The sequence below is a fragment of the Triticum urartu genome, chromosome 3A, assembly GCF_056163025.1.
Source record: "Triticum urartu cultivar PI428250 chromosome 3A, HENAU_Tu73, whole genome shotgun sequence".
Lineage (NCBI taxonomy): Eukaryota > Viridiplantae > Streptophyta > Magnoliopsida > Poales > Poaceae > Triticum > Triticum urartu.
The window spans coordinates 728,240,809-728,312,897 of NC_141875.1; the positions used below are offsets into that span (position 1 = coordinate 728,240,809).

A 72,089-nucleotide genomic window follows, 5' to 3' on the forward strand; every position below is an offset into this window, starting at 1 on the left:
GGTGAGATCAAAATTGGATGGTTTCCGATGGTCTCTCGTGGCTGTATATGGGGCAGCACAACCGAAACTCAAACCAGATTTTTTAGCCGACTTGGTGCGCATCTGTGGAGATGAAACTCTGCCAATCCTAGTCGGTGGGGACTTTAATATAATTCGGAGGAGAGATGAAAAGAATAATGATAACTTTGATGGACGTTGGTCTATGATGTTTAACATGATTATCGAGAGTCTTAATTTGAGAGAAATTGAGCTCACTGGTAGACAATTTACATGGGCCAATTCGTTGCCCACTCCGACATATGAGAAGTTGGATAGGGTTCTAGATAGTATGGAATGGGAACAAAAGTACTCATTGGTGTCGATTCATGCGATGCAGAGAGCAATCTCAGATCACACACCACTTCTTGTAGACTCAGGAGAGGCTACACACATTGTGAACAAGAATGCTTTCTCTTTCGAACTAAGTTGGTTCGAGAAAGAAAACTTTTTGGAGACCATTGCACGCAAATGGGCAATGCCTGTTAGTGGAAGAACTAGTATTGAGAGATGGCAAAATAAAATAAGACATCTAAGACAGTTTTTGCAAGGTTGGGCCAGAAACGAGAGTGTGATTTACAAACAAGAAAAAGAGCGACACACTCAATTAATTGAAGAGCTAGATTTGAAAGTTGGAAGTAATCTTCTTACGGTTAATGAGAAAAGTTCCATGTCCGAAGATGAGCACGGCTTACGAGCTCTTCTTAGAGAAGAGGAGCTCAAGTGGGCATTGCGTGTTAAAGAGCTTAAGGTTGTCCAAGGGGATGACAATACACAATTCTTCCATATGATTGCGAATGGTAAACATAGGAAGAAGAAAATCATACATCTTGAACAGGACGAGGGGACAATTGTGGGGCATGAGAATCTGAAAGATTATATCTCTAATTACTCTAAACAAGTTTTTGGGCATCCGGAAGCAAGCACTCTAACCCTAGATGAATCTGATATTGGAGATATCCCTCAGCTCCAGGTAGAGGAGAATGATATTCTATCTGCACCGTTCACTGAGAAGGAGGTTCTGGATGCAATCTCACAAATGAAATCGAATAAAGCACTGGGACCAGATGGGTTTCCAACTGAATTCTATAAAAATGTTGGCATATTATTAAGGATGACCTTATGCCTATGTTTCATGATTTCTGTAACGTTCATCTTGAGTTGTTCCATCTCAACTTTGGCATGATTACACTGTTGCCAAAGAAAGGAGAGGCAGTTCAGATCGAACAATTCAGGCCCATATGTCTTCTTAATGTGAGCTTCAATTTTTTTTACAAAGGTGGGTACCAATAGATTGACATAGATTGCTCATTCTGTGGTACAACCAAGCCAGACAGCGTTCATGCCAGGGCGATACATACTAGAAGGGGTGGTCGTTTTGCATGAAATGCTACACGAAATTCATTCGAAGAAGCTATATGGGGTTATCTTCAAAGTTGATTTTGAGAAGGCATATGATAAAATTAAATGGCCTTTCCTTCAGCAGGCAATGCGCATGAACGGATTTAGTGAGGCCTGGCGGAACCAAGTGGGGTGTCAAGTCCAGAAGGGTAGCATCGGAATTAAGGTTAACGACGATATCGGTCATTACTTTCAGACACACAAGGGTTTGAGACAAGGAGACTCCATGTCTCCTCTCTTGTTTAATATAGTGACCGATACGTTAGCCACTCTTATTGGAAGAGCCAAGCAGCATGGTCAAGTGGAGGGGTTATTTCCTCATCTGGTCGATGGAGGAGTATCCATCCTACAATATGCTGACAACACTATCTTATTCATGGAACATGACATTGCTAAAGTGCGCAATATGAAACTTATATTATGTCTCTTCGAACAATTGTCTGGTTTAAAGATAAACTTTCACAAAAGTGAGTTGTTCTGCTTTGGGAAGGCCAAAGACGAGCAAGACACTTATAGACAATTGTTTGGGTGTGAATTGGGTTCTTTACCATTTAGTTATCTGGGAATACCGATTCTCCACTGTAAGTTATCTAATAAAGAATGGAAATGTATCAAAGATAGAATTGAAAAAAAGATTAGCTGTTGGAAGGGCAAGCTTATATCTTATGGAGGTCGGCTAGTGCTGATTAATTCGGTACTGACTAGTATGCCGATGTTCCTACTATCGTTCTTCAAAATTCCAAATGGGGTACGGAAATGACTTGATTTCTTCAGATCTCGTTTCTTATGGCAGTCGGATGAGGCCAAGAGGAAATACCGCCTCGCGCGATGGGATATCCTTTGCCAACCTAAAGACCAGGTGGGTCTCGGTATTGAGAACTTAGAAATCAAGAATAAATGCCTGATGAACAAATGGCTCTACAGGCTAGAGCCAGAGCCGGAGGGCATGTTGTCACATATTTTGCGCAATAAGTATTTACAGTCTATTGTATGGCCAGGGGTGGATTACGTAGGCACAGTTTTCCAAACGATTCCCTTGAATATCTAGTTCAGACGTGCGTTAGTTGGTGAATGTTGGAATGCCTGGATGCAGTTGGTTCGGAGATTGATAGATGTTCAACTCTCCGACCAGCTGGACTTGATGCAATGGAAATTAGCTAAAAATGAGGTTTTTACGGTGAAATCTTTCTATATGGATTTGATTAATTCTGGCCCAATCTCAAGATCGTTGCATATTTGGAAGATTAAAGTTCCCTTGCATATTAAATTTTTTATGCGGTTTGTCCACAAGCAAGTAACACTCACCAAGGATAACTTAATTAAGAGGCGATGGGTAGGTAGTTCATGTTGTTGTTTTGTGATCATGATGAAACAATACAACATTTATTCCTTGAATGCCCACTCGACAAATTGCTTTGGAGAACGATTCATATAGCCTTCAACATTCATCCTCCAGTTGACATTGAGTCGTTGTTTGGAACATGGTTAGCTAGGATTGAACATAATACTGCGGCTTGTATTCGGATTGGAATATGTGCGCTTATGTGGGCTATATGGAACTGTAGGAATGATTTAATTTTTAACAAACAACACACTTTAACTTTCTTGCAGGTCACCTTCAGAGCTACCGCATGGATCCGTACGTGGTCCTTACTCACTTTTATGGATTTCAAGGAGCCTTTGATTACTGGGTCCAACCAGTGGGAGATGGTAGCATGGGCTATATTCAACCGGTTCGGATGGCGGTCGCATAACAGGATAGGAGTCTGGGAAGCTTATCCTCCATATTGCTGTACCGGTGGTGATTGTCAGCATGTATTTCTCTTCTATTTCGTTTGCTTCGCTCCACTTGTGAGCTGTAATACTTTTGTGACTTTGTGATACTTCGTGGATTTTTTAATAAGATGGCTGCATGCATCATCATGATGCAGCGGCTGGGGGCACGCCTCAATTTAGCTCTGTTGTGGGTGACTAAGAGGGTGCTTTGTTTGGCAAGCAGGCAGAGATGCTTTTTCACCTGATCACATCATTTGTTTCCTATGACCACATATTTGTACCACAACATTGCATTGGTAAACATGGAAATACTGCTTGCAAGGCCACAAACCAATAGTGTTTTATATGGAGAACTTCCTCAAGTGTTTCATATGGAAAACACATGTTGGTGGCATATTAAATACTCCCACAAAATGTCCTTGACAACACACACTATCTCCACCTGATGATTTGTATTAGATGCACACATATAACCACTAGCTAGTCGTAGGTGGTACATTCGCATGAACTCAGCAGCAAATTACATAGGCAAAGTGATGGGGCAGCATGCTTATCAAAATGTAACATTTTTTTGGAAAAGGAATCAAAATGTAACAATGACCTCGGCAGAGCTAATAGCATGGCAAGAACCATGCTGCTGTCTATTTCGCCCTTCCATTCTATCTTCACTTCTTCTAGAGCAGGTGCCCAACTCAGTTGCTTTGCCACGAAATCGACTATGTAGTCAAGACCCCGGAAGCATCCAACACTGGGCGTTACGAGATGGTCCATTTGCATTTGGGGGCATGCTCTAGAATTCTCGGCTGGCACTGATCCCATGTGCTCAAAGGGTAACTCTGCAAAAAAAATCAAAACTCGTTCGGTGTTGCAAACACAACAAACATGGAGTGCGTGATCGAGGGAGGGAGAGATTTACTAGCATACGTACCCACACCGCAAGCTTCTTCAAGTTAATTAGGGGCATTTTAAAATAATGAATAAGCGGCGAAGACTTGCCTCTGGTCCCAAAAGCATATAATAAGATAAATATTCTCGAGGTGAGTAAACACAGCAGGGAGCTTCGCAAGTATACACCCTTTTGATAGATACCACAACAAGAGAAAAATGGCAACACAGATTAATCAGCAGGTAGAAGAAGACCATAGCAATGCTAGAGCAAATAATAGCTCACCTTCATGAAACTTCCAGTGATTCCAAGTGTTTTGATCTCACTTAGGCTTCCCAATGACTTCTTGGCATGGTTTTCTTCGTCATGCGCAATTGGAACATATTGATATGCTTTAGCTTGGTGACCTAGATAGAGGATGGCCAACTTCAGATTAGGGGCGTCCAAATTAATGTCTTCAAAGTCCCCATAAACAATAAGATATTCTACCTTAGGAGCTTGAATGTTTAGTTGGTTGATGCCCTCAAAAGAAATCAATATCAAATCAGTTAGTGCGGGGCAGAACGAGATCAGACTTTGGATATCCCTGTCCGTGGATGAGAAACAGTTTAGGCTCAGGTAAGTTAAGCTCTTGAAACCTTGGAATGCCCGGGGCAAGTTGATGATGCAGTTTTCTAGTTGCAGAAACTTCAAATCACCGATCAGGGCCAGCTCTGGGATTTCAAAGGCCCCAGGGCGGACTCCATCAATGGGCCCAATAGAGAGAAAAATCCGATTTGATACATGAATGAATGTAGTTATTATGAAGTCACAAAGACTACTAATTTTTCATTAGAATCAAATATCTGATAATATTTCTTGCATTTGTTCCAAACCAAGTATCATAGAAGCTACAATGCATAAAAACAAAGAGAAATAGCATGCTAACAAACCAGACCTGGAAGCCCTCCAGTAATTATGATTCAGCAACATGATTACAATAAAATGAGAGAGGACACTGACCTCTCCTCCAGTATCATTAGAACGTTGTAGCAACTTAGCAAACTCAAAGCCTCCAAAACAAGGCTATCTGATCTGATATCTGAATGACCAAGTGACACTGACCGAGGTTGACTAGCTCCTCCACGAACAATGGAACAAACCGAGTGATTTGAGAGTCTGGCACGCTAACCAATGGATGCAGCTGCAAGTGATGTAAAAAGAAAGTAAAAGGGTGTGTCTAGGGCACATCTAGATGTGCCCTAGTTATTGCACATCTAAGTGAGTGAATTAAGCACAAAGAGGAAAAGAAAAAAAAGAAAAAAAATATCCACACGAATCTTGATGTAAGATCAATGATATAGGACTTAGATGTGCAATACTTATGGCACATCTAGATGTGCTTTAGCAAAACTGAAAGTTAAAATCAGACACCTGATTGAGATTTTTAGATTGAGAACACGAAAAGATTGAACCCAGCAGGCATAATCTGCTCGCAAAGTTTTTTAATCTGCGAATTACCTGTTGATCTTGATCTCTCCTCGATTTCTTGCCGACTTTGATCGCTCCAACTCTCTGTGACCTTGCGTGATTTGGGAATTAGGGATTCCAGTCAGGCGAGTGGGCGGCTGGGCGAGGACTCCGTGCGTGATTCGCTCAACAGAAAACAAAGCGTCAACCTCCTGGACGTTCCTTCTTCCGCCGTGTTCAGGCCTTGGTTGTGTTGTGCGCTTGCTTGATGCCTTGCCTGCCTGGGGCTGGCTGTGCCTGTGCGATAGATGGGCCTTTTCCCCTTTTTTCCTTTACACTGCCCTATACACTGTACCAGATTATATGGGCCCCTATTTTGGCCGGGCCCCAGGCCATCGCCCCTCTTGCCCTGGGCCAGAGCCGGCCCTGTCACCGATTGAAAAGAGGTATGAGGAAATCTTATACCTTATCCCTGAGTTCAACTTGATTATAACTGACCTTGGTGATCTCCTTGACAGCATGAGCATCCACCTAGTGAACTCGTCATGATAATTTTGTTACCTGATATATCAAACTCTTCCATAGTTCCCTTTGTTGGAATAAGCCACGGCGTCTGGTGCAGTCGGGCTCGTCGGGCGCGTCGGATAAACGGGATGTGCGGGGCGCATTGGTGCGGCCGGGCTCCTCGGGCGCGTCGGGTGCACATGGGACGTGCGGGACGCAGCGCCATGGCGAGTGTGCGTAGGAGTGTGCATGGATCGGAACGTGCATAAGTCAGTTAGCTGGACGGCTTGGTTTGCGGCCGTTGAGAGATTGCTTGGCCAGGCACTTAGTTAGTTTGTTAGCACACTAATAGGAGTGGATGGCAACGTGCATGTAGATAGAGTTAGTTGTGATTAGTGGCCTAGTGCATGGGCTAGTGGGCGTTAGCAGCCGCGAGAGGCGGCTGGCTACTGCATGGGCCAGTCTTGTACTTAGCTATTTAAGTTGGAGAAGATGAATGAGAAAAGTGGCGGCCGAGAGGACCGAGGCAAAAACAATGTAGCAAGCGTATTCACCAAGGGGAAGAAGCTCTGGCAAAGCTTTCTAGGCTCCTCCTTGGTACATGCGTGTGTGTGTGTCTGTGTGTGTGAGAGTTTCTCCTTTTTGTGTGTTCTTGAGGGAAACAAAGAAAGAAGAGAGTTGTGTGAGACAGCTCGAGGAAGAAGAAGCGGCGCTGTGAGAAGAGGCGGCGCCAACAATTGGCATCAGAGCGACCAGGTTCGAGCGGTGGCTGTGGCGTGCGGCGGCGTCCACGGCACGCGCGGCGAGCACGGCGGACATGGAGGCATCGGTTGCAGTGCGTGGCAAGTCCGCGGCGACGCAATGTGATGCCGTGCGCGCGATGAGCAGCGACGGTCGCGGAGGCGAGGAGGTCGCGGAGGACCTGCGTGGTGGCGTGACGGCCGCAGAGGCGCAATGGCGCGTGGCATGGAGATGCGGCGCGTTGGCGAAGGCGGCAGCGGCGCGGTGGTACACCATGAAGCGGCGTCCGGGAAGGCTCGTGTTTGAGCGCGACGGCATCGGCGGCGTTTATCGCCGAGGGACGCCAGGCATGTGTCGCCGGCGGAGAAGGAGCTCGGCGTATGTCGCCGGAGACGACGAAGCAAGCACGGTGGCGACCGGCGTTAGGGCGCCAGGTCGAGTCCATGGCGGTGGTGACCGGCGTCAGTGTGCCAGGTCGAGTCCGCGGTCGTGGCGACATGGGTGTCGGGAGCTACCCCAACTCCGACGACGACGACGTTGTGGCTTAGGGGCTGTGTGTTGAAATAAGTCACGACGTCTGATGCAGTCGGGCTCATCGGGCGCGTTGGATGCGCGGGACGTGCGGGACGCATTGGTACGATCGGGCTCGTCGGACGCATCGGGTGGGCGTGGGACGTGCGAGACGCAGCGCCATGGCGAGTGTGCGTATGAGTGTGCATGGCTCAGAACGTGCATAAGTCAGGTAGCTGGACGGCTTGGTTTGCGGCTGTTGAGAGATTGCTTGGCCAGGCACTTAGTTAGTTTGTTAGCACAATAATAGGAGTGGATGGCGACGTGCATGTAGATAGAGTTAGTTGTGATTAGTGGCTTAGTGCATGGGCTAGTGGGCGTTAGCAGCCGCGAGAGTGGCGGCTGGCTACTGCATGGGTCAGTCTTGTACTTAGCTATTTAAGTTGGAGAAGATGAATGAGAAAAGTGGCAGCCGAGAAGGCTGAGGCAGAAACAATGTAGCCAGCGTATTCACCAAGGGGATGAGCCTTTGGGCAAAGCTTTTTAGGCTCCTCCTTGGTACATCTGTGTGTGTGAGTTTCTCCTTCTTGTATGTTCTTGAGGGAAACAAAAAAAGGAGAGAGTTGTGTGAGGCAGCTCGAGGAAGAAGAAGCGGCGCTGCGAGAAGAGGCGGCGCCAACACCCTTGTGGAGTGCCAGGACCATATCGACCAAGGTAACGAACCTAGTTCGCACATAGTTTCTATCTCGCAAAGATATTTTTGCTATATCTGTCCATGCATCCATCCAAGTACTTGATAAGGTTCTAGTCCTAACCGCTTCTCTGACATTCAAACAGGACAAGACGTCGCCTTTTATCATTGGAGCTAGACTGCTCAGTCTGTTTGAACTCACAACAGACGTAGCTTCCCATGGTCTTTTTGCAGGTACTCATTGAACTCAGAATAGATGTTGCTTCCGCCCTGGCCTTTTAACATGTACTCATTGCTTCAGAATCCAGATTAAGCTGTTGTAGTATTTCAAAAATATGGGGAGCCTAATTAGCATGGATTGTACCACAGGTCACTACATGCAGAAATTAAATTGTGGCCTGCGTATATTTCTTGTTCATGGAAAAACAAAAATAAGCAACAACCGAAAGATGGGAGTTTCAGGAAACAAGTTCAGCCGGCATGTTTCTATTAACAGAACTGAACTTGACTACTGTTGTTGGTAGGCTGAAAAGCTTGATTATTCCAACTTTAAATTTTAGAACCCTCTGTCTATGTTATGTTATTAAGTTCTATTATTAAGTTTTCTATCTTGCTAGTTTGTACTCTTTTTTTGAATTATTGATTGTTTTTTGAGAGAGCTCGCTTTGTTCGTAAGCACCTAGTGCATGCATAGCTACACAAGCCACCACCACATCGAGGAAGCTTCCTCGGTGACGAGGGTTTCGAGTTCCTTAATTATGATGGTCTGCTTACTCACCATCTCCATAAGCATACGAAACATAGTGAGCTTCTTTCCTTTGAGGGAGCACATGAACTTATTTAGTTTAGCAAGCATAGTATCATCTATATTATCATCATCATAATTATCCCCCGCATCAAGATACTCATCACAAGGTGTAGGAGTGAAAAGAGGAGGTTTTGACCGTGGGGTTACCTTGACCTTGTCAGGAGAGTTTTGGCCCTCTCGATCTTCTACCACGGCCTTTGACTAGCGTAAAAGTGTTTTGAAAATCTTGAGCTATGTAGCCACCTAGTGCATGCAGCCAAAAACAATAAATAAATATTGTTCAATTTATTTGTCGTAACAAAACAAGTGCAGATGCAAGTGGATCGAAAAGGATCAAACGATGTTCTAAATCGAGGAGACAAGCATCAGCGCATGCAGGCAGCGACCATCGCTGTGTCTGTGGCGGCTGGCTAGCTGCATGCATGCATAGCAGGCTAGTTGCATGCATGCATAGCAGGCTAGCTGGATACTTCGTTCATGCATTGCAGGCTTCTGTCGTGGCGGCGCACGCAGGCGTTTCATGCAACGACCCAACAGGCCAACGAAACAACGACCCAATAGTCGAACAACGCCACCATCCAAGGACGCCCCACTTGTCAGGTCCAACAGGCGACACAGTCCAGTGCGGCCCCACTCGTTAGAGTTAACGGTCAAAGCACAGACCCGACAGATCCACCGTTTGTGACCATTTCTGAGGGTTTCGGACAATAGAGTGGGGAAAAGTGAGCAAACGTTAAGAGCATGTGGATAGATGAATATGGCTAAGGAACCAGGGTCATAGATGTAAAAAAACTTAAATATAAGGATGATCGGGATGCAATAGCTTATAATCATGGTTAGTCAATCACGACTGTCCTAGCTTGGAAAACGATTATGCATGGTATACTATGCACTATAATAAGGGCGAACCGAGAATCAACTAATTTCCTTACCAAATCAACATGCTAGCAAGGATAAGATTATTTCTATGAGATTAAGTTAAGCAACGAATCAGATGCTTGCAAGGATAAGATTAATTCTATGAGATTAAGTTAAGCAACTAATTTTCTTACCAAATCAACTAATTTTCTTACCAAATCACTTTAGATGTTAGAGAATAGAAAAAACAATGTAAATAATATAGTAGTAATAAACTAGATTAAGTTAAGCAACAAATCTAAACAAGCATGTGAACAGCACTACAGCACCATTGGCAGTGAACTAATTGTACAACATATGTAGCACATGATTGGGCATAGATTCATAGAACTGATAAAAAACTTGGAATTTTTTGAGCCGTGAAATAGGAAGCCAAATCAACTTACTCCTATGAAGCTTGTTGGTGCTCGATGTGGATCGACGACGCTTGCGCTCAATTTCTGCAGGAGCACCGAATAATGCGAGGAGACGACACCGCCCGCTTGGTGGGGTCTTGGACGTTGCCAATCACGGCCTACCACCAAGATGGAGCTATGAGGACAGAGGGGCGAGGAAGCCGCCGCGACGCCAGGCCGAATGCCTCTGCAGGAGTGCCGCCGGACACTGATGTCGTGCCTTGATTAATGTTTCAATTACCTCTTTTTTTCTTTTGAGGGATAGGGTTCCAATTTTGTAGTGGTTTCCGAATTGGGCTTGAGGAGAGACTGGGCCACTGGGCCATGTATGAGTTGGTAGGGGTGTCGGCTAGTCCGACTGAATGCTTGAATCGCCGGCCATCATTGGGTTTTGATTGTAGTTTTGCAATTAGTAGGTCCGGTGGGACGGGTGGACTTTGTCTCTTTTGGAACAATTGAATAAAGTTCGAACTTTTAAATTATTCCCAGTACACTTAGCTTCTAAGATAGATGGTGTTGGTCCTGATCCGTGGCGTGTAACTCTTTTTGGTGGTGAGGCACAAATTCCAGAAAGGTACAAAATGTGGGATACTATTAAGGGTCTTGCTGCTACAAGCAACTCGCCCGGGATTGCAGTCGGTTATTTTAATGAAGTACTGAACCTGAGCGATCATAACGGTATTGGTATCGAAGCATGACGGTACTGAACCACCTATGTGGCATGCCAAATCAATGCCAAATTGGGGGTCAATTCTGTCACAAGGGGATAAAATGTGGCACAAAGGTGATAAACAAGGGTATAAATTGAGGATTTTCTCCAAAAATGGGTTAAATCTGTCAAATGGTTGAATCGGGGGGTAAAAATGGAATTAACGCACTTCCAAAAGATGGAGCCTAAGTAGCATGGATTCTACCGCATAATACTAAAAATATAATAAAGGAAAAAACTAATGGTTTGCTAAGTAAGTTGTTTGTTCTTAGAAAAATAAAAATAAGCTACAACTGAGAGATTGGAGTTTAGGAAAACAAGTCTGCAGGCGTGCTTATTGTGAGGCCAAACTACACAGTAGCTGGGTACCGAGGATCAGACAAAGGTGAGGAAGAGCTAAACTACCGAGAGTACCGGCTATGTGTTAGTACTTGATAACCCACAAGTATAGGGGATCGCAACAGTTTTCGATAAGAGTGTCGAACCCAACGAGGAGCTAAAGGTAGAACAAATACTCCCTCAAGTTCTATCGACCACCGATACAACTCTACGCACGCTTGACGTTCGCTTTACCTAGAACAAGTATGAAGCTAGAAGTACTTTGTAGGTGTTTTCGGAAAGGCTTGCAAGAAAGTAAAGAGCAAGAAAATAAAACTAGGGGCTGTTAAGGTAAGAAGCAACTAAAGTAAATATAGCGAGTGTAGAAAAATGGTGGTAGGAGTTGCGAAATTGTCCCTTAAGCAATTGACTACTTTACTAGACCGATAGCAAGTATTATGTGGGAGAGGCCACTGCTAGCATGTCATCCCTGACTTGGAATTCTATGCACTTATAATTGGAACTATTAGCAAGCATCCGCAACTACCAATGTTCATTAAGGTAAAACCCAACCATAGCATTAAGATATATTGGCTCCCCTTCAATCCCGTATGCATCAATTTCTATGCTAGGTTGAAGCTTCTGTCACTCTTGCCCTCCAATACATAGTCCTATCAACATACAACTAACCCTATGGTGTGATCCACGCACGCGCTCATATGATGGGCACCAAAGGACAACAACATAACCACAAGCAAATAAATCAATCATAGCAATTCATCAACCACCGATAGGACAAAGAAAATCTACTCAGACATCATAGGATGGCAACACATCATTGGATAATAATATGAATCATAAAGCACCATGTTCAAGTAGAGGGTACAGCGGGTTGCGGGAGAGTGGACCGCTGTAGATAGAGGGGGAAGGTGATGGAGATGTTGGTGAAGATGGCGGAGGTGTTGGTGAAGATCGGGGTGATGATGATGATGGCCACGGCGGCGTTCCGGCGCCACCGGAGGAGAGGGGAGATGGGCCCCCTTCTTCCTATTCTTCCTTGACCTCCTCCCTAGATGGGAGAAGGGTTTCCCCTCTGGTCCTTGGCCTCCATGGCATGGGAGGGGCGAGAGCCCCTCCGAGATTGGATCTATCTCTCTGTTTCTCTCTGGTTCTGCGTTCTCAGATTCTTCCCTTTCACCGTTTCTTATATTCCCGGAGATCCGTAACTCCGATTGGGCTGAAATTTTAACACGGTCTCTATCCGGATATTAGCTTTCTTGTGGCGAAAGAAGGGTTCCAACCGCCTTATGGGGTGGCCACGAGGGTCAGGGGCGCGCCTGACACCCTGGGGCGCGCCCCCCTACCTCGTGGGCCCCTCGAGCATCGTGTCGCGTGGATTCTTCTTCCCAAAAATCATATATATTCCAAAAAAAATCTCCGTCAATTTTTATTCCGTTTGGACTCCTTTTGATATGGATATTCTGCGAAACAAAAAACATGCAACAAACAGGAACTGGCACTGGGCACTGGATCAATATGTTAGTCCCAAAAATAGTATAAAAAGTTGCCAAAAGTATATGAAAGTTGTAAAATATTGGCATGGAACAATCAAAAATTATAAATACGATGGAGACGTATCAGCATCCCCAAGCTTAATTCCTGCTCGTCCCCGAGTAGGTAAATGATAAAAAAGATAATTTTTGATGTGGAATGCTACCTAGCATAATCTTGATCATATGTCTAATCATGGCATGAATATTAATACACGAGTGATTCAAAGCAATAATCTATCTTTTGACATAAAGACAATAATACTTCAAGCCCACTAATAAAGCAATCATGCCTTTTCAAAATAACATGGACAAAGAAAGTTATCCCTACAAAATCATATAGTCTGGCTATGCTCCATCTTCACCACACAAAATATTCACATCATGCACAACCCCGATGACAAGCCAAGCAATTGTTTCATACTTTTGACGTTCTCAAACCTTTTCAACTATCACGCAATACATGAGCGTGAGCCATGGACATAGCACTATAGGTGGAATAGAATATGATGGTGGAGGAGACAAAAAGGAGAAGATAGTCTCACATCAACTAGGCGTATCAACGGGCTATGGAGATGCCCATCAATAGATATCAATGTGAGTGAGTAGGGATTGCAATGCGGTACTAGATAGGCTAGCAACGGTGGAAGGGTGAGAGTGCGTATAATCCATGGACTCAGCATTAGTCATAAAGAACTCATATACTTATTGCAAAAATCTATTAGTCATCAAAACAAAGTACTACGCGCATGCTCCTAGGGGGATAGATTGGTAAGAAAAGACCATCGCTCGTCCCCGACTGCCACTCATAAGGAAGGCAATCAATAAATAAATCATGCTCCGACTTCGTTACATAATGGTTCACCATACATGAATGCTACGGGAATCACAAACCTCAACACAAGTATTTCTACAATCCGCAACTACCCACTAGCATGACTCTAATATCACCACCTTTATATCGCAAAACTATTGCAAGGAATCAAACATATCATATTCAGCGATCTACAAGTTTATGTAGGATTTTATGACTAACCATGTAAATGACCAGTTCCTGTCATCTCTCTAAATAGATATAAGTGAAGCAAGAGAGTTTAATTCTTTATACAAAAGATATGCCCGTGCTCTAACAAATATAAGTGAAGCAAAAGAGCATTCTACAAATGGCGGTTGTCTATGTAAAGAGAAACAGGCAATCCAAACTTCAAATGATATAAGTGAAGCACATGAAGCATTCCATAAAGCCATACTCAAAAGATATAAGTGAAGTGCAAAGAGCATTCTATAAATAAACCAAGGACTATCTTATACCGGCATGGTGCATAAAAGAAAAATGGAAACTAAATGCAAAAGACGCTCCAAGATTGCACATATCGCATGAACGAAACGAATCCGAAAACATACCGATACTTGTTGAAGAAAGAGGGGATGCCTCCCCAGCATCCCCAAGCTTAGACGCTTGAGTATTCTTGAATATTTACTTGTGGTGCCTCGGGCATCCCCAAGCTTGAGCTCTTGCCTCTCTTCCTTCTTCTCACATCGAGACCTTCTCGATTATCGAATACTTCATCCACACAAAACTTCAACAGAAAACTCGGTGAGATCCGTTAGTATAATAAAGCAAATCACTACTCTAAGTACTGTTGCAAACCAATTCATATTTTGTTTTTGCATTGTGTCTACTGTAATATAACTTTTTCATGGCTTAATCCACTGATATAAATTGATAGTTTCATCAAAACAAGCAAACTATGCATCAAAAACCGAATCTGTCTAAAACAGAACAGTCTGTAATAATTCGAACATTCACCATACTTCTGATACTTGAAACATTCTACCAAAATTAGGAAATATAAAAAATTTGTATAGGAATACAGTGCAAAAAGAATCAGAACCATTTGACGTTCCAGCTAAAAATGTAAAATCGCGCACTACAGCCAAAGTTTCTGTCCTGCACCGTACAAACCATCAAGCAAATGTAAACATCCTAAAGGCAAACCTTGGCACATTATTTTTATAATACAAAGGAATTGTACAAGGGTATAACTTTTTTTTGAAAAGTTTCTGTAATCAAGATTCACAAAGTTGCCATGAGCATGAACAAAGTTCAAGGAGCTCTCCCACTTCAACAGTGCTTGTCTTTCTCACTTTCACTTTCCTTTTTGAAAAGTTTTGGGTTCCCCTCTTTATTTTTGTTGTTTTTAAACTATATGAAAGCACTAAACAGAAATAAATGACTCTCTAAAACTTCCGGGTTGTCTCCCTGGCAGCTCTTTCTTTAAAGCCATTAAGCTAGGCATATAGTGCTCAAGTAATGAATCCATCCAGATCCCAAGGTATATCAAAGCCAATTTTAATTAAAAATTATTTGTAATTTAGTAGTGAGCACAAAGCAACATATATTATGTAATGACTAAGTCTAACTCTCTTCCTATGCATCGGCATGTCATAAAAGAACAATTCATGCACACAAAGTAAAGGCCAATGCATAGTATAAACAGTTTCTTGCAATTTTATCATATTAGAAACATAGAGAGGTGGAGATATAGTTCCTCTCTCATAATAATTGCAAGTAGGATCAGCAAGCACATGCATATTATATCTATCAAAATCATCATGTGTAATAATAAAACGCAACCCATCAATGTAATCCTTAATAAGGGCAAACTTCTCCAATATAGTGTAGTCGGGAGAATTCAAAAAGATAATAGGACTTTCATGTGTGGGTGCAATAGCAACAATTTCATGTTTAACATAAGGAACTATAGCAAGTTCATCTCCATAAGCATAATTCATATTGGCATCTTGGCCACAAGCATAGCAAGCATCATCAAAAAGGGATATTTCAAGAGAATCAATGGGATCATAACAGTCATCATAGCAATCATCCTTCGGTAAGCACGAAGGGGAATTAAACAATGTATGAGTTGAAGAGTTACTCTCATTAGAAGGTGGGCACGGGTGATCAATCCGCTCTTCCTCCTTTTGTTCTTCGCTCCCCTCCTCATCTTTTTCATCCAATGAGCTCACAGTGTCATCAATTTCTTCTTCCATAGACTCCTGCAAAATATTAATCTCTTCTTGGACAGCGGAGTATTCCTCAATATATTGTTTAACATAGGTATTATAAGCATAATTATCATAGCAATATTTAAGTATAGCAAAATTTTCAGATTTTTGAAAAGTAGCATCATACTTTTCAATCAAAGAAGCAATTTCATAAGCACCCTCGAAAGCAACAAATTCTTCAATTTGTTGAACATCATAGTAACTATAAACACCTTTAGCATAAGAAGATAAGATTCCATTATCAATAAACTCACATTGGTAGGGAAAGTGTTTCTTAGGGTTTTCAGAACAACAAGTAAAATCATATAATTCACATAAATTCCAAGCATAGCATTGCAAACGTTGAATTTGACTCCATAATAATTTCCCTTTTTTAGATATACGGTGTCGCACATAACAAGCATGCTCATCTAAAGATTTGCCCTCAACTAAGCTAGTTGGGGTTTCAGCACGAGCACATAGGGATCGAAGATGATCCAAGTAATAAGCTTCAGCAGTGTGATAGATATTGATTGGTTCTTCAACCATTGGTTCAGTAGGTACAATTAATTTTTTTGGTATTTTGCGTTTCCTACCCATAACTGAAGATAGGAAGCAACTAACAACAGCAAATAAAAATTACTTAGTGATAAAGCAAACAAGCACACACGAGAATATTCACCCCACGCTATTGCTCCCCGGCAACGGCGCCATAAAAAGGTCTTGATAACCCACATGTATAGGGGATCGCAACAGTTTTCGATAAGTAAGAGTATCGAACCCAACGAGGAGCTAACGGTAGAACAAATATTCCCTCAAGTTCTATCGACCACCGATACAACTCTACGCATGCTTGACGTTCGCTTTACCTAGAACAAGTATGAAGCTAGAAGTACTTTGTAGGTGTTTTCGGAAAGGTTTGCAAGAAAGTAAAGAGTACGAAAATAAAACTAGGGGCTGTTAAGGTAAAGAAGCAACTAAAGTAAATATAGCGAGTGTGGAAAAATGGTGGTAGGAGTTGCAAAATTGTCCCTTAAGCAATTGACTACTTTACTAGACCGTTAGCAAGTATTATGTGGGAGAGGCCACTGCTAGCATGTCATCCCTGACTTGGAATTCTATGCACTTATAATTGGAACTATTAGCAAGCATCCGCAACTACCAATGTTCATTAAGGTAAAACCCAACCATAGCATTAAGATATATTGGTCCCCCTTCAATCCCGTATGCATCAATTTCTATGCTAGGTTGAAGCTTCTCTCACTCTTGCCCTCTAATACATAGTCCTATCAACATACAACTAACCCTATGGTGTGATCCACGCATGCGCTCATATGATGGGCACCAAAGGACAGCAACATAACCACAAGCAAATTAAATCAATCATAGCAATTCATCAACCACCGATAGGACAAAAAAAATCTACTCAGACATCATAGGATGGCAACACATCATTGGATAATAATATGAAGCATAAAGCACCATGTTCAAGTAGAGGGTACAGCGGGTTGCGGGAGAGTGGACCGCTGTAGATAGAGGGGGGAAGGTGATGGAGATGTTGGTGAAGATGGCGGAGGTGTTGATGAAGATCGCGGTGATGATGATGATGCCCACGGCGGCGTTCCGGCGCCACCGGAGGAGAGGGGGAGAGGGGCCCCCTTCTTCCTCTTCTTCTTTGACCTCCTCCCTAGATGGGAGAAGGGTTTCCCCTCTGGTCCTTGGCCTCCATGACATGGGAGGGGCGAGAGCCCCTCCGATATTGGATCTATCTCTCTGTTTCTCTCTGGTTCTACGTTCTCAGATTCTTCCCTTTCACCGTTTCTTATATTCCCGGAGATCCGTAACTCCGATTGGGCTGAAATTTTAACACGATCTCTATCCGGATATTAGCTTTCTTGCGGTGAAAGAAGGGATCCAACCGCCTTACGGGGTGGCCACGAGGGTCAGGGGCGCGCCTGACACCCTGGGGCGCGCCCCTACCTCATGGGCCCCTCGAGCATCGTCTCGCGTGGATTCTTCTTTCCAAAAATCATATATATTCCAAAAATAATCTCCGTCAGTTTTTATTCCGTTTGGACTCCGTTTGATATGGATATTCTGCGAAACAAAAAACATACAACAAACAGGAACTGGCACTGGGCACTGGATCAATATGTTAGTCCCAAAAATAGTATAAAAAGTTGTCAAAAGTATATGAAAGTTGTAGATATTGGCATGGAACAATCAAAAATTATAGATACGGCGGAGACGTACACTACGCGCACACACACGAGCGTGCTCACACTTGAGGCTTGAATGGTTGATCCCCTCAAAAGAAGTTAATTTTAAATCAATCAGTGCGGGGCAGAACGATATCAGACTTTGGATATCCCTGTCGGTGGATGACAAATTGTTTAGGCTCAGGTAAGGTAGGCTCTTGAAACCTTGGAATGCCCGGGGCAAGGCGATGATGCAGTTTTCCAGTTGTAGAAACTTCACATCACCGATAGAAAAGAGGCATGGGGAAATCTTTTACCTTGGCCCTGAGTTCAATTTGATTATAACTGACCTTGGTGATCTCCTTGACAGCATGAGCATGCACCTAGCGAACTCATCCTGGTAACTTTTGTTACCTGATATATCAAACTCTTCTATGGTTTCCTTGTGGAGTGCTAACACCATGTCGACAAACGTAACGAACCTGGTTCCCATAAAATTTCTATTTCGCAAAGATATTTTTGGCATATTTGTCCATGCATCCCTCCAAGTACTTGATAAGTTGCCAGTCCTAACTGCTTCTCTGACATTCGAACGGGACAGGACGTTGCCCGTTATTTGTGGAAGTAGACTGCACACTCTGTCTGAAGTCACAACAAATATAGCTTCCCCTTGGCATTTTTGCAGGTACTCATCGAACTCTCTTCTCTGGCCTTTTTGCAGGCACTCATTGCTTTAGAATACAGATTAAACTGTTGTGATATTTAAAAATTGGTAGCATAAATTAGCGTGGATTCTACCACATACCAGAACATGCAGAAATTAAATTGTGGACTGCTTAAATTGCTTGTTTATGGAAAAACAAAAAACAAGCAACATACGAAAGATGGGAGTTTCAGGAAACAAGTCCGGCCGGCATGTTTATATTAATAGAACTGAACTCGACTACTGGTGTTGGCAGGCTGAAAAGCTTGATTATTCCAACATTAAATATAAGCATGGTCGGGATGCAATAGCTTATAGTCATGGTTACTCAGTCACGACTGTCCTAGTTTGGAAGACGATTATGACTGGCATAATATGCACTATAATAAGGGCCAACTAAGAATTAACTATTTTTCTTACCAAATCAACATGCTTACAAGGAAAAGATTAATTCTATGAGATTGTGACTTTAGATGTTAGAGAATACGAAAAGTAATGTAAATAATATAGTAATAATAAACTAGATTAAGTTAAGCAACAAATCTAAACAAGCATGGGAACAACACTATAGCACCATATGTAGTAGTAGAACCAATTGTACAATCGATGTAGCACATCATTGGGCATAGATTCATATAACTAATTAAAAACTTGAAATTTTTCGAGTCGTGAGATAGGAAGCCAAATCAAGATACTCCTATGCAGCTTGTTGGTGTTCGATGTGGCTTGACGACGCTTGCGCTCAATTGCTGCAGGAGCACCAAATAATGTGAGGAGACAACGCCGCCCGCTTGGTGGGGTCTTGGATGTTGCCAATCACGGCCTGCCGCCAAGATGGAGCGTTGAGGACAGAGGGGCGAGGACGTGTCGTGGTTAAGGTTCCAATTACCTCGTTTTCCTTTTGAGGGATAGGGTTCCAATTTTGTAGTGAGTGCAAAATTGGGCTTGAGGAGAGACCGGGCCACTTGGCCATGTATGAGTAGGGAGGGGGTAGGCTAGTCCGACTGAATGCTTGAATCGCCTGCCATCTTTGGGTTTTGGTTGTAGTTTTGAAGTTAGTAGGACCGGTAGGATGGGTGGACTTGGTCTCTTTTGGAACAATTCAATAAAGTTTAAACTTTTAAATTATTCCCAGTATCCCTTAGCTGCTAAGATAGATGGTGTTGGTCCTGATCCATGGCGTGTAACTCTTTATGGTGAGGCACAGATTCCAGAATGGTAGAAAACATGGGATAATATTAAGGGTCTTGCTGCTACAAGCAGCCTTCCCTAGATTGCAGTGGTGATTTTAGTGAAGTACTGAACCTAAGCGATCATAACGGTAATGGCATCGAAGCATGATGGTACAGAACCGCCTATGTGGCATGCCAAATCAATGCCAAATTGGGGGTCAATTCTGTCACAAGGGGATAAAATGTGGCACAAAGGTGATAAACAGGAGTATAAATTGACGACTTTCTTAAAAAAATGGGTTAAATCTGTCAAATGGATGAATCATGGGTGTAAAAATGGAATTAACACATTTCCAAATTCGGAGCCTAAGTAGTATGTATTCTACCGTATATTACTAAAGAATACAATAAAGGAAAAAATTAAATGGTTTGCTAACTAAGTTGTTTGTTCTTAGAAAAACAAAATTAAGCTACAACTGAGAGATAGAAGTTTAGAGAAACAAGTCTGGCGTGTTTCCTGTCAGCCAAAACTGCACAGTAGCTGGGTACCGAGGATCGGAGGAAGGTGAGAAGAGCAAAACTACTGAGAGTACCGGCTGTGTGTTAGTACTACTTGTGCTCATGCACACTATACACACACACATACACAGTAGTGCTGCTCACACTTGAGGCTTGAACTGTTGATGTCCTCAAAAGAAGTTAATACTAAATCAGTCAGTGTGGTGCAGAATGATACAAGACTTTTGGATATCCCTGTCGGTGGATGAGAAATTGTTTAGGCTCAGGTATGTTAGGCTGTTGAAACCTTGGAATGCCCGGGGCAAGCTGATGATGCAGTTTTCCCTTTGCAGAAACTTCAAATCACCGATAGAAAAGAGGCATGAGGAAATCTTATACCTTGGCCCTGAGTTCAATTTGATTATAACTGTCCTTCCTTGACAGCATGAGCATCCACCTAGCGAACTCATGTTTGTAAATTTTGTTACTTGATATATCAAACTCTTCTATGGTTCTCGTGTGGAGTGCTAACAACATATCGACCAATGTAACGAACCCGGTTCCCATATTATTTCAATCTCGCAAAGATAGTTTTGGCGTATTTGTCCATGCATCCCTCCAAGTATTTGATAAGGTGCTAGTCCTAACCGCTTCTCTGACATTCGAACGGGACAGCACATTGCCCTTTATCTTTGGAAGTAGACTCCTCTCAGTCTGTCTGAAGTCACAACAGATGTAGCTTTCCCCTGGCCTTTTTGCAGCACTCATCGAATTCTCCGCCCTTGCCTTTTTGCAGGCACTCATTGCTTCAGAATACAGATTAAACTGTTGTGGTATTTCAAAAATATGGGGAGCCTAAATTAGCGTGGATTCTACCACATATCACAACATGCAGAAATTAAATTGTGCACTGCGTAAGTTACTTGTTCATGGAAAAACAAAAAATAAGCAACAACCAAAAGATGGGAGTCCAGAAACAAGTCCGCACAGCATGTTTCTATTAACATAACAGAAATCGACTACTGGTGTTGGTAGGCTGAAAAGCTTGATTATTCCAGCATTGAATATAAGCATGGTTGGGATGCAATAGCTTATAGTCATGGTTACTCAGTCACGAATGTCCTAGTTTGGAAAACGATTATGCCTCGCATGCTATCACTGGTAGAAAAATGGCCTATAGTCCCGGTTCGTAAGGGCCTTTAGTCCCGGTTCCTGAACCGGGACTAAACTGTCGGTACTAATGCCCCGACCCTTTAGTCCCGGTTCAATCTAGAACCGGGACTGATGGGCCTCCACGTGGGCAGTGCGCAGAGCCCAGGCAGGAAACCGTTTGGTCCCGGTTGGTGGCACCAACCGGGACCAATAGGCATCCACGCGTTAGCATTTCTGTGCCTGGGGTTTTTGTTTTTTTTGAAAGTGGGGGGGGGGGGGTTTGGGGTTTTGGGGGGTTAATTTAGGTGTTTCATATATGGTGTTCGCTAGCTATAATTAATAGAGAGAAGTGTCCTCTCTTACATCCGTGCTTGGTGGACGCTACGTACTATACATACGTATAGAGAGGACTAGACACGCTAGTTAGCTAGTAAGCAAACGAAGGAAACAGAAGATCGTCATGAACATATATGCATACAGAGAGAAGTGATATCGACCACCTCTCCTTCTCCGAGAGATTGGTCGAACAACAAGTACTCCTATATCTATCCGACACTACCGGCTACATATATACAATAATTATCTCTTACAAATATAATTATACGGACTCATGGTCCACATATTATTCTCCGTCTTTAGCGATCACTTGGTCAAGAAAGAATGCCGCCAATTCCTCTTGAATTGCTCGCATGCGAGCTGGTGCTAGGAGTTCATCCCGCTTCCGAAACATCTAATTTGAAGAAGGGGGTCAATACATATATATATGAATGAATGAAACTCAATACAAATGATGGTAATAAAATAAAATTGTGAATGTTGTTATTTACGTACTTCATATTGTTCGTCAGAGTACCCGCCCCGCTCACAGGTCGTGTGGTGGATGGACTCGCAGACGTAGTATCCACAGAAATCATTCCCTTGTTCCTGCCACAACCACTTTACAAGAAATAGAGGTTAATCAAACTGATAAGCAAGAATGCTAAATGGTATTGATGAAACTAGCGCTTGAATCACTAGGAGATGCGCGGAACATGCTACTATAGTACTTACTTTCGGGTGTCTAAATTCCAGCTCCTTCGGCAGTCCCGGAACTGTTTTGGTGAATTTTCTCCAAACCCTGCCGGACAAAGAAAACAATTACTTGATATCAGGAAATGAACAAAGTTGCTGATATGGTGGATAATGATCGATTTAACTTACTTCTGGAGTATTTGAGTCATGTCTGCATAGTCCTGGGGATCTTTTCGTTTAGAGTCCAAGACGGTTACTACTCCCTGCTCAAGCCTAATCTCTATGAGAATATAGTGGAAACTGCACACGCATGCATAACTCATCAATTACATTACTATAACCTGGACTAATATATAAGGGAAACCGAATATGCACAAGACAGTAACACTCACTTGAAGTTGTAAGGAAAGAGTATTATATCTTTGTTTTCATTTTTTTGAATGATCGTAGCAAGTTGGCCTCGGTATCTCCGGGACGATGTTCAACCTCAGTTGCATCTATGAGATATGTGTTAATGAACCCAATATCACCGATTTGTCTTTTCTTCAATTCGGCGATCTTCATTCTGCATAATATAGTGAGGATAATTATAAATACATGCAATGAAAGAGATGAGCTATATAGAGAGACATAATGACAGAAGTAGTAGTACTTACAGACAGTAGCAGGTGATCGTTGTTTTATCGAGGGCCAATTGATTGAAAAACTGATAGAACTCCTCAAATGGAATAGGCAACAGTTCAATTCCAACAAGGTCATGCTCCGGTTTAACTCTCGCATACAAAGTACTCCTCCCCCCAGACTCTCTGCAGATTTTCAAGTACCAATCATGTAATCTTCGCATCATCGTTGTTAAAGATTTTTCATCTTTGACGAGAGGCTTCCCATACTCGTATCTGTGTATCTGCACCTCCATGGGATCATAATGTACATCGTCGGGAAGGTAATCGTCAACATTGCCATAACCGGGCACCATCCTCGGATCGACGATGTCGCTAGGCACCTTGAGGGGGGGGGCACAATTGCTTCGCTTGTTCGCCGAGCTGGGCAATTTGTTTCCCAGCTGCTCGTCGTTCTTTCAGCCTTTGATCACTGACTGTACTTCCCTACCGCTCCGCTTCGGCCCATGTCTTTGCAATAATGCGCTCATAGTTGCCTTTCGGCGGAGACTTGGGTGGTTTTGCCAGGGCAGCCAGAGTGCGCTTCACTTTCACCGGATCTACCTTCTCCTCCGGAGGTGGATGTCTCTTTGCTTTCAACCCTTGAAACCAGTCATCCACTTCGGTTCGCGCGATCTTCGCGTTCTCCTCCGGGGTCCTCTTGTATGGTAACCTCTCTGGAGTCTTCAGAGAAGGACCGAATCTGTATGTCCTCCCGCCTCTGGTTGTACTGCTAGACGCCGACCGAGGAGACAGAGCGGTTGTCTTCTTTACTTGCTTACGAGGCGGAGGAGAAGGACTACGACGCGCCGGAGCAGCTGGAGCGGCGGCAGGTCTATTCCGCCCTTGCTGACGAGGCGGAGAAGGAGGAGGCTAGCTGCTCGGGCGCGTCGGCGCAGGCGGAGGAGGCGGAGTGCCGCCACGCGCCGGAGAAGGAGCCGGCCGAGGGCCCTGATTGTCACTCTCGCCGGAGGAGGAGGCGGTGGAGGAGGCGGAGTGCCCTGACTCGCCGGAGGAGGAGGAGGAGGCGGAGGCGTCCAGTTCGGAAGGTTGATGAGCTCCTTCCGCCATAGGCATGGAGTCTTCAGAGCAGACCCCAGCCGAGTCTCCCCTTCACCGGTAGGGTGGTCAAGCTGGAGGTCCTCAAATCCCTTCGTTATTTCATCCACCATCACCCTAGCATATCCTTCTGGAATCGGCCGGCAGTGAAAAGTTGCACCGGGTTCAGTAGGATAAACAGAGCCAACAGCCGCCTTGACCTTCAAATTCATTCATTGCGTCATAAGGTGGCAATTTTGAGACTCCGTGATAGCATCCACGGGATAGCTGGCAGGAGCCGTCAAGGCATGCTCTGGCTGAAGCAGCTCGGTGGAAGCCACGCTGCTTCTGCGCTGAGATGGCGGGGTAGCTTCGGGGGAGGCTTCGGCTGTACGTTTGCTGCGATTTGCTTCTCGTTCCTCTATCGCGTCTACCCTTGCTTGCAGCGCCTGCTTTTGGGTCTGCTGCACTTTTTTCCTCCTCTCATGGGATTTGTAACCGCCTGCGTCCGGAAACCCAACCTTCCACGGAATGGATCCTGGCGTGCCTCGTGTCCGTCCAGGGTGCTCAGGATTCCCGAGGGCCATTGTGAGCTCGTCGTTCTCTCTGTCTAGAAAGAACGTCCCTTCCTGCGCTGCTTTATGAACCAGATCATTCTCAGTCTTGGACCACTTAGGCCGGGCTACGAGGTAGCCACCTGACCCCGTGCGATGGTGAAGCTTCTTCTTCGCAGCATTTTGCTTGTTTGTCACCGACATCTTCTTACTCTTTTCCGATGTCTTGTGGGCCACAAATGTGGGCCAGTGATCCTCTGATCTTCTCATATCTGCCCTTGAATTCTGGTGTCTCATTATTTTCGACAAACTTATTCAGCTCTTTCTTCCACCTCATGAATAGTTCTGCCATCCTCTTAAGAGCAAAAGACTTGATTAATTTCTCTTTAACTGGGTTCTATGGATTATCCTCTAGCGGTAGGGTGAAATTTGACTTCAGCTCAGTCCAAAGATCATTTTTCTGCATATCATTGACATAAGACACCTCAGGGTCTTCTGTAGCCGGCTTAAACCATTGCTGGATGCTTATCGGGATCTTGTCCCTAACTAGAACGCCGCACTGAGCAACAAATGCGTTCTTTGTTCGGATGGGTTCAATCGGTTGGCCGTCGGGCGCGATTGCTATGATCTCAAACTTTTCATCCGAGCTCAACTTTTTCTTCGGGCCTCGTCTCTTTACCGAAGTTGTGCTCGATTCGGAGGGCTAGAAAAAAGAACAAAGACTTAATTAATATGTGTACATACCAAAACAATGAATGCATCAATTAGCTAGTCAGCACAGGCTTAACTAATATATATACCTGGCCGGACTCGGTTCGGTCACCGGAGCCGTCATCACGGTCTCCTTCTTGCACCGGCATTGGGTCACCGGAGCCGTCCTCATGTTCTTCTTCTTGCACCGGCATTAGGTCACCGTAGCCAGCTTGTTCACCCTCTCCTTCCAGACCATCGGTTTCGTTGAGAAACAACGAGACGGCATCACTTCCTTCTGCGATTATGTCCCTCAACAACGCTTCTTTTGCTTCGTCTAGGGCGGTGTCCATAGTTTCTACAAATATTTACAACATGGCAATTATTATTCAAACATGACAGATGGATATATTAGTGCCAAACGTAGAACTAGCTACCTAATCATAGTAAGCTATCGGGAGGGGGTATATATCGACAACGACGACACTACATCTATGTCCCTCGACGACCCTCGTTCCCGATAAAAAAAAGAGGAAGAAGAAGAAAAAAAGAGGAGAAGAAAGAATAGAGGAGAAGAACTCCTCTATTCTTTCTTCTCCTCTTTTTTTTCTTCTTCCTCTTCTTTTTTATCCTCTTCTTCCTCTCATGTTCGAGAGGATCGCCGAAGGGTCGGGAGGTTGCGTAGTGTCAAAGGATTCAACAAAACCATGTCTTCATCATTAGGCGAAAGTAACATGTGCATGATGGTACGAAGCTCTCCAAAGTTATTTTGGAACGGAGTCCTAGATAGGATAATTCGCTTTTTGGTACAAAGTTCAGCAAGAACCTTCCAAATATCGTTATTTGGAAGGCCTTTGCTGAAATTCATACAAGAAGGCAAATTATCCTATCCGGGACACCATTGCAAAATAATTTTGGAGGACTTCGTCATGCCCTGGTTACTTCCGGCTAATGATGAAGCCATGGATTTCTTCAATACTTTGACACTAGGAAACCTCTCTCGACCCCTCGGCGATCCTCGACCCCTCGAACCCTCGACGACCCTGGAACCCTCGACCCCTAGACGACCCTGGAACCCTCGACCCTATAGAACCCTCGAACCCTCAACCCTGAAACCCTCGACCCTTGACCCCTTAACGACCCTCGACCCTCTACCCTAGTTCCCGACCCTCGACCCCTCGGCGATCCTCGACACCCTCGTTCCCGATAAAAATTAAGAAGAAGAAGAAAAAAAAGAGGAGAAAAAAAAGGAGAAGAAGCTCCTCTATTCCTTCTTCTTCTCCTCTTTTTTTCTTCTTCTTCCTCTCCTCGTCTTCTCCTTCTTCTTCTCCTTCTTTCTCTACTTATTTTCCTTTTCCTTATTTTACTTTTCCCTCTCCACTAACATAAAATGCACTAACCTAAAATGCAACAAACATAAAATGCACTAAATCGATCAACTAACCTAAAATCAGTGATAAAATGCACTAACCTAAAATCGATATCTACTAACAACTTAAAAAAATTAATACATATATGAAAAAATGCATATATGAAAAAAAACATCATCATATCATCAACAGAAAAAATAGTATTTTTTCTAAAAATCTATCTTTTGCATATATACATCAACATATATATACACTAACCTAAAATGCACAAAAATGCTATCAGAGAGGGGGTATATCGACCCCCCTCATGTATCCACATACATACATCTATACATACATACATTTCTCATATATACATACATACATTTCTCATATATAAGTTTTTCTTCTTCTTCCTTTCTTCCTTCTTCCTAGCTAGATATATAAATTTTTGCATATATAAAATACATATATACTTGCATATATGTATAAAATTTTGCATATATAAACTTTTGCATATATAAAGTTTTTCTAAAATCTAACTTTTGCATATATGAACATATATACACAGAGAACATATACATATATGCACATTTTTATAATAATGAAAAGAATAATAGGAAAGGGCGCCGGCGGCCGGACCGAAGGTGGCGGCGTGTGGTCGGGGCGACGGCGACGGGGTTGGGGAAGGGGCGGCGCGCGCGGCAACGGCGACGGGGTCGGGGAAGGGGCGGCGCGCGCGGCGATGACGACGGGGTCGGGGAACGGGTGGCGTGCGCGGCAACGGCGACGGGGTCGGGGCAGGGGCGGCGCGCGCGGCGACGGCGATGGTGTCGGGGCCGGCAGGGGCGGCGGGCGCGGCGACGGTGTCGGGGCAGTGGCTCGGCGGCGGCGATGGCGAGGTGGACCAGCCTGACGGCGTCGGCGCAGGGCTCGACGGCGACGGCGACGAGGAGCAGAAGGCGTCGGGGCGAGAAGAAACAGATGGATTTTGGCGAAAACTGCAAAGTGCTGTATATATTGCAAGGGCATTGGTCCTGGTTCGTGCTACGACCCGGGACTAATGGCCCCCTTTAGTCCCGGTTGGTGCCACCAACCGGGACCAAAGGCCTCTTTTCAGCAGCCCAAAGGGCGGGAAGCGACGGCCTTTGGTCCCGGTTGGTGGCACCAACCGGGACTAAAGGGGGGCATTAGTCCCGGGTCGTAGCACCAATCGGGACTAATGCCCCCCTTTAGTCCCGGTTGGTGCCACCAACCGGGACCAAAGGCCTATGCTGCCCCGAACCCAAATATTTAGTCCCACCTCGCTAGTTGAGAGGGAGGCGCACCTGTTTATAAGGTGTGGTGCGCCTTCCCTCTCCAGCTCCTCTCTAAAGCAGGCTTTCGGGCCTAACACTGCAATCTGTGCCTGTGGGCCTACTGGGCCTCCCGCGGGCCTGAATCCTGGCCCATGGTAGGGTTTCTAGTCGTATTCAGGCCGTGGGGCCCCAGTAGGTGGCACTTTTTTTGTTTTTTTGTTTTTTTTGTTTCTACTTAGAACTAAATACTTATAGTTTTTTAGTGTTTTCTTTTTTATTTTAGGTCACAAAAATTATAAACTTTCTGTTAGTGCCATTAGTTTTAAAATTTGAATAGTTTAAATTTGATTTTTTTAAAATTTGTGTGAATCACTAGTTTATGAATAACTTTACTATAAAAATTGATTTTTGAGTCAATCTTTTTCCTGCTATTTAATATTACTGTGTTTTATCATTATACTCAATTTGGTAATTTTAGTTAGTCATAACAAATACTATAGGGGTGAGCCCTATTTTTTTCCAGTTTTTTTGTTTTGTTTTCTGCATTATTTATTTCCTTTTTTTGCTTTATTTTTTAATTCTTTTTGCTTTTAGTTTTAGAAAAGTTACAAACTTTCTGTTAGTGCCATTAGTTTTCAAATTTGAAAACACTTTTTTAGTTTTTTTGTTTTCTTTGTTACTTTATTTATTTTATTTTGTTTCCACTTACAATAAAATACTTATTGTTGCTATTTTTATTTTTTTCCAGTTTTTTTGTTTTGTTTTCTGTATTATTTATTTTCTTTTGTTTTTTGCTTTATTTTTTAATTCTTTTTGCTTTTAGGTCAGCAAAATTATAAACTTTCTGTTTGTGCCATTAGTTTTATAAAAATTATAAACTTTCTGTTAGTGTCATTAAAATTTGAATAGTTTAAATTTGATTTTTTTAAAAATTTGTGTGAATCACTAGTTTATGAATAACTTAACTATAAAAATTGATTTTTGAGTCAATCTTTTTCCTGCTATTTAATATTACTGTGTTTTATCATTATACTCAATTTGGTAATTTTAGTTAGTCATAACAAATATTATAGGGGTGTGTCCTATTTTTTTTCTAGTTTTTTTGTTTTGTTTTCTGCATTATTTATTTCCTTTTGTTTTTTCCTTTATTTTTTAATTCTTTTTGCTTTTAGTTTTAGAAAAATTATAAACTTTCTGTTAGTGCCATTAGTTTTCAAATTTGAAATTTTTTTTTTAGTTTTTTTGTTTTCTTTGTTGCTTTATTTATTTTATTTTGTTTTCTGTATTATTTATTTTCTTTTGTTTTTTGCTTTATTTTTTAATTCTTTTTTGCTTTTAGGTCAGCAAAATTATAAACTTTCTGTTAGTGCCATTAGTTTAGAAAAAATATAAACTTTCTGTTAGTGCCATTAGTTTTCAAATTTGAATAGTTTAAATTTGAACATAGATGCACCTATCGAGAAAATTCGACCTAAATTCATAGTTTTCAAATGAACTCTGAAAAAGTTGGCATAGCATACTCGTCTGTTACAAATTTGGCATGGTATCATCATAATAGTTGCGGGAGAAAGTCTTCACTTTTTCTTCGCTTGTGTCATTTGCTTATTGCGCCATAACCATGAATAATCTTCATTGTTTATCAGGATGCTTGGGTCAGCCTTGACATTGAAGGGAGGAATTTCATGAAACTTTTCATAATCTTCAGACATGTCTGTCTTGCCGTCCACTCCCAGGATGTCCCTTTTTCCTGAAAGAACTATGTGGTGCTTTGGCTCATCGTATGATGTATTCGCTTCCTTATCTTTTCTTTTTCTCGGTTTGGTAGACATGTCCTTCACATAGATAACCTGTGCCACATCATTGGCTAGGACGAACGGTTCGTCAGTGTACCCAAGATTTTTCAGATCCACTGTTGTCATTCCGTACTGTGGGTCTACCTGTACCCCGCCGCCTAACAGATTGACCCATTTGCACTTAAACAAAGGGACCTTAAAATTAGGTCCGTAGTCAAGTTCCCATATGTCCACTATGTAACCATAATATGTATCCTTTCCGCTCTCGGTTGCTGCATCAAAGCAGACACCGCTGTTTTGGTTGGTGCTCTTTTGATCTTGGGCGATCGTGTAAAATGTATTCCCATTTATCTCGTATCCTTTGTAAGTCAATACAGTCAAAGATGGTCCCCTGGACAACAAGTACAACTCATCACAAACAGTGTTGTCACCTCTGAGACGTGTTTCCAACCAACTGCTGAAAGTCCTGATGTGTTCACATGTAATCCAGTCGTCGCACTGCTCCGGGTGTTTGGAGCGCAGACTGTTCTTGTGTTCATCGACATACGGGGTCACCAAGGTAGAGTTCTGTAGAGCTGTGTAGTGTGCTTGAGACCAAGAATATCCGTCCCTACATATTATTGAGTCTCTTCCAAGAGTGCCTTTTCCAGTCAGTCTCCCCTCATACCGCAATTTAGGGAGACCTATCTTGTTAAGGCCAGGAATGAAGTCAACACAAAACCCGATAACATCCTCTGTTTGATGGCCCATGGAGATGCTTCCTTTTGGCCTAGCGCGATTGCGGACATATTTCTTTAGGACTCCCATGAACCTCTCAAAGGGGAACATATTGTGTAGAAATATGGGCCCCAGGATGACAATCTCGTCGACTAGATGAACTAGGACGTGCGTCATGATATTGAAGAAGGATGGTGGGAACACCAGCTCGAAACTGACAAGACATTGCGCCACATCACTCCTTAGCCTTGGTACGATTTCTGGATCGATCACCTTCTGAGAGATTGCATTGAGGAATGCACATAGCTTCACAATGGCTAATCGGAAGTTTTCCGGTAGAAGCCCCCTCAATGCAACCGGAAGCAGTTGCGTCATAATCACGTGGCAGTCATGAGACTTTAGGTTCTAAAACTTTTTCTCTGGCATATTTATTATTACCTTTATATTCGACGAGAAGCCAGTCGTGACCTTCATACTGAGCAGGCATTCAAAAAAGATTTCTTTCTCTTCTTTCGTAAGAGCGTAGCTGGCAGGACCTTTATACTGCTTCGGAGGCATGCCGTCTTTTTCATGCAAACATTGCAGGTCCTCCCGTGCCTCAGGTGTATCTTTTGTCTTCCCATACACGCCCAAGAAGCCTAGTAGGTTCACGCAAAGGTTCTTCGTCACGTGCATCACGTCGACTGAGGAGCGGACCTCTAGGTCTTTCCAGTAGGGTAGGTCCCAAAATATAGATTTCTTCTTCCACATGGGTGCGTGTACCTCAGTGTCATTCGGAACAGCTAGTCCACCGGGACCCTTTCCAAAGATTACGTAGTGTAAATCATTGACCATAGCAAGAACGTGATCACCGGTGCGCATGGCGGGCTTCTTCCGGTGATCTGCCTCGCCTTTGAAATGCTTGCCTTTCTTTCGACATTGATGGTTGGTCGGAAGAAAACGACGATGGCCCAGGTTCACATTCTTCCTGCATTTGTCCAGGTATATACTTTCAGTGTCATCTAAACAGTGCGTGCATGCGTGGTATCCTTTGTTTGTCTGTCTCGAAAGGTTACTGAGAGTGGGCCAATCATTGATTATCACGAACAGCAACGCCTTAAGGTTAAATTCCTCCTGTCTGTGCTCATCCCACGTACGTACACCGTTTCCATTTCACAACTGTAAAAGTTCTTCAACTAATGGCCTTAGGTACACATCAATGTCATTGCCGGGTTGCTTAGGGCCTTGGATGAGAACTGGCATCATAATGAACTTCCGCTTCATGCACATCCAAGGAGGAAGGTTATACATACATAGAGTCACGGGCCAGGTGCTGTGATTGCTGCTCTGCTCCCCGAAAGGATTAATGCCATCCGCGCTTAAAGCAAACCATACATTCCTTGGGTCCTTTGCAAACTCATCCCAGTACTTTCTCTCGATTTTTCTCCACTGCGAGCCGTCAGCGGGTGCTCTCAACTTCCCATCTTTCTTTCGGTTCTCACTGTGCCATCGCATCAACTTGGCATGCTCTTCGTTTCTGAACAGACGTTTCAACCGTGGTATTATAGGAACATACCACATCACCTTCGCAGGAACCCTCTTCCTGGGGGACTCGCCGTCAACATCACCAGGGTCATCTCGTCTGATATTATACCGCAATGCACCGCATACCGGGCATGCGTTCAGATCCTTGTATTCACCGCGGTAGAGGATGCAGTCATTAGGGCATGCATGTATCTTCTCCACCTCCAATCCTAGAGGGCATACGACCTTCTTTGTTGCGTATGTACTGTCGGGCAATTCGTTATCCTTTGGAAGCTTCTTCCTCAATATTTTCAGTAGCTTCTCAAATCCTTTGTCAGCCACAGCATTCTCTGCCTTCCACTACAGCAATTCCAGTACGGTACCGATCTTTTTGTTTCCATCTTCGCAATTGGGGTATAACCCTTTTTTGTGATCCTCTAACATGCGATCGAACTTCAGCTTCTCCTTTTGACTAATGCATTGCGTCCTTGCATCGACAATGACCCGGCGGAGATCATCATCATCGGGCACATCGTCTGGTTCCTCTTGATCTTCAGCAGCTTCACCCGTGGCAGCATCATTGGGCACATCGTCTAGTTCCTCTTGATCTTCACCAGCTCCCCCCGTTGCAGCATCACCGTATTCAGGGGGCACATAGTTGTCATCGTACTCTTCTTCACCGTCTTCCATCATAACCCCTATTTCTCCGTGCCTCGTCCAAACATTATAGTGTGGCATGAAACCCTTGTAAAGCAGGTGGGAGTGAAGGATTTTCCGGTTAGAGTAAGACCTCATATTCCCACATTCAGTGCATGGACAACACATAAAACCATTCTGCTTGTTTGCCTCAGCCGCATCGAGAAACTCATGCACGCCCTTAATGTACTCGCGGGTGTGTCTGTCACTGTACATCCATTGCCGGTTCATCTGCGTGCATTATATATAATTAAGTGTCCAAATTAATAGAAGTTCATCATCACATTAAAACCAAAGTGCATACATAGTTCTCATCTAACAACATATAGCTCTCCAGAGCATCTAATTAATTAAACCATACATTGAAACTATGTAAAACATTTCAATGCGAAAACAAATGCGATCATAATCGCAACCAAGGTAACAATTGATCCAACGGCATAATGATACCAAGCCTCGGTATGAATGGCATATTTTCTAATCTTTCTAATCTTCAAGCGCATTGCATCCATCTTGATCTTGTGATCATCGACGACATCCGCAACATGCAACTCCAATATCATCTTCTCCTCCTCAATTTTTTTTATTTTTTCCTTCAACAAATTGTTTTCTTCTTCAACTAAATTTAACCTCTCGACAATAGGGTCGGTTGGCATTTCCGATTCACATACATCCTAGATAAATAAAATCTATGTCACGTTGGTCGGCATAATTTTCATAAACAATAAATGAACCAATAGTTATAAAGATAATATACATACCACATCCGAATCATAGACAGGACGAGGGCCGACGGGGGCGGATACCAAAACCATCGCACTATATAAGATGCAATAATAAATGTAAGAAAATGATACAAGTATCTATCTAAACATACAAGTAAGAATATTTTTCCTTTCAAAAAGAAGATAAGAACAAGAGGCTCACCACGGTGGTGTCGGTGATGAGATCGGCGCGGGTGATCGACGGCGGTGAAGACGGGGACGGGGCGTGACGGACCACTAAATCTAGACAAATCTCGAGGAAAATGGAGCTTGGAGGTCGAGCTTCGAGAGGAGAAAGCTTAAGTAGTGTGGCTCGGGCATTCCATCGAACACCTCATGTGCATAGGAGGTGAGCTAGAGCACCACAAAGCCCTCTCTCCCTCGGCCAGAAAAAACAGAGCACTGTGCTCTGCTCTTGCGCGAGGGGGTATATATAGGCACTTCATTGGTCCCGGTTGGTGACATGAGCCGGGACTAAAGGGGAGACTTTGGTCCCGGTTCAAGCCACCAACCGGGACCAATGGTGGTGGGCCAGGAGCGAGGCCCATTGGTTCCGGTTCGTCCCACCAACCGGGACCAAAAGGTCCAGATGAACCGGGACCAATGGCCCACGTGGCCCGGCCGGCCCCCTGGGCTCACGAACCGGGACCAATGCCCACATTGGTCCCGGTTCTAGACTGAACCGGGACTAATGGGCTGACCCGGCCTGGACCAAAGCCCTGTTTTCTACTAGTGTATGCACTATAATAAGGGCCAACCGAGAATTAACAAACTTTCTTAGCAAATCAATATACTTGCAGTGAAAAGATTAGTTCTATGAGATTGCCACTTTAGATGCTAGAGAATAGAAAAAAATGGTGTAAACAATATAGTGGTAATAAACTAGATTAAGTTAAGCAACAAATCTAAACAAGCATGTGAACAACACTATAGCACAATGTGTGGTAGAACTAATTGTACAACAGATGTAGCACATGATTGGGCATAGATTAATACAACGGATAAAAAACATGAAATTTTTCGAGTCGCGAAATAGGAAGCCAAATCAACTTACTCCTGTGCAGCTTGTTGGTGTTCGATGTGGCTCGACGACGCTTGCGCCCAATTGCTACAGGAGCACCGAATAATGCGAGGAGACGCCGCCGCCCACTTGGTGGGGTCTTGGACGCTGCCAATCAAGGCCTGCCGACAAAGAAGGAGCGTTGAGGATAGAGGGGCGAGGACGCCGCCGCGACGCCATGCCAGATGCCTCTGCAGGAGCTCCGCCGGACCTTGATGCCGTGCCGTGGTTAAGGTTCAAATTACATCTTTTTTTCCTTTCTAGGGATAGAGTTCCAATTTTGTAGTGAGTTCATAATTGGGCTTGAGGATAGACTGGGCCACTGGCCATTTATGAGTAGGGAGGGGGTTAGGCTAGTCCGACGGAATGCTTGAATCGTCTGCCATCTTTGGGTTTTGATTGTAGTTTTGAAGTTAGTAGGTCCGGTAAGACGGGTGGACTTGGTCACTTTTGGAACAATTCAATGAAGTGCGAACTTTTATATTATTCGCACTATCCCTTAGCTGCAAAGATAGATGGTATTAGTCTTGATTCGCGGCGTGTAACTCTTCTTTATGGTGAGGCACAAAATTCCAGAAAGGTAGAAAACGTGGGATACTATTAAGGGTCTTGCTGCTACAAGCAACTTGCCCTGGATTGCAGTCGGTGATTTTAATGAAGTACAGAACCTGAGCGATCATAACGGTATTGGCATCGAAGCATGACGATACTGAACCGCCTATATGGCATGCCAAATCAACGCCAAATTGGGGGTCAATTATGTCACAAGGCGATAAAATGTGGCACAAAGGTGATAAACAGGGGTATAAATTAAGGATTTTCTCAAAAATGAGTTCAATCTGTCAAATGGATGAATCATGGGGGTAAAAATAGAATTACACATTTCAAAAAGGTGGGGCCTAAGTAGCATGGATTCTACCGCATATTACTAAAAATACAATAAAGGAAAATTCTTAATGGTTTGCTAAGTAAGTTGTTTGTTTTTAGAAAAAAAAATAAGCTACAACTGAGAGATTGCGGTTTAGGGAAACAAGTGTGGCATGTTTCCAGTTAGCCCAAACTACTGAGAGGACCGGCTATGTGTTAGTACTACTTGTGCTCATGCACACTACGCACACACGCGCGCGCGCCCACACACACACACACACACTCACACACACACACGCACACGCACACGCACACGCACACGCACACGCACCCGCACGCGCGCGCGAGAGTGTTGCTCACACTTGAGGCTTGAATGGTTGATGCCTTCAAAAGAAGTTAATATTAAATCAGTCAGTGTGGGGTAGAATGATATCAGACTTTGGATATCCTTGTCGGTGGATGAGAAATTGTTTAGGCTCAGATAAGGTAGGCTCTTGAAACCTTGGAATGCCCGGGGCAAGCTGATGATGCAGTTTTCCAGTTGCAGAAACTTCAGATCTCCGATAGAAAAGAGGCATGAGGAAATCTTTTACCTTGGCCCTGAGTTCAACTTGATTATAACTGACCTTAGTGATCTACTTGACAGCATGAGCATGCACCTAGGGAACTCATCCTGGTAACTTTTGTTACCTGATATATCAAACTCTTCTATGGTTCCCTTGTGGAGTGCTAACACCATGTCGACAAACGTAACAAACCTGGTTCCCATAAAATTTCTATCTCACAAAGATATTTTTGGCATATTTGTCCATGCATCCCTCCAAGTACTTCATAAGGTGCTAGTCCTAACTGCTTCTCTGACATTCGAACGGGACAGGACGTTGCCCTTTATCTTTGGAAGTAGACTGCACACTCTGTCTGAAGTCACAACAAATATAGCTTCCCCTTGGCCTTTTTGCAGGTACTCATCAAACTCTCCACCCTGGCCTTTTTGCAGGCACTCACTGCTTCAGAATAGAAATTTAACTGTTGTGATATTTAAAAAATATGGGGAGCCTGAATTAGCGTGGATTCTACCACATACCACAACATGCAGAAATAAAATTGTGGACTGTGTAAGTTGCTTGTTCATAGAAAAACAAAAAATAAGCAACATACGAAAGATGGGAGTTTCAGGAAACAAGTCCGTCCGGCATGTTTCTATTAACAGAACTGAACTTGACTACTGGTGTTGGTAGGCTGAAAAGCTTGATTATTCCAACATTAAATACAGGCATGGTCGGGATGCAATAGCTTATAGTCATGCTTACTCAGTCACGACTGTCCTAGTTTGGAAGACGATTATGCCTGGCATACTATGCACTATAGTAAGGGCCAACTGAGAATTAACTAATTTTCTTACCAAATCAACATGCTTGCAAGGAAAAGATTAATTCTATGAGATTGTCACTTTAGATATTAGAGAATAGGAAAAACAATGTAAATAAGATAGTAGTAATAAACTAGATTATGTTAGGCAACAAATCTAAACAAGCATGGGAACATCACACTATAGCACCATATGTAGTAGTAGAACTAATTGTACAATCCATGTAGCACATCATTGGGCATAGATTCATACAACTGATAAAAAACTTGAAATTTTTCGAGTTGTGAGATAGGAAGCCAAATCAATTTACTCCCATGCAGCTTGTTGGTGTTCGATGTGGCTTGACGACGCTTGTGCTCAATTGCTGCAGGAGCACCGAATAATGCGAGGAGACAACGCTGCCCGCTTGGTGGGATCCTCTATGTTGCCAATCACGGCCCGCCACCAAGATGGAGCGCTGAGGACAGAGGGGCGACGATGCGGCCGCGACGCAAGGCCAGATGCCTCTGCAGGAGCTCCGCTGTACCCTGATGCCGTGTCGTGGTTAAGGTTCCGATTACCTCTTTTTCCTTTTGAGGGATAGGGTTCCAATTTTGTAGTGAGTTCAAAATTGGGCTTGAGGAGAGACCGGGCCACCTGGCCATGTATGAGTATGGACGGGGTAGGCTAGTCCGAGTGAATGCTTCAATCGCCTGCCATCTTTGGGTTTTGATTGTAGTTTAGAAGTTAGTAGGACCGGTAGGATGGGTGGACTTGGTCTCTTTTGGAACAATTCAATAAAGTTTAAACTTTTAAATTATTCGCAGTATCCCTTAGCTGCTAAGATAGATGGTGTTGGTCCTGATCCGTGGCGTGTAAGTCTTTTTTATGGAGAGGCACAAATTCTAGAAAGGCAGAAAACATGGGATGCTATTAAGGGTCTTGCTTCTACAAGCAACTTGCCCTAGATTGCAGTTGATGATTTTTATGAAGTACTGAACCTGAGCGATCATAACGGTATTGGCATCGAAGCATGATGGTACAGAACCCCCTATGTGGCATGCCAAATCAATGCCAAATTGGGGTCAATTCTGTCAGAAGGGAATAAAATGTGGCACAAAGGTGATAAACAGGAGTATAAATTGATGATTTTCTAAAAAATGGGTTAAATCTGTCAAATGGATGAATCATGGGGGTAAAATGGAATTAACACATTTCCACAATATGAAGCCTAAGTAGCATGTATTCTACTGCATATTACTAATAATACAATAAAGGAAAATTAAATGGTTTGCTAAGTAAGTTGTTTGTTCTTAGAAAACCAAAATTTAGCTACAACTGAGAGATCAAAGTTTAGAGAAAAAAGGCTGTCGTGTTTCCTGCCAGCCCAAACTACACAGTAGCTGGGTACCGACGATCGAAGGAAGGTGAGAAGAGCTAAACTACTGAGAGGACCGGCTGTGTGTTAGTACTACTTGTGCTCATGCACACTACACACACACACGGTATTGCTGCTCACACTTGAGGCTTGAATGGTTGATGCCCTCAAAAGAAGTTAATAATAAATCAGTCAGTGCAGTGCAGAACGAGACAAGACTTTGGATATCCCTGTCGGTGGATGAGAAATAGTTTAGGCCCAGGTAAGTTAGGCTCTTGAAAACTTGGAATGCCCGGGGCAAGCTGATGATGCAGTTTTCCCATTGCAGAAACTTCAAATCACCGATAGAAAAGAGGCATGAGGAAATATTATATCTTGGCCCTGAGTTCAACTTGATTATAACTGACCTTGGTGATCTCCTTGACAACATGAGCATCCACATAGCGAACTCATCTTGGTAACTTTTGTTACGTGATATATCAAACTCTTCTATGGTTCTTGTGTGGTGTGCTAACAACATATCGACCAACGTAACGAAGCTAGTTCCCTCCAAGTACTTGATAAGGTGCTAGTCCTAACCGCTTCTCTGACATTCGAACGGGACTGGACGTTGCCCTTTATCTTTGGAAGTAGACTGCTCAGTCTGTCACAACAGATGTAACTTTCCGCTGGCCTTTTTGCAGTACTCATCGAACTCCCCGCACTTGCCTTTTTGCAAGCACTCATTGCTTCAGAATACAGATTAAACTGTTGTGGTATTTCAAAAACTTGAAATTTTTCGAGTCGTGAAATAGGAAGCAAAATCAACTTACTCCTATGCAACTTGTTGTTGTTCGATGTGGCTCGACGACACTTGCGCCCAATTGCTACAGGAGCACCGAATAATGCGAGGAGACGACGCCACCGACTTGGTGGGGTCTTGGACGCTGCCAATCAAGCCCTACCGCCAAGAAGGAGCGCTGAGATAGAGGGGCGAGGACGCCGCCGCGACACCAGGCCAGATGCCTCTGCAGGAGCTCCGCCGGACCCTGATGCCGTGTCGTGGTTAAGGTTCGAATTACATCTTTTTTCCTTTTGAGGGATAGGGTTCCAATTTTGTGGTGAGTTCATAATTGGGCTTCAGGATAGTCTGGGCCACTAGGCCATTTATCAGTATGGAGGGGGTTAGGCTAGTCCGACTGAATGCTTGAATCGCCTGCCATCTTTGGGTTTGGATTGTAGTTTTGAAGTTAGTAGGTCTGGTAGGACGGGTGGACTTGGTCACTTTTGGAACAATTCAATAAAGTTCGAACTTTTATATTATTCCTAGTATCCATTAGCTGCTAAGATAGATGGTGTTGGTCCTGATCCGTGGCGTGTGACTCTTCTTTATGGTGAGGCACAAATTCCAGAAAGGTAGAAAACATGGGATACTATTAAAGGTCTTGCTGCTACAAGCAACTTGCCCTGGATTGCAGTCAGTGATTTTAATGAAGTACAGAACTTGAGAGATCATAACAGTATTTGCATAGAAGCATGACGATACTGAACCGCCTATATGGCATGCCAAATCAACACCAAATTGGGGGTCAATTATGTCACAAGGCGATAAAATGTGGCACAAAGATGATAAACAGGGGTATAAAATTGACGATTTTCTCAAAAATGGGTTAAATATGTCAAATGGATGAATCATGGGGTAAAAATAGAATTAACACATTTCAAAAAGATGGAGCCTAAGTAGCATGGATTGTACCGCATATTACTAAAAATACAATAAATGAAAATTCTTAATGGTTTGCTAAGTAAGTTGTTATGCTTTTAGAAAAAAAATAAGCTACAACTGCGAGATTGGAGTTTAAGGAAACAAGTCTGACATGTTTCCTGTCAGCCCAAACTACACAGTAGCTGGGTACCGAGGATTGGACGAAGGTGTGGAAGAGCTAAACTACTGAGAGTACCGGCTGTGTGTTAGTACTACTTGTGCTGGTGCACACTACGCGCACACACACACTAGTGCTACTCACACTTGAGGCTTGAATAGTTGATGCCCTGAAAAGAAGTTAATATTAAATCTGTCAGTGCGGTGCAGAACGAGACAAGACTTTGGATATCCCTGTCGGTGGATGAGAAATTGTTTAGGATCAGGTAAGTTAGGCTCTTGAAATCTTGGAATGCCCTGGGCAAGCTGATGATGCAGTTTTCCAGTTGCAAAAACTTCAAATCACTGATAGAAAAGAGGCATGAGGAAATATTATACCTTGGCCCTGAGTTCAACTTGATCTCCTTGACAGCATGGGCATCCACCTAGCAAACTCATCCTGGTAACTTTTGTTACCTGATATATCAAACTCTTCTACAGTTTCCTTGTGGAGTGCTAACAACTTATCGTCCAACGTGACGAACCTGGTTCCCATAAAATTTCTATCTCACAAAGATATTTTCGGCATATTTGTCTATGCATCCCTCCAAGTACTTGATAAGGTGCTAGTACTAACCGCATCTCTGGCAATCGAACGGGACATGACGTTGCCCTTTATCTTTGGAAGTAGACTGCTCAGTCTGTCAGAAGTCACAACAGATGTAGCTTCCCCTAGCCTTTTTGCAGGTACTCCTCGAACTCTCCACCCTGGCCTTTTTGCAGGCATTTATTTCTTCCGAATACAGATTAAACTGTTGTATTTCAAAAACATGGGGAGCCTAAATTAGAGTGGATTCTACCACATATCACAACATGCAGAAATTAAATTGTGGACTGCGTAAGTTGCTTGTTCATGGAAAAACAAAAAATAAGAAACAACCGAAAGATGGGAGTTTCAGGAAACAAGTCCGGCCGGCATGTTTCTACTAATAGAATTGAACTCGTCTACTGGTGTTGGTAGGCTGAAAAGCTTGGTTATTCCAACAATAAATATAAGCATGGTCGGGACGCAATAGCTTGTAGTCATGGTTACTTAGTCACGACTGTCCTAGTTTGGAAAACGATTATGCCTGGCATACTATGCACTATAATAAGGGCCAACCGAGAATTAACTAATTTTCTGACCAAATCAACATGCTTGCAAGGAAAATATTAATTCTATGAGATTGTCACTTTAGATGTTAGAGAATACAAAAAAAAGTGTAAATAATATAGTAGTAATAAACTTGATTAAGTTATCCAACAAATCTACACAAGCATGTGAACAACACTATAGCACCATATGTAGTAGAACTAATTGTACAACAGATGTAGCACATGATTGGGCATAGATTCATCCAACTGATAAAAACTTGTAATTTTTCGAGTCGTGAAATAGGAAGCCAAATCAATTACTCCTATGCAGCTTGTTGGTGTTCGATGTGGCTCGACGACGCTTGCGCTCAATTACCGCAGGAGCACCGAATAATATGAGGAGACGACGACGCCCGCTTGGACGTCGCCAATCACGGTCTGCCGCCAAGATGTTGCGTTGAGGACAGAGGGGCGAGGACGCCGCCGCGACGCCAGGCTAGATGCCTCTGCAGGAACTCCGCAGGACCCTGATGACGTGTCGTGGTTAAGGTTCCAATTACCTCTTTTTTTCCTTTTGATGGATAGGGTTCCAATTTTTTAGTTAGTTCAGAATTGGGCTTGAGGAGAGACCGGGCCACTTGGCCATGTATGAGTAGGGAGGGGGGTAGGCTAGTCCGACTGAATGCTTGAATCGTCTGCCATCTTTGGGTTTTGCAGTTAGTAGGTCCGGTAGGACGGGTGGACTTGGTCTCTTTTGGAACAATTCAATAAAGTTCAAACTTTTCAATTATTCCAAGTATCCCTTAGCTGCTAGGATAGATGGTGTTGGTCCTGATCCGTATCGTGTAACTCTTCTTTATGGTGAGGCAGAAATTCTGGAAAGGTAGAAAACGTCTGATACTATTACGGGTCTTTCTACTACAAGCAGCTTGCCCGGGATTGCACTCAGTGATTTTAATGAAGTACTGAACCTGAGCGATCATAATGGTATTTTGCATTGAAGCATGACGAGACTGAACCGCCTATGTGGCATGCCAAATCAACGCCAAATTGGGGGTCAATTCTGTCACAAGGGGATAAAATAGGGACATTTACATCTATACCCCTAATTTGCGCCCACTCTCAGATTTACCCCTAATTTCAAAGCCTGCTCAAATTTGCCCCTCCGTCATTAGGTGCATTTACAGAAATACCCTTCTGTGCCGTTACCGTCCGGTCAAAGCAGGTCAAAGGGCTTTGACCATCCTGAAAAAAATAGCAAAAAAATTCTAAAAAATCCGAAAATTTGTGGGATCAAAGATACTCAGGTTCGCAAGGTGCGTGCAAAGTTTCGTGCTGTTCGTACATTCCAAGAGCTCGTGTCAGAGGAAAAACAATAAATATGTAAGCCTGTGAACAGTAAATTCAAAAAAATAGTAAGAAAATTCAAAAAAATATGAAATTTTTTGGCATAAAAAAGGCTCGGGTCTGCAAGCTGCGTGCAAATTTTTGTTGTGTTTGGACATTGGAGGGGCTTGTGGAAAAAAAAACAAAATTTGGCTCGGGAAAAACTTGGGAAAAATGACTATTTTGTTTTTTCTTGCTAGAGGTCCTCACATGTCATTTGATCACAAAAACTTGCAAGCACCGTGTGCACCCAAGCCACTTTTATGCCAAAAAAATTCATATATTTTTTTAATTTTTTTGCTATTTTATTTTAAATTTATTGTTCACAAGCGTGCAGATTAACTGTTTCTCCTCGCCACGAGCTCCTGGAATGTCCAAATAGCATGAAAATTTGCACACAGCTTGGGCACATGAGTATCTTTGATCTCACAAAATTTTACATTTTTTAGATTTTTTTTCTATTTTTTTCAGGACGGTTTGACCGGATGGTAATGGCGCAAAAGGGCATTTCTATAAGGGCACCTAACGGCGGAGGGGAAATTTTGAGCAGGCTTTTGAATTAGGGGTATATCTGATTAAGTGGTTCGAGTTAGGGACAGAAATGCAAATGACCCGATAAAATATGGTAGAAATGTGATAAACAGGGGTATAAATTGAGGGTTTTCTCACAAATGGGTTAAAGCTGTCAAATGGATGAATCATGGGGGTAAAAATGGAATTAACACATTTCCAAAAGATGGAGCTTAAGTAGCATGGATTCTACCGCATATTACTAAAAATACAATAAAGAAAAATTCTTAACGGTTTGCTAAGTAAGTTGTTTGTTCTTTGAAAAACAAAAATAAGCTACAACTGAGAGATTGGAGTTTAGAGTAACAAGCCTGGCGTGTTTCCTGTCAACCCAAACTATGCAGTACCTAGGTAGCGAGGATCGGACAAAGGTGAGGAAGAGCTAAACTATTGAGAGTATCGGCTGTGTGTTAGTACTACTTGTGCTCATGCACACTACGCACACACACACTAGTGCTGTTCACACTTGAGGCTTGAATGGTTGATGCCCTCAAAATAAGTAAATATTAAATCAGTCAGTGCGGTGCAGAACGAGACAAGACTTTGGATATCCCTCTCGGTGGATGAGAAACTTTTTAGGCTCAGGTAAGTTAGGCTCTTGAAACCTTGGGATGCCCGAGGCAAGCTGATGATGCAGTTTTCCAGTTGCAGAAACTTCAAATCATCCATAGAAAGGATTCATGAGGAAATCTTATACCTTTGCCTGAGTTCAACTTGATTATAACTGACCTTGGTGATCTCCTTGACAGCATGAGCATCCACCTAGTGAACTCGTCATGATAATTTTGTTACCTGATATATCAAACTCTTCTATGGTTCTCTTGTGGAGTTCTAACAATATATCGACCAACATGACGAACCTGGTACCCATAGAATTTCTATCTCGCAAAGATATTTTTGGCATATTTTTCCATGCATCCCTCCAAGTACTTGATAAGGTGCTAGTCCTAATCGCTTCTCTGATATTCGAACGGGACAGGAAGTTGCCATTTATCTTTGGAAGTAGTGCTCAGTCTGTCTCAAGCCACAACAGATGTAGCTTCCCCCTGGCCTTTTTGCAGGTATTCATCGAACTCTCCACCCTGGCCTTTTTGCAGGCACTTAATGCTTCAGAATACCAATTAAACTGTTCTGGTATTTCAAAAATATGAGGAGCCTAAATTAGCATGGATTCTACCACATTTCACAACATGCAAAAATTAAATTGTGGACTGCGTAAGTTGCTTGTTCATGGAAAAACAAAAAATAAGCAACAATCAAAAGACGGGAGTTTCAGGAAACAAGTCCGGCCGGCATGTTTCTATTAAGACAACTGAACTCGGATACAGGTGTCGGTAGGCTGAAAAGCTTGATTATTTCAAAATTAAATATAAGCATGGTCGGGATGCAATAGCTTATAGTCATGGTTGTCATGACTGTCCTAGTTTGGAAAACGATTATGCCTGGCATACTATGCACTATAATAAGGACCAGCCCAGAATTAACTAATTTTCTTACCAAATCAACATGCCTGTGTTGGAACAAACCCACGGCGACGAGCGTCGAGAAGCCCTCCAACAATCAACGCCGGACGGAGGTAGAAGACGATGAACAAATCACAACTCCCTCAAACACATATACATGGAGGTACACACGCACACACACAGCACAACCTCGGAATAACTCTCACATCAACCGGGCGCGTACCACAGTCCCGACGAATACTACATCTTCCTTGGGCCCCTCCCCCTCGGCTCGGCACACACCGTCACCGTGGCGCGGCAACAAACCGGGGCACTTTACATCAATACACGGGATGGGCTTTTATAGCCAAGCTACACACCAGCACCCACACTCACATGACCCAGCCACCACACCGGCCACTAACCCATGCATGCACCATCATACCCGGCCACTAACTCAATTAACTTGGCCGGCACTCACGCACTTGCTAACAACCTTATCCAGCTGATCTGATTCATGCACTAACTAACCCCACGCAAGTCACGCGCACACCACGTAGCTAGCTCCAACAGATCGCAACAGCCTCTGTGCATGCAACTCCTTCACGTCAGGAATGCGAGCATGGACTCACGCCGGCACACACCCCGTGCCCATCATGGACTAGAACTGTCGCGTCGACGCCGGTCACCACCGGACGGGCACAAGCATGGCTTATTGCCAACCCTCACCCCCTAAGCCATGACCTTGCCGTTGTCGTCGTCTTGTACTCGTTGCCGGCGGCCCCTTGCACGCGACGACCTGTGCCGCACCGCCCGGTCTCCGCACCATGGCCACCGCGCTACACCCATTGTCGACGTCGTTCCCCGGATGCCGTGCCACAGCCGCAACAGCATCCACGCCGCCGTGAAGCGCCGCTGCGCCACCAAGCAGCGCCTCGGCGGCCTCCGCGGTTGCCGCACATACGACATCACCGCCTGCCACCTCCACCACGTGCCATGACAGCCGCAGCACCGGCCACCTCCATACGCCGACACACGGCCTGGAGCTTTACCGCGCAGCCGCCAACGAACGCCGCCACCGCCAGCACGCCTCCGGCAAGGTGACGACACCAAAGATGAACCAGCTCATGATACCAAATGTTGGAACAAACCCACGGCGACGAGCGCCGAGAAGCCCTCCGACGATCAACGCCGGACGGAGGTAGAAGACGATGAACAAATCACACTTCCAGCGATGAACGCCCCGGCCGAAGAACGGCCTGTATGTTGGCATCTATTCATCTCAATTTCCTCAAACACATATACATGGAGGTACACACGCACACACGCAGCACAACCCCGGAAGAACTCTCACATCGACCGGGCGCGTACCACAGTTCCGACGGAGACTACATCTTCCTTGGGCCCCTCCCCCTCGGCTCGGCACACACCGTCACCGTGGCGTGGCAACAAACCGGCGCACTTTACATCAATACACCGGATGGGCTTTTATAGCCAAGCTACACACCAGCACCCGCACTCACATGATCGAGCCACCACACCGGCCACTAACCCATGCATGCACCATCACACCCGGCCACTAACTCAATTAACTTGGTCGGCACTCACGCACTAGCTAAAAACCTTATCCAGCTGATCTGATTCATGCACTAACTAACCCCACGCGAGTCACGCGCACACCACGTAGCGAGCTCCAACAGATCGCAACAGCCTCTGTGCATGCAACTCCTTCACGTCAGGAACGCGAGCATGGACTCAAGCCGGCACACACCCCGTGCCCATCATGGACCAGAACTGTCGCGTCGACGCCGGTCACCACCGGACGGGCACAAGCATGGCTTATTGCCAACAGCCTGCAAGGATAAGATTGATTCTATGAGATTATCACTTTAGATGTTAGAGAATAGAAAAAACAGTGTAAATAATATAGTAGTAGTGAACTCGATTAAGTTAAGCAACAAATCTAAACAAGTAGCACCATACGTAGTAGAACTAATTGCACAACAGATGTAGCACGTGATTGGGCATAGATTCATACAACTGATAAAAAACTTGAAATTTTTCGAGTCCTGAAATAGGAAGCCAAATCAACTTACTCCTATGCAGCTTGTTGGTGTTCGATGTGGCTCAACAACGCGTGCGCTCAATTACTGCAGGAGCACCGAATAATGCGAGGAGGTGACAACGCCCTCTTGGTGGGGTCTTGGACGTTGCCAATCACGGTCTGCTGCCAAGATGGAGCATTGAGGAAAGAGGGGCGAGGACGCCGCCACGATGCCAGGCCAGATGCCTCTGCAGGAACTCCGCCGGACACTGATGCCGTGTCGTGGTTAAGGTTCCAATTACCTCTTTTTTTTCCTTTTGAGGGATAGTGTTCCAATTTTGTAGTGAGTTCAGAATTGGGCTTGAGGAGAGACTGGGCCATTTGGCCATGTATGAGTAGGGAGGTGGGTAGGCTAGTCCGACTGAATGATTGAATCGCCTGCCATCTTTGGGTTTTGATTGTATTTTTGTAGTTAGTAGGTCCCGTAGGACAGGTGGAGTTGGTCACTTTTGGAACAATTCAATAAAGTTCGAACATTTAAATTATCCCAATATCCCTTAGCTGCTAAGATAGATGGTGTTGGTCCCAGGGGCGGAGCCAGGATACAGACATGAGGGGGGCGAGGAAGATAATAATTGTTCGAGAGACACAACACAATAATATAGTCTCAAAAATGTAACTTCATTATATTGCAACATACGTCCAGTACTCTCTTCGTCCCAGTAAAGTTGAGACATTTATTTTGGGGCGGAGGGAGAAATATATAAAAGAAAACTACATATCCGTGAGTTGCACATCAACTGGACTTGGGTTCGAATTATCATGTAGAAAGATTTGCATTTGCCATGACAGTCTGAGCTAGAAGCAACGGGCTTGAAAACCGAATATGTTTTAGTTGTATTCTCTCTTCATCCTTCAGTGATTGAAATAAACGAGCAGTAGAATTAGATTCTTAAATTGTAATTCTACTGTATCTAATTAGTAAATTAAACCACTGCCTTCAACGGAATTGTATTAATTCAAAAAGATTATTATTTGCCAGTGATGTAACTTGGTTCATTGAAACAGATCTTGTGGTGCGTGATGCCGGTGCAGCACACAAACCGGCATGGTCTCCATCGTGGACTCTGTCGCCGGAGTGGACAGTGGAGTGCCCTCTACCCTGTGACGCAGCGGCGGAAGCAGAGAGAGCTGAGAGACGGCGGTGGAAGCAGCGAGAGTCGAGAGACGGCGGCGTAGGGGCTTACGGTGCCAGCAGACCTAGAAGCCACGATGCCCACAAACGAAATTACAGGGTAGATAGGAAACTGACTGCCTGATATTACGGATGCACGTAATTCTTTTCTTTCTGATGTGTACAACTAGCGATGCTTTCTCACGTTGGGCTTTGGGCTGGAAAGGTGTCCTGCTAGGCCATTAGCTTTCAACATAGGTCTACAAGTGGTCTGCACTTTACATATTCGTACTGATGTGTACTAGTACCTGGTAACGGAAACTCACAGGGGGGGCGAAGCCATGGGGGGTGTCTGACCCCTGCTCGCACCCCCCTGCCTCCGCCTCTGGTTGGTCCTGTTCCGTGGCGTGTAAGTCTTCTTTATGGTGAGGCACAAATTCCAGAAAGGTAGAAAACGTGGGATACTATTAAGGGTCTTACTGCTACAAGCAACTTGCCCTGGATTACAGTCGGTGATTTTAATGAAGTACTGAACCTGAGCGATCATAACGGTATTGGCTTCGAGGCGTGACGATACTGAACCGCCTATATGGCATGCCAAATCAACGCCAAATTGGGGGTCAATTCTATCACAAAGGGAAAAAATGTGGCACAAACGTGATAAACAGGGGTATAAATTGAGGATTTTCTCAAAATGGGTTAAATCTGTCAAATGGATGAATCATGGGGGTAAAAATGGAATTTACACATTTCCAAAAGATGGAGCGTAAGTAGGATGGATTCTACCGCATATTACTAAAAATACAATGAAGGAAAATTCTTAATGTTTTGCTAAGCAAGTTGTTTGTTCTTAGTAGAAAAACAAAAATAAGCTACAACTGAGAGATTGGAGTTTAGGGAAACAAGTCTGGCATGTTTCCTGCCAGCCCAAACTACCCAGTAGCTGGGTACCGAGGATCGGACCAATGTGAGGAAGAGCTAAACTACTGAGAGTACCGGATGTGTGTTAGTACTACTTGTGCTCATGCATACTACGCGCGCGCGCGCACACACACACACTAGTGCTGCTCACACTTGAGGCTTGAATGGTTGATGCCCTCAAAAGAAGTTAATATCAAATCAGTCAGTGCAGGGCAGACTGATATCAGACTTTGGATATCCCTGTCAGTGGATGAGAAATTGTTTAGGCTAAGGTAAGTTAGGCTCTTGAAACCTTGGAATGCCCGGGGCGAGCTGATGATGGAGTTTTCCAGTTGCAGAAACCTCGAATCACCGATAGAAAAGAGGCATGAGGAAATCTTATACGTTGGACCTGAGTTCAACTTGATTATAACTGACCTTGGTGATCTCCTTGGCAGCATGAGCATCCACCTAGCGAACTCATCATGGTAACTTTTGTTACGTGATATATCAAACTCTTCTATGATTCCCTTGTGGAGTGCTAGCACCATGTCGAGCAACGTAACGAACCTGGTTCGCATCAAATTTTTATCTCGCAAAGAGATTTTTGGTATTTTTACATGCATCCCTCCTAGTACTTGATAAAGTGCTAGTCCTAACCGCTTCTCTGAAATTCAAACGGGACAGGACATTGCCCTTTATCTTAGGAGGTAGACGGCTCAGTCTGTCTGAAGTCACAACAGATGTAGCTTCCCCCTGGCCTTTTTGTACGTACTCATTCAACTCACAACAGATGTTGCTTCTGCCCTAGCCTTTTTGCAGGCACTCATTGCTTCAGAATCCAGATTAAACGGTTGTAGTATTTCAAAAATATGGGGAGCCTAAATTAGCATGGTTTCTACCACATATCACTACATGCAAAAATTAAATTGTGGACTGTGTAAGTTGCTTGTTCATGGAAAAATATAAAATAAGCAACATCCAAAAGATGGGAACTTAAGGAAACAAGTCCGGCCGGCATGTTTCTATTAACAGAATTGAACTCGACTAGTGGTCTTGGTAGACTGAATAGCTTGATTATTCCAACTTTAAATATAAGCATGATCAGAATGGAATAGCTTATAGTCATGGTTACTCAGTCACGAGTGTCCTAGTTTGGAAAACAATTATGCCTGGCATACTATGCACTATAATAAGTTCCAATCGATAATTAACTAATTTTCTTACCATATCAACATGCTAGCAAGGAAAACATTAATTCTAACAGATTGTCACTTTAGATATTAGATTCAGTAAAAGTTTGAACTTCTAAATTATTCCCAGTACCACTTACCTGCTAAGATAGATGGTGTTGGTCCTGATCCGTGGCATGTAACTCTTTTTTATGGTGAGGCACAAATTCCAGAAAGGTACAAAACATGGGATACTATTAAGGGTCTTGCTGCTACAAGCAACTTGCCATGGATTGCATTCGGTGATTTTAATGAAGTACTGAACCTGAGCGACCATAACAGACGGTATTGGCATCGGAGCATGGCCGTACTGAACCGCCTACATGGCATGCCAAATCAGCACCAAATTGGGGGTCAATTCTGTCACAAGGGGATAAAGTGTGGCACAAAGGTGATAAACAGGGGTATAAATTGAGGATTTTCTCAATAGTGGGTCAAATATGTCAAAAGGGTGAATCATGGGGGTAAAAATAGAATTAACTCATTTCCAAAAGATGGAGCCTAAGTAGCATGGATTCTACAGCATATTACTAAAAATACAATAAAAATTTTAAGTGGTTCACTAAGTAAGTTTCTTGTTCATTGAAAAACAAAAATAAGCTACAACCAAGAGACAAGAGTTTAGAGAAACAAGTCTGCCGTGTTTCCTATCAGCCCAAACTACAGAGTAGCTGGGTACCGAGGATCGGACAAAGGTGAGGAAGAGCGAAACTACAGAGAGTACCGGCTCTGTGTTAGTACTACTTGTGCTCATGCACACTACGCACACACAACTGTGCTGCTCACACTTGACGTCTTGCACACACACTAGTGCTGCTCACACTTGAGGCCAAGTGTGTGTGCGTAGTGTGCATCAGCACAAGTAGTACTACCACATAGCCGGTAATCTATGTAGTTTATCTCTACCTCACCTTCGTCGGATCCTTGGTATCAAGCTACTCTGTAGTTTTGACTGAGAATTGGCATCAGAGCTCCGGGTTGCAGTAGCAATGACAGGTGCACAAGGAAAGTAGCAGCGCATCATCTCGGGTGGTTCCCAGTCGCAACCACCGCAGGACGGCTCCCGGTCGCCGCCTTCGAAGGAGCGGTGAGAGCGAAGCCGGTGCAGGCGCCTCCATTGCGGTGAGGTCGCGGTTAGGGAGATTGTGCATGAGACCGCAGTCAGTGGTAGCACGCACATCACTTTCCCGATGCTCACATGCTCGAACTATAGCGAATCGGCGTTGATCATGGAGTGCAACGTCCATGTGGCAAGCCTCTGAGTTCCCATGGAGGACGACCTGGTCGAGACAAAGGAGGACAGGAAAGCCATGGTGGTTCTTGTTGGGGAACGTAGTAATTTCAAAAAAATTCCTACGCACACGCAAGATCATGGTGATGCATAGCAACGAGAGGGGAGAGTGTTGTCTACGTACCCACATAGACCGAAAGCGGAAGCGTTAGCACAACGCGGTTGATGTAGTCGTACGTCTTCACGATCCGACCGATCAAGTACCGAACGTACGGCACCTTCGAGTTCAGCACACGTCCAGCCCGATGACGTCCCTCGAACTCCGATCCAGCCGAGTGTTGAGGGAGAGTTTCGTCAGCATGACGGCGTGGTGACGATGTTGATGTTCTACTGACGCAGGGCTTCGCCTAAGCACCGCTACAGTATTATCGAGGTGGACTATGGTGGAGGGGGCACCGCACACGGCTAAGAGATCAAGAGATCAATTGTTGTGTCTTTGGGGTGCCCCCTGCCCCCGTATATAAAGGAGTGGAGGAGGGGGAGGGCCGGCCCTCTCTATGGCGCGCCCTAGGGGTGTCTTACTCCCACCGGGACTAGGATTCCCCCTTTCCTAGTAGAACTAGGAGCCCTTCCAAGTAGTAGGAGTAGGAGGGAAGGAAAGGGAAGGGAAAAGGAGAAGGAAGGAAGGGGGCGCCCTCCCTCCCTAGTCCAATTCGTACCAGCCCATGGGAAGGGGTGCGGCCACCCTTTAAGGCCTTTCTCTACTTTCCCGTATGGCCCATTAAGGCCCAATACGTATTCCCGTAACTCCCCGGTACTCCCGAAAATACCCGAATCACTCAGAACCTTTCCGATGTCCGAATATAGTCGTCCAACATGTCGATCTTTATGTCTCGACCATTTCGAGACTCCTCGTAATGTCCCCGATATCATCCGGGACTCATAAATCCTTCGGTACATCAAAACACATAAACTCATAATATAACCGTCCTCGAAAGCGTGTGGACCCTACGGGTTCGAGAACTATGTAGACATCACCGAGACACGTCTCCGGCCAATAACCAATAGCGGAACCTGGATGCTCATATTGGCTCCCACATATTCTACGAAGATCTTTATCGGTCAAACCGCATAACAACATACGTTGTTCCCTTTGTCATCGGTATGTTACTTGCCCGAGATTCGATCGTCGGTATCTCAATACCTAGTTCAATCTCGTTACCGGCAAGTCTCTTTACTCATTTTGTAATACATAATCCCGCAACTAACTCATTAGTTGCAATGCTTGCAAGGCTTATAGTGATGTGCATTACTGAGTGGGCCTAGAGATACCTCTCCGACAATCGGAGTGACAAATCCTAATCTCAAAATACGCCAATCCAACAAGTACCTTTGGAGACACCTGTAGAGCACCTATATAATCACCCAGTTACGTTGTGACGTTTGGTAGCACACAAAGTGTTCCTCCGGTAAATGGGAGTTGCATAATCTAATAGTCATAGGAACATGTATAAGTCATGAAGAAAGCAATATTAACATACTAAACGATCGAGTGCTAAGCTGACGGAATGGGTCAAGTCAATCACATCATTCTCCTAATGATGTGATCCCTTTAATCAAATGACAACTCATGTCTATGGTTAGGAAACATAACCATCTTTGATCAACGAGCTAGTCAAGTAGAGGCATACTAGAGACACTCTGTTTGTCTATGTATTCACACATGTATTATGTTTCCGGTTAATACAATTCTAGCACGAATAATAAACATTTATCATGATATAAGGAAATAAATAATAACTTTATTATTGCCTCTAGGGCATATTTCCTTCAGTCTCCCACTTGCACTAGAGTCAATAATCTAGTTCACATCGCCATGTGATTTAATACCAATAGTTCACATCACCATGTGATTAACACCCATAGTTCACATCGACATGTGACCAACACCCAAAGGGTTTACTAGAGTCAATAATCTAGTTCACATCGCTATGTGATTAACACCCAAAGAGTACTAAGGTGTGATCATGTTTTGCTTGTGAGAGAAGTTTAGTCAACGGGTCTGCCACATTCAGATCCGTAAGTATTTTGCTAATTCTATGTCAACAATGCTCTGCACGGAGCTATTCTAGCTAATTGCTTCCACTTTCAATATGTATCCAGATTGAGATTTAGAGTCATCTGGACCAGTGTCAAAATTTGTATCGACGTAACCCTTTATGACGAACCTTTTTTGTCACCTCCATAATCGAGAAACATATCCTTATTCCAGTAAGGATAATTTTGACCGTTGTCCAGTGATCTACTCCTAGATCACTATTATACTCCCTTTCCAAAAACAGTGTAGGGTATACAATAGATCTGGTACACAGCATGGCATATTTTATAGAACCTATGGCCAAGGCATAGGGAATGACTTTCATTCTCTTTCTATCTTCTACTGTGGTCGGGCTTTGAGTCTTACTCGGTTTGACACCTTGTAACACAGGCAAGAACTCTTTCTATTTACTGTTCCATTTTGAACTACTTCAAAATCTTGTCAAGGTATGTACTCATTGAAAAACTTATCAAGCGTCGTGATCTATCTCTATAGATATTGATGCTCAATACGTAAGCAGCTTCACCGAGGTCTTTCTATGAAAAACTCCTTTCAAACACTCCTTTATGCTTTGCAAAATAATTCTACATTATCTCCGATCAACAATATGTCATTCACATATACTTATCAGAAATGTTGTAGTGCTCCCACTCACTTTCTTGTAAATACAGGCTTCACTGCAAGTCTATATAAAACTATATGCTTTGATCAACTTATCAAAGCGTATATTCCAACTCCGAGATGCTTGCACCAGTCCATAGATGGATCGCTAGAGCTTGCATATTTGTTAGGACCTTTAGGATTGACAAAACTTTCTTGTTGCATCATATACAACTCTTCTTTAATAAATCCATTAAGGAATGTAGTTTTGTTTATCCATTTGACAGATTTCATAAAATGTGGCAATTGCTAACATAATTCGGACAGACTTAAGCATAGATACGAGTGAGAAACTCTCATCGTAGTCAACACCTTGAACTTGTCGAAAAACCTTTTTGCGACAATTCTAGCTTTGTAGATAGTAACACTACTATCAGCGTCCGTCTTCCTCTTGAAGATCCATTTAATCTCAATGGCTCGCCGATCTTTGGGCAAGTCAATCAAAGTCCATACTTTGTTTTTATACATGGATCTCATCTCAGATTTCATGGCCTCAAGCCATTTCGCGGAATCTGGGCTCATCATCGCTTCCTCATAGTTCGTAGGTTCGTCATGGTCAAGTAACATGACCTCCAGAATAGGATTACCGTATCACTCTGGTGCAGATCTCACTCTGGTTTACCTACGAGGTTCGGTAGTAACTTGATCTGAAGTTACATGATCATCATCATTAGCTTCCTCACTAATTGGTGTAGTAGTCACAGGAACAGATCTCTGTGATGAACTAATTTCCAATAAGGGAGCAGGTACAATTACCTCATCAAGTTCTACTTTCCTCCCACTCACTTCTTTCGAGAGAAACTCCTTCTCTAGAAAGGATCCATTCTCAGCAATGAATATCTTACCTTCGGATCTGTGATAGAAGGTGTACCCAACATTTTCTTTTGGGTATCCTATGAAGACGCACTTCTTCGATTTGGGTTTGAGATTGTCAGGTTGAAACTTTTTCACATAAGCATTGCAACCTCAAATTTTAAGAAACGACGGCTTAGGTTTCTTGCCAAACCATAGTTCATACAGTGTCGTCTCAACGGATTTAGATGGTGCCCTATTTAACGTGAATGTAGCTGTCTCTAATGCATAACCCCAAAACAATAGTGGTAAATTGGTAAGAGACATCATAGATCGCATCATATCTAATAAAGTACAGTTACGACGTTCGGACACACCATTACACTGTGGTGTTCCAGGTGGCGTGAGTAGTGGAACTATTTCACATTGTTTTAACTAAAGGCCAAACTCGTAACTCCAATATTTTACTTCTACGATCATATCGTAGAAACTTTTATTTTTGTTACGATGATTCTCCACTTCACTCTGAAATTCTTTGAACTTTTCAAATGTTTCAGACATGTGTTTCATCAAGTAGATATACTAATATCTGCTCAAATCATCTGTGAAGATTAGAAAATAATGATACCTGCTGCGAGCCTCAATATTCATCGGACCACATACATCAGTATGTATGATTTCCAACAAATCTGTTGCTCGCTCCATTGTTCCGAAGAACGGAGTCTTAGTCATCTTGCCCATGAGGCATGGTTCGCAAACATCAACTGATTCATAATCAAGTGATTCCAAAAGCCCATTAGCATGGAGTTTCTTCATGTGCTTTACACCAATATGACCTAAACGGCAGTGCCACAAATAAGTTGCACTATCATTATTAACTTTGCATCTTTTGGCTTCAATATTATGAATATGTGTATCACTACGATCGAGATCCAATGAACCATTTTCATTGGGTGTATAACCATAGAAGGTTTTATTCATGTAAACAGAACAACAATTATTTTATAACTTAAATGAATAACCTTATTGCAATAAACATGATCAAATCATATTCATGCTCAACGCAAATACCAAATAACATTTATTTAGGTTCAACACTAATCCCGAAAGTATAGGGAGTGTGTGATGATGATCATATCAATCTTGGAACCACTTCCAACACACATCATCACTTCACCCTTGACTAGTCTCTGTTCATTCTGCAACTCCCGTTTCGAGTTACTATTCTTAGCAACTGAACCAGTATCAAATACCAAGGGGTTGCTACGAACACTAGTAAAATACACACCAATAATCTGTATATCAAATATACCTTTCTTCACTTTGCCATCCTTTCTTATCCGCCAAATACTTGGGGCAGTTCCGCTTGCAGTGACCAGTCCCTTTGCAGTAGAAGCACTTAGTCTCAGGCTTAGGTACAGACTTGTGCTTCTTCAATTGAGTAGCAACTTGATTTCCGTTCTTCTTGAAGTTCCCCTTCTTCCCTTTACCCTTTTCTTGAAACTAGTGGTCTTGCAACCATCAACACTTACTGCTTTTCTTGATTTCTACCTTCGTTGATTTCATCATCATGAAAAGCTCGGGAATCGTTTTCGTCATCCCTTGCATACAATAGTTCATCACGAAGTTCTACTAACTTGGTGATGGTGACTAGAGAATTCTATCAATCACTATTTTATCTGGAAGATTAACTCCCACTTGATTCAAGCCATTGTAGTACCCAGACAATCTGAGCACATATTCACTTCTTGAGCTATTCTCCTCCATCTTTTAGCTATAGAACTTGTTGGAGACTTCATATCTCTCAACTTGGGTATTTGTTTCAAATATTAACTTCAACTCCAGGAACATCTCATATGTCCCATGACGTTCAAAACGTCTTTGAAGTCCCAATTCTAAGCCGTTAAGCATGGTGCGCTAAACTATCAAGTAGTCATCATATTGAGCTAGCCAAACGTTCAGAACGTCTGCATCTGCTCCTGCAATAGGTCTGTCACCTAGCGGTGCATCAAGGACATAATTCTTCTGTGCATCAATGAGGATAATCGTCAGATCACGGATCCAATCCGCATCATTGCTACTAACATTTTTCAACTTAGTTTTCTCTAGGAACATATAAAAATTAAACGGGGAGCAACATCACGAGCCATTGATCTACAACATAGATATGCTAATACTACCAGGACTAAGTTCATGATAAATTAAAGTTCAATAAATCATATTACTTAAGAACTCCCACTTAGATAGACATCCCTCTAATCATCTAAGTGATCACGTGATCCAAATCAACTACACCATAACCGATCATCACGTGAAATGGAGTATCTTTCAATGGTGAACATCACTATGTTGATCATATCTACTATATGATTCACGCTCGACCTTTCGGTCTCAGTGTTCCGAGGCCATATATGCATATGCTAGGATCGTCAAGTTTAACCTGAGTATTCTGCGTGTGCAAAACTGGCTTGCACCCGTTGTAGATGGACGTAGAGCTTATCACACCCGATCAGCACGTGGTGTCTGGGCACGACGAACTTTGGCAACGGTGCATACTTAGGGAGAACACTTTTATCTTGAAATTTAGTGAGAGATCATCTTATAATGCTACCGCCGAACTAAGCAAAATAAGATGTATAAAAGATAAACATCACATGCAATTCTAATATGTGACATGATATGGCCATCATCATCTTGTGTCTTTGATCTCCATCTCCAAAGCATCGTCATGATCTCCATCGTCACCGGCATGACACCATGATCTCCATCATCTTGATCTATATCAATGTCTCGTCACATGGTCGTCTCGACAACTATTGCTCTTGCAACTATTGCTATCGCATAGCGATAAAGTAAAGCAATTATTTGGCGCTTGCATCTTATGCAATAGAGAGACAACCATAAGGCTTTTGCCAGTTGCCGATAACTTCAAGAAAAACATGATCATCTCATACAACAACTTATATCTCATCATGTCTTGACCACATCACATCACAACATGCCCTGCAAAAACAAGTTAGACGTCCTCTACTTTGTTGTCGCAAGTTTTACGTGGCTGCTACGGGCTTAGCAAGAACCGTTCTTACCTACGCATCAAAACCACAACAATAGTTTGTCAAGTTGGTGCTGTTTTAACCTTCGCAAGGACCGGGCGTAGGCACACTCGGTTCAACTAAAGTTGGAGAAACTGACACCCGCCAGCCACCTGTGTGCAAAGCACATCGGTAGAACCAGTCTCGCATAAGCGTACGCGTAATGTCGGTCCGGGCCGCTTCATCCAACAATACCGCCGAACCAAAGTATGACATGCTAGTAAGCAGTATGACTTATATCGCCAACAACTCAATTGTGTTCTACTCGTGCATATGACATCTACGCATAAAACCTGGCTCGGATGCCACTGTTGGGGAACGTAGTAATTTCAAAAAAATTCCTACGCACACGCAAGATCATGGTGATGCATAGCAACAAGAGGGGAGAGTGTTGTCTACGTACCCTTGTAGACCGAAAGCGGAAGCGTTAGCACAACACGGTTGATGTAGTCATACGTCTTCACGATTCGACCGATCAAGTACCGAACGTACGACACCTCCGAGTTCAGCACACGTTCAGCCCGATGACGTCCCTCGAACTCCAATCCAGCCGAGTGTTGAGGGAGAGTTTCGTCAGCATGACGGCGTGGTGACGATGTTGATGTTCTACCGATGCAGGGCTTCGCCTAAGCACCGCTATAGTATTATCGAGGTGGACTATGGTGGAGGGGGGCACCGCACACGGCTAAGAGATCAAGAGATCAATTGTTGTGTCTTTGGGGTGCCCCCTGCCCCCGTATATAAAGGAGTGGAGGAGGGGGAGGGCCGACCCTCTCTATGGCGCTCCCTAGGGGAGTCCTACTCCCACCGGGAGTAGGATTCCCCCTTTCCTAGTAGAACTAGGAGCCCTTCCAAGTATTAGGAGTAGGAGGGAAGCAAGGGGAAGGGAAAAGGAGAAGGAAGGAAGGGGCGCCCTCCCTACCTAGTCCAATTCGGACCAGCCCATGGGGAGGGGTGCGGCCACCCTTTGAGGCCTTTCTCCACTAGTAGAAAAAGGGTCAAACGTGAAGCACATTAGTGCCGGTTTGAATTTGAGCCGGCACAAATGGTACCATTAGTGCCGGTTCGAACGACTATATATGCATTAATGCCGGTTCGTGTTGAACCTTTAGTACCGGTTCGTGCCACGAACCGGTACTAAAGGGGTGATGGCAGGCTGGCGTCAGGCTGGGGCCCCACGATCACCTTTAGTACCGGTTCGTGGCACAAACCGGTACTAAAGGGCTAACCTTTAGTACCGGTTTGTGCCACGAACCAGTACTAAAGGGGTCTGACCTATAGTACCGGTTTGTGACACAAACCGGCACTATAGGGCAATTTTCTAACTCTACCCCCCCCCCTCCCCCGTGTGTCGCCATTTCAGTTTTGAAAAAATCAAAAGAAAATGATAAAAACTTCAAAAAATAAAATCCTTCGAGAGGTAGTTATATTACTACATCTACTAGTTAGGAAAATTTGAAAACTTAAATTTGGACATGTTTTGCAAAAAGTGTAGGGAAAATGTAAAACGGCTATAACTTTTGCATACGATGTCAGAAAAAAAACGTATAATATATCAAAAAATTCAGCACGAAAATCCGCATCCGATGGAGATCGCCTATGGCATGTTTGCACTTTTTTAGAATCCTCAAATTCCAAAAGGAAAAAAAGATATGGTCAAATTTAAGTTTTTTGTAAAAACATTTTGTTGAATCTGGTCAAACTACTTATTCAAGAAGTATTAATGTTACTACATAATTATTCAAGAATATTAGTGTTACTAAATAATTATTTCAATTTTTTGAATTTTGGTCAAATCTGGTCAAACTATGGTCAAACTGTGGTCAAACTATGGTCAAACTGTGGTCAAACTTATTCAAGAAATATTAGTGTTACTAAATAATTACTGTTTTTTAGAATAATAGTTTCAAAACTCAAACAGTGAAATGTGTGACTTCATGCTCAAGCTAAACTCCCGAGGGTTAATAGGATTGGCATCTTACTATTGTCAGGAAAACAACAAGTGCAGACTTGGAAGCGAAGAAGAATAGAACCCGAAAGTTAAGCGTGCTCGGGCTGGAGTAGTGAGAGGGATGAGTGACCGGTTGGGAAGTTAGATGATTTGGAATGAGTGATCCAAACTTGTGCAGTTAAGAGAGGTGATTAGAGACTAAATCACCAAATAATTCACAAAAATTAAAAATCGAAAAAAATAATCAAAAAAATTTCCAAAATTTTCAAAAGAAAATTCAAAAAAAAACCTTTAGTACCGGTTGGTAACACCAACCAGTACTAAAGGTCCCCCATCCCAGGGCGCGAGCTCACGCCACGTGGTGGCACTTTAGCGCCGGTTCGTGCCGAACCGGTACTAAAGGGGGGGGGCTTTAGTGCCCACCAATTAGTGCCGGTTATGGAACCGGCACTAAAGGCCCTTACGAACCGGTTTTAAAGCTCCTTTTCTACTAGTGCTCTCCTTTCCCATATGGCCCATTAAGGCCCAATACGAATTCCCGTAACTCCCCGGTACTCCTGAAAATACCTGAATCACTCGGAACCTTTCCGCTATCCGAATATAGTCGTCCAATATATCGATCTTTACATCTCGACCATTTCGAGACTCCTCGTCATGTTCCCGATCTCATCCGGGACTCCAAACTCCTTCGGTACATCAAAACACATAAACTCATAATATAACCGTCATTGAAACTTACGGGTTCGAGAATTATGTAGACATGACCGATGTCTCCGGCCAATAACCAATAGCGGAACCTGGATGCTCATATTGGCTCCCACATATTCTACGAAGATCTTTATCGGTCAAACCGCATAACAACATACGTTGTTCCCTTTGTCATCGGTATGTTACTTGCCCGAGATTCGATCGTCGGTTCTCAATACCCAGTTCAATCTCATTACCGGCAAGTCTCTTTACTCGTTCTGTAATAAATAATCCCACAACTAACTCATTAGTTGCAATGCTTGCAAGGCTTATAGTGATGTGCATTACTGAGTGGGCCCAGAGATACCTCTCCGACAATCGGAGTGACAAATCCTAATCTCGAAATACGCCAACCCAACAAGTACCTTTGGAGACACCTGTAGAGCACCTTTATAATCACCCAGTTACGTTGTGACGTTTGGTAGCACACAAAGTGTTCCTCCGGTAAACATACTAAGTGGGGGTTCTTAAGTGGGGGTTCTTAAGTAATATGATTAATTGAACTTAAATTTATCATGAACTTAGTACCTGATAGTATCTTGCTTGTCTATGTTTGATTGTAGATAGATGGCCCGTGATGTTGCTCCGTTGAATTTTAATGCGTTCCTTGAGAAAGCTAAATTGAAAGATGACCAATTACACGGATTGGGTCCGTAACTTGAGGATTATCCTCATTGCTGCTCAGAAGAATTACGCCCTGGAAGCACCGCTGAGTGCCAGGCCTGCTGCAGATGCAACTGTAGACGTTAAGAACGCCTGGCAGAGCAAAGCTGATGACTACTCAATAGTTCAGTGTGCCATGCTTTACGGCTTAGAACAGGGACTTCAACGACGTTTTGAACGTCATGGAGCATATGAGATGTTCCAGGAGTTGAAGTTAATATTTCAGGCAAATGCCCGGATTGAGAGATATGAAGTCTCCAATAAGTTCTACAGCTGCAAGATGGAGGAGAATAGTTCTGTTAGTGAGCATATACTCAGAATGTCTGGGTACCATAATCACTTGACTCAGCTAGGAGTTAATCTTCCGGTTGATAGTGTCATTGACAGAGTTCTTCAATCACTGCCACCAAGCTACAAAAGCTTCGTGATGAACTATAATATGCAAGGGATGAATAAGACAATTCCCGAGCTCTTTGCAATGCTAAAAGCTGCGGAGGTAGAAATCAAGAAGGAGCATCAAGTGTTGATGGTCAATAAGACCACCAGTTTCAAGAAAAAGGGTAAAGGGAAGAAGAAGGGGAACTTCAAGAAGAACAGCAAGCAAGTTGCTGCTCAGGAGAAGAAACCCAATTATGGATCTAAGCCTAAGACTGAGTGCTTCTACTGCAAGCAGACTGGTCACTGGAAGCGGAACTGCCCCAAGTATTTGGCGGATAAGAAGGATGGCAAGGTGAACAAAGGTATATGTGATGTACATGTTATTGATGTGTACCTTACTAGAGCTCGCAGTAACACCTGGGTATTTGGTACTGGTTCTGTTGCTAATATTTGCAACTCGAAACAGGGACTACGGATTAAGCGTACACTAGCAAAGGACGAGGTGACGATGCGCGTGGGAAATGGTTCCAAAGTCGATGTGATCGCAGTCGGCACGCTACCTCTACATCTACCTTCGGGATTAGTATTGCACCTAAATAATTGTTATTTGGTGCCAGCGTTGAGCATGAACATTATATCCGGATCTTGTTTGATGCGAGACGGTTATTCATTTAAATCAGAGAATAATGGTTGTTCTATTTATATGAGTAATATCTTTTATGGTCATGCACCCTTAAAGAGTGGTCTATTTTTGATGAATCTCGATAGTAGTGATACACATATTCATAATGTTGAAGCCAAAAGATGCAGAGTTGATAATGATAGTGCAACTTATTTGTGGCACTGTCGTTTAGGTCATATCGGTATAAAATGCATGAAGAAACTCCATACTGATGGACTTTTGGAACCACTTGATTATGAATCACTTGGTACTTGCGAACCGTGCCTCATGGGCAAGATGACTAAAACGCCGTTCTCCGGTACCATGGAGAGAGCAAGAGATTTGTTGGAAATCGTACATATAGATGTATGTGGTCTGATGAATGTTGAGGCTTGTGGCGGATATCGTTATTTTCTCACCTTCACACATGATTTAAGCAGATATGGGTATATCTACTTAATGAAGCATAAGTCTGAAACATTTGAAAAGTTCAAAGAATTTCAGAGTGAAGTTGAAAATCATCGTAACAAGAAAATAAAGTTTCTACGATCTGATCATGGAGGAGAATATTTGAGTTACGAGTTTGGTTTACATTTGAAACAATGCGGAATAGTTTCGCAACTCACGCCACCCGGAACACCACAGCATAATGGTGTGTCCGAACGTCGTAATCATACTTTACTAGATATGGTGTGATCTATGATGTCTCTTACAAATTTACCGCTATCATTTTGGGGTTATGCTTTAGAGACAGCCGCATTCACGTTGAATAGGGCACCATCGATATCCGTTAAGACGACGCCTTATGAACTGTGGTTTGGCAAGAAACCAAAGTTGTCATTTCTGAAAGTTTCGGGCTGCGATGCTTATGTGAAAAAGCTTCAACCTGATAAGCTCGAACCCAAATCGGAGAAATGTGTCTTCATAGGATACCCAAAGGAGACTGTTGGGTATACCTTCTATCACAGATCCGAAGGCAAGACATTCGTTGCTAAGGATGGATCATTTCTAGAGAAGGAGTTTCTCTCGAAAGAAGTGAGTGGGAGGAAAGTGGAACTTGATGAGGTAACTATACCTGCTCCACTATTGGAAAGTAGTTCATCACAGAAGCCGGTTTCTGTGACGCCTACACCAATTAGTGAGGAAGTTAATGATGATGATCATGGAACTTCATATCAAGTTACTACTGAACCTCGTAGATCAATCAGAGTAAGATCCGCACCAGAGTGTTACGGTAATCCTGTTCTGGAAGTCATGCTACTAGATCATGATGAACCTACGAACTATGAAGAAGCGATGGTGAGCCTAGATTCCACAAAATGGCTTGAGGCCATGAAATTTGAGATGGGATCCATGTATTGGAACAAAGTATGGGCTTTGGTTGACTTGCCCGATGATCGGCAAGCAATTGAGAATAAATGGATCTTCAAGAAGAAGACTGACGCTGACGGTTCTATAAAGCTCGACTTGTTGCAAAAGGTTTTTGACAAGTTTAAGGGATTGACTACGATGAGACCTTCTCACCCGTAGCAATGCTTAAGTCTGCCCGAATCATGTTAGCAATTACCGCATTTTATGATTATGAAATTTGACAAATGGATGTAAAAACTGCATTCCTGAATGGATTTCTGGAAGAAGAGTTTTATATGATGCAACCAGAAGGTTTTGTCGATCCAAAGGGAGCTAACAAAGTGTGCAAGCTCCAGCGATCCATTTATGGACTGGTGCAAGCCTCTTGGAGTTGGAATAAACGCTTTGATAGTGTGATCAAAGCATTTGGTTTTATACAGACTTTTGGAGAAGCCTGTATTTACAAGAAAGTGAGTGGGAGCTCTGTAGCATTTCTGATATTATATGTGGATGACATATTACTAATTGGAAATGATATAGAATTTCTGGATGGCATAAAGGGATACTTGAATAAGAGTTTTTCAATGAAAGACCTCGGAGAAGCTTCTTACATATTGGGCATCAAGATCTATAGAGATAAATCAAGACGCTTAATTGGACTTTCGCAAAGCACATACCTTGACAAAGTTTTGAAGAAGTTCAAAATGGATCAAGCAAAGAAAGGGTTCTTGCCTGTGTTACAAGGTGTGAAGTTGAGTAAGGCTCAATGCCCGACCACTGCAGAAGATAGAGAAAAAATGAAAGATGTTCCCTATGCTTCAGCCATAGGCTCTATCATGTATGCAATGCTGTGTACCAGACCTGATGTGTGCCTTGCTATAAGTCTAGTAGGGAGGTACCAAAGTAATCTAGGAGTGGATCACTGGACATCGGTCAAGAACATCCTGAAATACCTGAAAAGGACTAAGGATATGATTCTCGTTTATGGAGGTGGCAAAGAGCTCATCGTAAATGGTTACGTTGATGCAAGCTTTGACACTGATCCAGACGATTCTAAATCGCAAACCAGATACGTGTTTACATTAAATGGTGGAGCTGTCAGTTGGTGCAGTTCTAAACAAAGTGTTGTGGCAGGATCTACATGTGAAGCAGAGTACATAGCTGCTTCGGAAGCAGTAAATGAAGGAGTCTGGATGAAGGAGTTCATATCCGATCTAGGTGTCATACCTAGTGCATCGGGTCCAATGAAAATCTTTTGTGACAATACTGGTGTAATTGCCTTGGCGAAGGAATCCAGATTTCACAAGAGAACCAAACACATCAAGAGGCGCTTCAATTCCATCCGGGATTTAGTCCAGGTGGGAGACATAGAAATTTGCAAGATACATACGGATCTGAATGTTGCAGACCTGTTGACTAAGCCTCTTCCACGAGCAAAACATGATCATCACCAAGGCTCCATGGGTGTTAGAATCATTACTGTGTAATCTAGATTATTGACTCTAGTGCAAGTTGGAGACTGAAGGAAATATGCCCTAGAGGAAATAATAAAGTTATTATTTATTTCCTTATATCATGATAAATGTTTATTATTCATGCTAGAATTGTATTAACCGGAAACATAATACATGTGTGAATACATAGACAAACAGATTGTAACTAGTATGCCTCTACTTGACTAGCTCGTTGATCAAAGATGGTTATGTTTCCTAACCATAGACATGAGTTGTCATTTGATTAACGGGGTCACATCATTAGGATAATGATGTGATTGACATGACCCATTCCGTTAGCTTAGCACACGATCGTTCAGTATTCTGCTATTGCTTTCTTCATGACTTATACATGTTCCTATGACTATGAGATTATGCAACTCCCGTTTACCGTAGGAACACTTTGTGTGCTACCAAACGTCACAACGTAACTGGATGATTATAAAGGTGCTCTACAGGTGTCTCCAAAGATACTTGTTGGGTTGGCGTATTTCGAGATTAGGATTTGTCACTCCGATTGTCGGAGAGGTATCTCTGGGCCCTCTCGGTAATGCACATCACTTAATCCTTGCAAGCATTGCAACTAATGAGTTAGTTATGGGATGATGTATTACGGAACGAGTAAAGATACTTGCCGGTAACGAGATTGAACTAGGTATTGAGATACCGACGATCGAATCTCGGGCAAGTACATACTGATGACAAAGGGAACAACGTATGTTGTTATGCGGTTTGACCGATAAATACCTTCGTAGAATATGTGGGAGCCAATATGAGCATCCAGATTCCGCTATTGGTTATTGACCGGAGACATGTCTCGATCATGTCTACATAGTTCTCGAACCCGTAGGGTCTGCACGCTTAACGTTACGATGACGGTTATATTATGAGTTTATATGTTTTGATGTACCGAAGGTTGCTCGGAGTCCCAGATGTGATCAAGGACATGACGAGGAGTCTCGAAATGGTCGAGACATGAAGATTGATATATTGGAAGCCTATGTTTGGATGTCGGAAGTGTTCAGGGTGAAATCGGGATTTTACCGGAGTACCGGGAGGTTACTGGAACCCCCCGGGAGCTTAATGGGCCTATATGGGCCTTAGTGGAAATAGAGGGAAGCAAGGGGAGTGTGGGGCGCGCCCCCCAAGGCCCAAACCGAATTGGTTTAGGGCAAGGGGGGCCAGCCGCCTCTTTCCTTCTTCTCATCTTTCTTTCCTTCGCCCGAATCCTATTCCAACTAGGAAAAGGGGGAGAGTCCTACTATCGGTGGGAGTAGGACTCCTCCTGGCGCGCCCTCTCCCTGGCCGGCCGCACCCCCCCTTGCTCCTTTATATACGGGGGCAGGGGGGCACCCTAGAGACACAACAATTGATCTGTTTGATCTTTTAGCCATGTGCGGTGCCCCCCTCCACCATAGTCCACCTCGATAATAGTGTAGCGGTGCTTACGCGAAGCCCTGCGTCGGTAGAACATCAACATCGTGACCACGCCGTTGTGCTGACGAAACTCTCCCTCAACACTCAGCTGGATCGTAGTTCGAGGGACGTCATCGGGCTGAACGTGTGCTGAACTCGGAGGTGTCGTACGTTCAGTACTTGATCGGTCAGATCGTGAAGACGTACGACTACATCAACCGCTTTGTGCTAACGCTTCCGCTTTCGGTCTACAAGGGTACGTGGACAACACTCTCCCCTCTTGTTGCTATGCATCACCATGATCTTGCATGTGCGTAGGAATTTTTTTGAAATTACTACGTTGCCCAACACATACATCACGTTGGTCATGCTTTAATTAATTCTCCCACTTCTAAACATGATCTTCTAATAAAAGATGTTCTACATGTCCCACAAGCAAACAAAAATCTTGCCTCTGTGTCTCGTTTAACAGCCGATAATAATGTCTTCTTTGAAACTCACCCCGAGTATTTTCTCATAAAGGATCGGGCAACGAGGGAGCTCCTCCATCACGGTAGATACATTGGAGGACTTTACCCCATCACATCCGGAGCATTTCGTCGAAAGCGTCGTCTTCAAGCCTACTCCGTCATCAAACCTTCTTTGGCAAGGTGGCATCAAAGATTAGGGCATCCTTCATCAGTCATAGTTGAGCAAGTAGTGAATAAAGACAGTCTTCCACTGTCAAGTAGTCAAGATAATGAGTCTATATGTGATGCTTGTCAATGTGCCAAGAGTCATCAACTCCCTTATCCTAAATCTCATAGTGTGTCATATGCTCCTTTGGAACTTATTTTTAGTGATGTATGGGGTCATGCAAGAGATTCTTTTGGAAGACAAAAATTTTATGTTAGTTTTATTGATGACTACAGTAAATTCATTTGGATATACTTGCTCAAATATAAATCTAAAGTTTTCTCCACCTTCCAAGAGTTTCAAAAACTTGTTAAACGTCGATTCAATAAGAAAATTATCGTAGTCCAAAGTGACTGGGGAGGGGAGTATGAAAAATTAAACTCCTTCTTTCGTGACATTGGGATTGAACATCATGTATCTTGTCATCATGCACATCAACAGAACGGCTCGGCAGAACGTAAGCACCGTCATATTGTTGAAGTAGGATTATCCCTCCTTGCTCATGCTTCCATGCCACTAAAATATTGGGATGAAGCTTTCATTGCTGCCACATATCTCATTAATCGCTTACCTAGTAAAGTGATGGGGAATATAACTCCTTTGGAAAAATTGTTCCATCAAAAGCCAGATTACAATTCTGTAAAAATCTTTGGATGTGCTTGCTACCCAAATCTTCGTCCCTAGAATCGACATAAGCTTGATTTTTGATCTACCCAATGTGTCTTCATTGGCTATAGCAATCTTCATAAAGGGTACAAGTGTCTAGAAATTGCTACCAGACGCATCTACATCTCTAGGGATGTCGTCTTTGATGAGACTCTTTTTCCTTTTGCAAAATTACATCCTAATGTCGGTGCTCTTCTTCGTGCTGAAATTTCTCTTTTATCTGATCCTTTGTCTCCTTCTGATCACGGGGAAGAATTAAAAGCAAATGATCAAGTGAGTAGTTTAGAAAAAGTTGTAGCAGAAAATGCTGATTCTAATGGAAAAAAATAGAATGTGTTTATGATTTCATGTGTGGAGAAACAGACGAAAGGGGCATTGGATATCAGGCAGATTTGCCTGTGCACGACAGTCCCCGAAGCTCTCGATCCGATGAAGATCGCGGGGCCAGGCGTACTGCGACGCATGCCCCGTTGCCAAGTGGCAGGCTTCAACCGATTGATGAGGCCTTGACCGACCGGAGTGTCAGCAGGGCCCCAGGCAACATGGGCCTCCGCAGTCCCACTCTCGACAGGCCGACCAGCGCGGGTCCCAGTCCCGCTCACGACAGGCCGACCAGCGCGGGTCCCAGCGATAGCGCACAGGGACGTTCGCCCGACCCCTATCGTGTCGGCTGTGTTGGATCTGGAGCCTGACGACGCGTCAGACAAGGGGGATTCACCGGGATCTGCTGTGCCCGAGCCAGGATCTTCTGTGCCCGAGCCATGCATTACAGAAACACAAGCGCCCTTATCAATTCCACCACGACACACCAGATCACAATCGGGAATTTTTAAGCTCAAGGAATACAAAGATGGTACAGTCAGGTATGACAGTCATAAACGTGTTTTTCTTACTAGTACTGGTGAACCTGATAATTTGCATGATGCACTTGCGCATAAAGAATGGAAACGGGCCATGGACAATGAATATCAAGCTCTCATGAAAAATAAGACCTGGCATCTAGTACCGCCTAAAAAGGGCCAGAATGTGATTGATTGCAAATGGGTCTATAAAATTAAAAGAAAGTCAGATGGCAGTATAGACAGATACAAGGCTAGATTGGTTGCAAAAGGTTTCAAACAAATATTTGGCATTGATTACGAGGACACATTCAGTCCAGTTGTTAAGGCAGCTACTATTAGACTTGTTCTATCAATTGCTGTTTCCAGAGGGTGGAGTCTTAGACAGCTAGATGTTCGGAACGCGTTTCTTCATGGTGTTCTTGAGGAAGAAGTGTTCATGCGGCAACCACCAGGGTATGAGAATAAAAGCACACCTCACTAGTAGAAAAAGGACCTAATGTCAGACACATTAGTCCCGGTTCGATTTTGGCCTGGTACTAATGGCACCATTAGTGCCGGTTCGAACGGCTATGCATTAATGCCGGTTCGTGTTGAACCTTTAGAACCGGTTCGTGCCACGAACCGGTGCTAATGGGGAGGTGGCAGGCTGGCGTCAGGTCGGGGCCCCATGATCACCTTTAGTACCGGTTCGTGGCACAAACCGGTACTAAAGGGCTAACCTTTAGTACCGGTTCGTGCCATGAACCGGGACTAGAGGGGTCTGACCTATAGTCCCGGTTGGAGACACAAACCGGGACTATAAGGCAATTTTCAAACTCTACCCCCCCCCCCCCGGTGTATCGTCATTCAGTTTTGAAAAAATCAAAAGAAAATGATAAAAACTTCAGAAACAAAATCCTTCGAAAGGTAGTTATAGTACTACACCTACTAGTTATGAAAATTCGAAAACTTAAATTTGGACATGTTTTGCAAAAAGTGTAGGGAAAATGTAAAACGGCTATAACTTTTGCACACGATGTCGGGAAAAAACGTATAATATATCAAAAAATTCAGCACAAAAATACGCATCCTGTTTGCAAATTTTTAGAATCCTCAAATTCCAAAAGGAAAAAAAGATATGCTCAAATTTCAGTTTTTTTAATTTTGGTCAAACTACTTATTCAAGAAGTATTAATGTTACTACATAATTATTCAAGAATATTAATGTTACTAAATAATTATTTCAATTTTTTGAATTTTGGTCAAATCTGGTCAAACTATGGTCAAACTATGGTCAAACTTACTCAAGATATATTAGTGTTACTAAATAATTACAATTTTTTAGAATAATAGTTTCAAACTCAAATGGTGAAACGAGTGACCTAATGCTCAAGCTAAACTGCTGAGGGTTAATAGGATTGACAGCTTACATTTCTCAGGAAAACAACAAGTGCAGACTTGGAAAGTAGGGGGAATAGAACTCCGAAGTTAAGCGTGATTGGGCTGGGGGAGTGAGAGGATGGGTGACCGACCGGGAAATTAGACGATTTGGAATGAGTGATCCACACTTGAGCAGTTAAGAGGGGTGATTAGAGACTAAATCATCAAATAATTCAATTCAGAAAATTGAAAATCGAAAAAAAATCAAAAAAAAATCCAAAATTTTCAAAAAAATTCAAAAAAAACCTTTAGTACCGGTTGGTAACACCAACCGGTACTAATGGTGGGCCTTTAGTGGCGGTTCGTGCCGAACCGGTACTAAAGGGGCGGGGGGGCTTTAGTGCCCACACTTTAGTGCCGGTTACAGAACCGGCACTAAAGGCCCTTACGAACCGGTTTTAAAGCTTTGTTTTCTACTAGTGCCTCATTTTGTTTGCAAGCTAGATAAAGCTCTATATGGGCTGAAGCAAGCTCCAAGAGCATGGTACTCCAAGTTAAGTACTCAATTGCAGAAGCTTGGGTTTGCTCCCTCCAAGGCAGACACCTCATTATTCCTTTATAAAAAAGGCAACATTACTATGTTTGTTCTTGTTTATGTTGATGACATAATTGTTGCTAGTTCCAGTTCAGATGCCACCACTTGTTTGCTTCAAGATCTCAACACCGAATTTGCTCTAAAGGATTTGGGCAATCTTCATTATTTCCTTGGTATAGAGGTAAAACAGATAAAAGATGGAATACTTCTAACACAGGAGAAATACACCACAGATATTCTCAGAAAAGTGGGGCTAGAACATTGCAAGCCTGTAAGTACACCACTCTCAACTACAGAAAAACTTACAGTTGAGGTAGGCGAAGCTCTTGGTCCTGAGGATGCCACAAAGTACAGAAGTGTTGTTGGTGCTTTGAAGTATTTGACTTTAACTCGTCCAGATATTTCTTATTCTATTCACAAAGTGTGTCAATATTTGCATGCACCCACTACAGCTCATTGGACCGCAGTCAAAAGAATTGTGAGGTATCTAAAATTTACAATGGGGCTTGGAATCAAAATCATTAAGTTCCCATCTATGCTTGTCAGTGCCTATTCAGATGCAGATTGGGCAGGATGTGCTGATGATAGGAGGTCTACAAGTGGATTTGCTGTATTTCTGGGGTCAAATTTGGTGTCATGGAGTGCAAGGAAACAGGCTACTGTCTTGAGATCCAGTACTGAAGCAGAGTACAAAGCTTTAGCTAATGCCACTGCTGAGATTATGTGGATTCAGACTCTACTTTATGAGTTAGGAATTCAGGTTCCTCAAGCTGCAAGGTTATGGTGTGATAATATTGGTGCAACCTACCTCTCAGCAAATCATGTATTCCATGCACGCACAAAACACATAGAAGTTGATTTTCACTTTGTCAGAGAGAGAGTAGCTCACAAGCTACTTGACATCAAGTTCATTCCAACAGGAGATCAACTTGCTGATGGTTTTACCAAACCGCTTACTATGAGACGGCTAGATGAATTCATGTACAATCTAAACCTAGACAAACTTTCATAGGTTTGGATTGAGGGAGGATGTTAGAGAATAGCTTAAGATAGAGATAGGTCTGGTAGTCTGTTTGAATTACTTTCTATCTCTTCTTCTGTACCTGCGTGTACATCTCTTCCTCTCTCTCGTGTACTTCACGGACGTATCCTTGCGATCGTCTACAACTTGTAAGCCACGGCATATTCACTATATATACAAACCACGCGGCCCGAGAGGGTTATACGCTTCCTGCAACCTTACAGTAAGCAGTGATGTCACTAGGTAGTGTACGTCAGCCATGAGCTACTATAGTCGGTTCCCTGTACTATATAGGGGCTGAAGCCTCTCTTTGGAAATCATTCCACTCCCATCAATTCAAGTAGTACTCCTTTCTCAAGTGCAGCTCCATCAGTGTATGCTTCACTAGTGTGTGTGGACGCGCGTACTAGCCTAGAGAGCTTGAGCGCAAGTGGTACTAGCACTTAGCTCTTCAGCCGATTGACTATCAGTGTACTCGAGTGCTAGCGA

General features: G+C 43.4%; 6 pseudogenes across 1 annotated transcript; all 6 read right to left on the bottom strand.

The window, feature by feature from the left end:
* Positions 1–8,192: 8,192 nt before the first annotated feature.
* On the bottom strand, positions 8,193–18,751 carry LOC147982284 (F-box/FBD/LRR-repeat protein At1g13570-like; annotated as a pseudogene).
* A 1,690-nt stretch (positions 18,752–20,441) lies between these two features.
* Positions 20,442–21,115, bottom strand: LOC147982285 (F-box/FBD/LRR-repeat protein At1g13570-like; annotated as a pseudogene).
* Positions 21,116–21,166: 51 nt separating this feature from the next.
* Positions 21,167–32,519, bottom strand: LOC147982286 (uncharacterized; annotated as a pseudogene).
* A 3,226-nt stretch (positions 32,520–35,745) lies between these two features.
* LOC147982287 (F-box/FBD/LRR-repeat protein At1g13570-like) lies at positions 35,746–36,739 on the bottom strand (annotated as a pseudogene).
* Positions 36,464–38,914, bottom strand: LOC147982288 (F-box/FBD/LRR-repeat protein At1g13570-like; annotated as a pseudogene).
* Positions 38,844–46,035, bottom strand: LOC147982289 (F-box/FBD/LRR-repeat protein At1g13570-like; annotated as a pseudogene). Its single transcript, XR_015599146.1, has 4 exons — positions 44,616–46,035; positions 43,979–44,244; positions 43,816–43,880; positions 38,844–40,840 (listed from the first exon to the last, which is right to left on the bottom strand). The product of XR_015599146.1 is annotated as an F-box/FBD/LRR-repeat protein At1g13570-like (transcript).
* Positions 46,036–72,089: the final 26,054 nt, after the last annotated feature.